The sequence below is a fragment of the Limanda limanda genome, chromosome 3 (assembly GCF_963576545.1).
Source record: "Limanda limanda chromosome 3, fLimLim1.1, whole genome shotgun sequence".
Lineage (NCBI taxonomy): Eukaryota > Metazoa > Chordata > Actinopteri > Pleuronectiformes > Pleuronectidae > Limanda > Limanda limanda.
In genome coordinates this window covers 5805074-5876222 of record NC_083638.1, presented here as the reverse complement: position 1 = coordinate 5876222, position 71149 = coordinate 5805074, and the positions used below count along the sequence as shown (strand labels likewise).

Below are 71149 nucleotides of genomic sequence, written 5' to 3'. Positions count from 1 at the left end.
TTTACATCCATTTCATGTTTGTATTTTCAGAGCAATCAACTCGATCTTCAAGGGCTACAGAGCACTGGTCCATGTTTATCATTTATGTGTTTTTATATAATGGTTCAGAATGAAGTTAGTTTAAGTTCGTCCTACCTGGTTTATCTGCAGTGAAGGTTTTTATCGTCAAAAATGTGCTTATTTAGCATGTGAGGCCTTTACAAATGCGTTTAAATGATTTACATCCATTTCTTGGTATTTTCAGAGCAATCGACTCGATCTTCAAGTGCTACAGAGCGCTGGTCCCTGTGAATTCAAATTTTATTATAATTTTGAATGTGTAGCATAGGGAAATCGCACAAAATTCACAACCACACTTCCCTGGGCCCAATGGCCAAGCGTGAATTCGGTTAGTTCCTTTGTCCAAATCCGGTTTTTATCGTCAAAAATTTGCTTATTTAGCATGTGAGGCCTATACAAACGCGTTTTTAAATGATTTACATCCATTTCATGTTGGTATTTTCAGAGCAATCGACTCGATCTTCAAGTGCTACAGAGCGCTGGTCCCTGTGAATTCAAATTTTATTATCCTTTTGAATGTGTAGCATAGGGAAATCGCACAAAATTCATAACCGCACTTCCCTAGGCCACAATGGCCAAGCGTGAACCCGATTTGATTACTTCCTTTGTCCAAATCCAGGCAAAATTACAATGGCTTCTCTCTTGGCCTGCGTCCCATCCTTCCAAGTTTCGTGAAAATCTGTTTTGTACTTATTGGGTAATCCTACCAACCAACAGACCGGGGTGAGAACATGACCTCCACGCAAGAGGTGAGAAGTGACATAACTGGGATAAAATAGAAACTCTGGTGCGTCAGTAGGAAGTGAGAGATCAATAACAAGGATGATAACAGATTGGTACATGGACAACTGACGACATTAGATCTGATGGGTAAACATGCACCTGGTGTGTGTGAGTCCGGTCAAACAGATGAGTCACTGCTTTGTGTCGTCAGTGTCAGAATTTAGCTTCACCAAGGAAACAAAGAGGGACAGCTGGAAAAATACAGAGTCAAAAGAGTAGATGCAGTTGTAATTTGTTTTCCAGAAATTGGATCAAATTGGTGGAGATGGACTCAAAAGAAAGATAATGGAACTAGCTGCAAAAGCAAGAAAAAGTTATTAATGAAAATCGTTTAGTCTTAAAATTCCCAGAATAGACTCGGATGTCTCGGTAACTTAATAATCGGTAATTGGTTAATTTACAGAAATTAACCTGTGTAATATTTGAATTAGACTTTAGATTTAGGGATATTTCAAAGAAACAAAGATGAATATTCTTTTAATTCTTGCCTTTAGTTTAAAGTTTTCAAAAGACATTCATATTCAGTAACGTAAATTAAGACATTTGAAGTCTGCAGCTTTATTCATTTTTTGTTGTTCCCCATTCAGACCAGAAAAACCCAGAATAAGTTCCTTTTAACAATAGTGGATTTCTTTTCAGCTGGGAAGTTTCATCCCTAACAATGAAGGGGCCCTTTTACTTTCTCAGGCACAATTGCCGTCTGTTAAAGCTCCTTCACCTTGTCAGTATGATTCCAGTGCCAGCAGCTGATTCATGGTGCATCGCCTTCTGCAGCACTGCAGCAATTCTCCGTCTTTTTTTTACCCCCGGAGTGAGATTTGCCAAGATTTAAGCTCAGCACCCTGCCTGCGTCCTTTCCCTGAATATTCAATTTGCTTAGGGCACCTCTCCACTTGGGACTATTCATTTTTGTGTAGCGCTATGCTTAGTCGTACCTGAGCAGCAGCAGCAGCAGCAGCACAACACAAACCTTATGCAACTTTTAAGGGACACGAAACTAAATTGGATCTTGAGCTGAACTTTCTGCTGTGGCCTCTCTGCCTCGGCCGCCCCTGTCTGCTGTTTGCTGAATCAGTGCTGTTGCTGGAAGCGTTCCAGGCCTGGAGAGGGCAGGGAGGAGCTGGCGGTGCAAATCTCTCCGTCCTCAACATCTGATCAGTCAGCTGCTCGTGTCACAACCAGGCTCCGCTCGCCTCATTCTTCCCCGTGTCCGTGCAGTGGTGGGGAAAAAACATGCACAGGAGTTCACCGAACACCGAGTACAATGATTTTTAAAAATGATATCATCAAGAGCGTCCTCAATTCTGAAGCACTTTTAATTCAGGTCTGCTGAGTCATTCGCTCCCATCTCCCCATGCTGCCTCCCACCCTGCCGCTGTAGCTCTGCCCCACACCTCCCTCTCTCTCCCTGCCGCTCTGTCGGCTCGCTCAGGAAACAAGGCGAGACACACAGAGTAAGAAGCGGCAGCGGCAGCAGCGGTGGTGGTCGCTGCCTTCCCACCGACTCAGAGACGTGCCGTGCCGACCAGAGAGGGGAGTACTTCTATCAACAAGCCAATAGCTCTGACAGGAATTTTTTCATTACACAGTTGTTAGGCAAGGATGCCGGGAGGTGGGGGAAAGCTGATGTCATTAGCAGGGGTGTGCGAGTGCATCAGCAGCCATGTCACATGCTGCTAGGTGGGTCAGTGATGCGGACGGAGATGCATGGCAGTTGCTCCGGGCACAGAAGCAGCAGGTTAGCTCCCCCGGCAGCCAGGGTAGGGGGAGATGTGGTGATGAAAGTTTTTTTATTTTTCACCGGTTTTCGTGTGTAACAAGCCTCTCGCTGCTGTTCTCCCTGTAGCGCGGACCGAAACAACTGTTCCTTTCTAACACTTCCTTCTTTCCTCTCTCTTGTTGCTGCTCCTCTGAACCGGATCTCAGACCAAAAAGAGTCGGAGCTGGCTGCAGTGGGCAGCAGGAGGATGCTCTTCCCCAACTGTGGTTGTGTGCCGGGCTCCCAGGAGATGCCGCCGTCCAGGGGCTCCCCGGGTGTCACAGACCTGGGCCTGGGCCTCCAGTCTCTCCGTCTGTCCGGCTGGGACAGACCCTGGAGCAGCCAGGAGACGGACTCTCATTCCTCCCCCTCCCAGATTCAGACCAGCTCACCCTCCAGTAAGTACCAGGCCCTATTATTCACCTGAATGTATTTCAGATTCACATTAAAACCTTCCACTTAGTCTTCAGTTTATCAGATTGTGTCCCAGAGTCAGGTTGGTAGTTGTGTGTGTGTTCTCCCAGCAGTTTGTGTTTGCTCTCATGACCCCATTAATCGGTACATGACGGTGGGAAACGCAGCATCTGTGGTTGTGTGCCTTGCTTTTAGTGGCCCTTGTTTGCATAGAAAAGTGTAGTGGTTAACAGCAGTGTGTGTCTGTGTGGGAACAGGCTGTAGCGTCGCTAGGGAGGATGATGTGGCAGTTTTGCTTTGCTGCATCTCTGGTAATCCAACACACACACAAACACAGCGAAGCTACTGAATCAGCCCCTGCTACGTCTAATGATTTAACTATATTTCCCATGGATTAGGTGTTGATATTTGGAGGTCTGGTCACATACTGGAATAATGTGAGAACTAAAATGAAGTAAATGCTGCTTTATGTGCTGTCCATAGTTTTAAGATGAGTTTAAATGTCTTAACAACTCTGTCCCATTAGTCCTGACCCATTTGCAGAGCCGTAGTTTTATCGCTGCATGTCCAAACTGACCCGGCATAACTTCATTTAGCGATTTCTAAACTGGGCCCGCATCAAAGTAGGACAGAGCTTTGAATGCAGCCTACAGCTGAATAATCCCCTCCGAGCCTCATGTTCACCGCTACAGGCCACGCAGTACGCATCTGTCACGGTTGCCAGCTGACTCACTGGGTTATCCAGAAGGAAGAAGACGCTGGTTGATACTCGCCGGTCTCTGGGCTTTGTTTGGGTGGTGATGAATTAGCCTCCAGGATTCGTTCTGATATCGAAAGTGAATATGCTTGAACTCAAGCTTCTCTGGTTGCTGTTTGTGTTCAGCTGGCACATCAAGTCTTTCAAACAAGCTCCATTTTCTTTTTATTAATCCATTTGTGAAAGAGCTTTCCCTTTGAGGAGGAAAGATGTGATCTTTAGAAACTTGTATTTGCAGCGCGTCTCCTGACCAAATCAATTGAACTCTGCAGACTCAGCACACACTTCACATTCTCTTCAGTACTTTAGTGAAAGTACCCTTGACAGAATAAACCTACTTTCTTCTCCATCAGTCCTAAGTGATCTGATCACAACCACATTTGGAATAAATCTTATTTTTACACTTCTCAGGGTCTAAACATTTGATTTGTTTGACCATCGCCGCAATATCAACTCTGACCAACGTATATTTTACTTAAATTTCTCTCAGTCTCTTCCTTGAGTGGTTCTTTGTCTCTCTCTCTCTCTTTGTCTCTATCTCTCTCTCTGGCTCTCTGGCTCTCTCTCTCTCTCCCTTTGACTGTCTCTCCCTGACACGCACAAACATCGGAAACATCTGTAAAGTTCCACTGGGTAAAAACATCATTTGGTGTTGATGAACACAGATGTTTATTTGCAAGCGAAGAAGTGAGATCACCAGATGCATTCAGGGCACATTTTAGATCCAGGTATGAACAGACGAACTTAAAACTGTCCCCATGTGATCACATCTCTCAAAACTGATGTTAATACCGGGTCTGAACAGGGCCTCATTCACACTAAGTGGTGTAACTGTCCCGTTTGCACAGTGCTAGGTATTCTGAACAGTCCCTTCAGTAGCATCCTCGGGAAGCCCCCAGGCTACCTGCCCCCCGAGTCCATGAGCATGACTGCTGACTTCCTGGAGAAGTTCCCCAGCATGGCCCGCATGGCGAACCGACTGGAGTCCACCTCCTTCCTGGACTCTCGCTCCAGCAGTCCCGAGGACTCGGAGACCAGTGGATTCAGCTCTGGCTCGGACCACCTCTGTGACATGCTGGTAAGAAACACCACACTTGATTCTGCATCTCCTGTTTTTTAGGGCCCGAGCACTGACATCAAAGGTGTCAGGTGAGACCCTATTGAAATTGTAAGGATTATTATTATAATTCAGGCAAATGAATTGGCTTTTTGAGGGCTTTACCATGCTCAACTTCTTACCAAAATTTGCAGAAAGTTAGAAAGTGGTGAAAATTTACGTATTCTGAAGGAATTTTCAATGGGCGTCACAAAATGGCTCAACGGAGACCCCCGAGACCCCTTGAACGTGTTCACATTGACCGGTCTTCACAAAAATCAATATACAGGTGTATTATTATTTCTGATTGTTTTTGTTCATGCAGGTGGGGAATCTCTCAAAGATACTTTACTAATCAGATATGAAAGCTAATTGAACAACCATGAGTCATTTTCAGACTTGTTTACCATTTCTGATTGATGGCCAAACATTTCACTTCGGTTTATGATTGATTTTCAAAGTTGGCTTTCCCCATTAATCAATTGTCTGCATCTTTCTTTCTCTTCAGTCCACTCTGCGGATTTCCCCCCCACTGCCTTATCTTGCATCGAGCATGCAGAAGGATCTGCTGCGACTGGGCTCTCGTATGGACCCCCAGGACTCCAGCTCTCCCCTGACCCCATCATCCATTGCAAGCCCCTCCTCAGCCATTTCCCGCCGCTGGCGTACTGGATCTCCATGGCCGGGCTCTGATGTGCTTGACCAGTCGGATGATGCGTTCAGCATTGAGAGGGAGGCCCGCTTGCACAGGCAGGCTGCAGGTGAATCCAACAAACTCACGTTAAAAATCTATCACTGCACCTACCTGTTAGTTTTCCTGTTGCTCAGTTTCATTCTTTAGTTGTGTCTCAACTCGGGTCTGTTTAAGCTTTCTGTGATCGGCGTCACCAGCTCCTCATGCCCTTATTACTGTTGCCGAGCAACAAAGCTGAAGTTGGACACAGGAGGTTTAATGTCCCCTTTTTTTTTTTTTATGTGCCATTAATGGTTCGGTTGAACTGAGGCTTTGGATGTCTCGTTGCTGCGTAACCTTTTGGGAAAAATGGTTCTAAAGTGCATTAAATCCGGGGATAAGCTGAGCTGTGAAGGATCCACCTGTTGGATGGAAGGACGGGTTTGAAGGAGCCTTTGAATTGGAACTGTTGTCAGTCTGCAGCTGCTGAATTGAGACACAGCTTTATGTGGTGAGTGACCTGTGAATTTTGGCTAAATTTCTTTTTTTTGACTCATCAGCTGTGAATGAGGCCACATTCACCTGGAGCGGTCAGCTGCCTCCCAGGAACAACAAGGATCCCATGTATTCCTGCAAGGTCTTTCTTGGAGGCGTGCCCTGGGACGTCACAGAAGGTAAGTGCTGCTGTCAACCTGCTATTTGCTTAATTACACAGTGCCAGGCCAGTTAGTTTGAGATGTTTTTAGTGATGCTTATCAGCCTGAATGTGCAGCCCCTCTCTTTCCACCTCTCCTTTCTCTCTCATCCTCTCACCCAAACCAGTCGAGGCACATGTCCGCCCACACAGTCCGCTTCTAGAGGTTTCTTCCTGTTACAGAGCTTAACTCCACAGTTGCTGAAGTGCTTGCTCATTGTGGGAGCTGTTGGGTTTCTCTATAGTTTTGTTGGGTCTGGACCTTATGTAAAATGCTGCCTGGTTGTGATTTGGTGCAATACAAATTAAATTAATGTGGCTGAGTTCAAGTCCATCCTTCTATATTTTTGCTGTTTAAACATAATGTTGGGATGTGTTGCTGGCAGAGATTGTTTAAAATACATTAGGAGGCTCTATCACCTTTTTGAGTTTAATGTTTGAGATTTTGAATTAATGCACCAATTCGAATATTTCAATAAGTTAAGTCTAAATGGGTTAAAATTATTGAATCTGTTGCAAAAACTTCTTTATGATTCATTGAAGCTACTAGGTACAGATACAATTGATAATGATTTTCCTTATAAATTAATCTGGAGACGATTTTGATGAATCCAGTCTATTAAATTTGATGGAGGAAAAATGGCTCTCGTAATTTCTCAGTAGCCACAAATGTATTTTTCTCATGAACAGTCTGAAACCTTGGGATTCAGCTTATTGTTGTGTATATAAATGAAAATCTGCAAGTGTCACATTTGAAAAGTGGGAACCAGAGATATTTATTTTGATGAGAATAACTGACACAATTGATTGAAGATGGCTCAATTAGAATAATTGTTGCTTTTCTAATATTGAGAGTTGAAGCTTTCTCTGTTTGCTTAAGAAATGTATTAAAATGTTTGTTCTGTGACAATAACCTCGTCCCTTCTCCCTCTACCTTTGTTCCAGCCGGCCTGATCAACATCTTCAGTGGGTATGGTCCTCTGACTGTGGAGTGGCCGGGTAAGGATGGAAAGCATCCTCGCTGTCCTCCCAAAGGTAATGTGGCCAAAGGTAAAGACAAGTTGGTAGACCCTTTTTACTTACTGGTTTCAGGGTGGCACTGTGGTGAGCACTTGGTAAACTGGTGAGTTAGACTGTGGGAGTTCAGAGATACTTAGGGTGATGACTTTGGGTATAACTTGAGAATAAAGCAAGGTGGTAGAAGCAGGTGGAGGATAAAAGAGATGCCTTACTGATAAGCTCTGTAGTAAATTATACTTTGATGATAGTTGGGTTGGTCATGATTGAGGATCTTGCAAATGTCCTGTTAAGTGTTTGTGGTTCTACTTGTGGCCTCTGCTCCTCTGTGGTAAGACATTTTTTTCTGCTTTTTGGCAAATTAAAAAATAACTGCCTGAGCTCCACAGTGCGACTATTTCTCGCATTTGCCCCTAAAAAGGAATGCGTTCAAACATTATGCAAATAAAGATTACAACCATAGGACTAAAAGTAATGCTGGAGCACATTTATTATAAAATATATATTTAAAAATGTGTATCTCTCAGCAGCCTCTTATTTTATTCGCTCTGATTTAATTCTCATCCTTCTGCAAAGCTGCATAATGTATGAAATAAATAGTAAATATTAATGTAAGAAATTGTCACTTTTTTGGAAAACAGTTAGCATAGCCCCCTGGGTTCAGTTGGAAGATATAAAGGCTTTTTTACCCGTCCTGTTAAAGCTTATGAATTGTTATTTAACTAAATGACTCAATTCTGTTGCCCTTGTTGAAAATGATCATTCCAGTATTGGCTGCCTGAAAAATGTGACTAAATAAATCCACATCATTTTACCAGACAGTTTTTTTTTGTCTTTATTCTAAATTCTTGTACTGTTTGACGTGTGTAGGATATGTTTACCTGGTTTTTGAGAATGAGAAGTCCGTCAGAAATTTGCTCCGCGCCTGCGCCCAGGACCAGTTCCCCCCCGAGGACAACAGGGAGTACTACTTTAAGATGTCCAGCCGCAGGATGAGATGCAAGGACGTGAGTAGAGACCATATACACAAATATAAACTTCAATACACATGTACGTAATTATCTTAAAACTCCGATGTTTACTACTACATCTCCAGTACCTTTGTTCATAAGTTCCCCTGAGCTTGTGTGTAATGTTAAACATGCTGGAGCTGGAATTTCAATACAACAGTGACTCCTGTTTCCATCGGTGCATAGTTTCCACAGTGGCAGCACCAGTTATCCCCTGTGTAAAGCCGCTCTGCACCACTATCCCCAGAGCCTGGTGCTGCTCCACTCTCTGCAGTGTTGGCCTCCTCTTCCCCCTTAAGCTGTAGTTCAGTGTTTTCAGGCTCATTAAATACACAAGGGCATGTTGTAGTTCCAGCACACAGCCAGTAGGGATGGGGGGGTGAAATCAATTCAGTTACAAATCGCGATTCTTGTGAATGACTGTTTTAAATCGCCATGCTGCCTCCCAATTCGATTTTTTTTTAAACATAATTATTGGTTTATATGGGGGGAGCAACATCACCCCAGAGTATGTTGACCAGCTCTTGTTTTTGCACAAGAATCTAAACATACCCAAGCACTAGCTTTGCATCGCCTACATGCAAACAACAATAGCCTACTTTTTGTTTATTTCAAAGTTTATATTTTAAGTAAACTTTTATCCATTCTATTTAATTTACCTTTTATTTATTGTTTAAAAGTAGCCTAAGTGGCATACATTTCTTAATCTGTCAGTTTGTGTGCAGTTGACAGGGGCTATACAATAATAGGGAACATTTTTATTTATTTTCTCTATTGGCTGCCCGGCAGTCATTAAGTTAATGTTAATATTTGAAATAAAACTGGTAAAGCTCTAAGTGAATTTGACTGTGGTATTTGAAGCTATGATTCAACATTTTTTCATGGTCCAGTTCCAGAAATCCCAGGAAATCGTAATATCGAATCGCAATACTTACAGAATCGCAATGCCCACAGAAATCGCAATACATATCGTATCGCCACCTAAGTATCATGATAGTATCGTATCGGGAGGTCCCTGCCGATTCCCGTCCTTAACAGCCAGTGACATGAGGTCTAAAGGTTATCTTGGTCCAGACAGCATGGTGGGAAAGTAAAAATGTTCATATTGTAACGATACAAGTCTTCTGAGTCCTGTCTTTCCTCCGTGCTGCTACAGGTGCAGGTCATCCCCTGGGTGATCTCCGACAGTAACTACGTGCGCTGCCCTGCCCAGCGTTTGGATCCCAGTAAGACGGTGTTTGTGGGCGCACTGCACGGCATGCTGAACGCTGAGGCGCTGGCCAGCATCATGAACGACCTGTTTGGAGGCGTCATGTATGCCGGCATCGACACGGACAAGCACAAGTATCCCATAGGTGAGACCGGTTTCATTCAGTTACTAATGTAATTATGTGCATAGTTGAAATGGAACTGAAAACCAGACTAGAGCCTGAATCTAACCTCCTGTGCATCTTCAGTGATTAGTCATGGATGAAACTTTTCAGACACAAAAAAGCTCAGTTTAACCTTTTCAGACATTACCACAATCAATGTTTTGTTGTGTTTGCAATTGGGGCAAATTAAGTGTAGATTTAAACTTTGTCATGAGGATTTGTGACAAATTGCAAATCGTTAATTCCTTGCTCAACATTGAGGTAAAATCTATTCCAAAATTGAGCAAACACCATTATCTGTGTTTACGGTATTCTGTTTGTAATAATTATTGCCGAACAATGAGCTCCTGAGTGACATTGAACTTTTCTTGTGTGCAGGCTCTGGACGTGTCACTTTTAACAATCAGCGCAGTTATCTGAAAGCTGTGTGTGCAGCATTTGTGGAGATTAAAACACCCAAGTTTACAAAGAAGGTAAGATGCTCTGATTAGTCTTTGTACTTTCTATAATGAGTCTGTGCTGCTGTGCACAAACTGATGAGTCTGTACTGGAAATTGTGTTTTTTAGTTTGCATGCAGCATAAACTCTTAAACCCTGATGACTAATATTTTAATATGATTTTTAAAATGCTGGTGCTTAGTCAGCAGATTCTCACTTGTACTTCCATCCACTGGTTTTAATGTTCTTTTTTAATTTGCACACACACAACCACAGTGGACATGGGGGTGATTTGTGGAGTGTGCAGAAAATTCAAGAACAAATCGATATCGCTTGAAAGCATTTTTCATTTAATTTCTTAAAATGTGGCTTGGCTGGAAACCTTCGTTGTCACTGCTGCGCTCTGAACTCCTCGGCCTTGTCTCCTCCCTCAGGTCCAGATCGACCCCTACCTGGAAGACTCCGTGTGTCAAGTTTGCCTTCGCCAACCTGGACCTTTCTTCTGCAGAGATGAGGTCAGAGGAAACTTTGTATTGTCCATGTAAATACTATGAAGTATTTGTCATGTCAGGGAGGCTGAATGATTGTTTGAGGACAAAGTGCTGGTCTAACAGAGCTTCTGTTGTCTTGCTCCAGATGGAACCAATAGTCAAGTATGAAATGTCACAAATGGCTGCCTTAGTATTTCTAAATATATTATATATTTAGTAATATTCTCTTGATTTGCATCAGCTTCACATGATGGTCTGGTTTAAACTAGATAATTTGCTTTTTTTCAAAATATATAATTCATTAAATAGCAGACTTCATTTATAATAAATTTAAACAACAAGATGCCAGCAAGTGACTAAATTTAAAAATTAACAATTATTTCTCATCAAACGGAATGTTAAAATTAACATTGTTGCCTTAATTACTATGTAATTCTGGTTTATCAGCACATTTATCCTATTTTCATTAAAGTACAAATTAATTCATTGAAAACACAACTGTTAATAAGAACCACAGCAAGAAACAAGCTGACATTTATCCAGGTTTGCAAAAGATTTTGCAAGAACTTTCCTTTTTATACAGTTTAACCTTACTCCCTATAACTGCAGTTTTATTTTGCAGTGAGGTATTATGGGATGGAGTTCTATTTGTTATGACCACTTAATGAAGTGGTTCAGATATTTAGTTTTCTGGTTTTAGAGGATTTAAGATAGAAATGTATAAAATGCAATTTTGGTTAGTATTTCTAAATGTTATATATTTAGAAATATTCTCTTGATTTGCATCAGCTTCACAAGACTAAGTCTGGTTTAAACTAGATCATTTGCTTTTTATTTCAAAACATGAATTCATTAAATAGCAAAGATTTCATTTATAATTAATTTAAACAAATAAGATGCCAGCAAATGGCTTAATAGAAAAATGAACCATTATTGATCTCATCAAACATGATGTTAAAATTAACATTGTTTTTTTAAGTATTAATTCTGTTTTATTAGAAAATTAACCCTCTCTTAGTAAAGTACAACTAAGATCCACAGCAAGAAACAAGCTGACAATTATCCAGGTTTGCAAAAGATTTAGCAAGAAAGTTCATGTTTGACCTTACTCTCTTACTGCAGTTTTATTTTGCAGTGATATATTATGGGATGGAGGTCTGTTTGTTTTGACCACTTAATGAAGTGGTTCAGATATTTAGTTTTCTGGTTTTAGATGATTTAAGATAGAAATGTATAAAATACAATTTTGCTATGACCTTGTAAAACAGTACTATTCTTTAAATTACTTTGTTGTGAATGAATTCAAGCACTTGTATTATAAAATGTGCTTAACCACTGTCTTCTGACGCACAGGCCTGCTTCAAGTACTACTGCCGCTCCTGCTGGCACTGGCAGCACTCCATGGACATCTTGAGCAACCACCGGCCCCTCATGCGCAACCAGAGGAACAGAGACTCCAGCTAAAGCTGACGGATCCGGTCACTCTGAAGGTCCAGAGCCCTGAGTCCAGGGCCAGGCTGCCCGCCAAGGAGAGCACGTGTGCCGGGCGTCCCTCGGGTTGGAGGGCGCCACGGCACTCCACAGGCACTGGGGATATCACTGTAGAAAATGTTCACTTTTGCACTTGCTACATTTTTGCTGTTGTTCACAGTGGCACTATGCACAGTGACCTTATTGGGAGAAGGGGCCCTTCACACTTACGCATTTTCCCTGACTTGTGGCCAGACAGAGTCGGGAGTCTGCCTAAAGTTAAGAGGTGGATGATTTTTTTTTTTGATTTTTGTTTTACATGTGTTGCATAGTGACGAGCTTACACGCAAGTCTCATTGCCGTTCATTGGCAAATGCCATACAGTGCCTTTAAATATTTTTTTTGTTTTTCCCCTCCTCCCTCCCTCCCTCCACCCTCAGTTGGCATCTGTTTTTTCCTGTGCAAGCCAACTGGTGTTTCTTACTTTTGGGAGTTGAATGTCGGGCTTCATTTCAGACATTTTTACAGTTTTTTACACAAACGGTTTTAAGTCATAACATGAAAAATTTTGAACAGAATTCTACCAGGCGGCTGTTTATGGGAAAATCCCCCTTTTTATTTTTTGGTTTTTTTTTCCTCATACATTTATCTGTGGCTATTTTTTCCTTTTTTTAATTCGCCCTCCCAAATTTCAACTGAATGGGCCCAAAATGTTGGAAGTTGTACTTTCACTTGCTTTGTTGGCCCTCTTGTATTAAATGTGTAAAACCAATAGCACTGGATATGTGATCGACTGGTTCGCCATCTCTTCTCAAGCATCTGATGGACCCAGTTGAGACTCGAGTGAATGAACCATTTGGTTGTACATAGTTTGATTTTTTGCACTTTTTAATTTGCACGTGTGGAGAGGTGGCAGTGGTTTTTAATCACTTTTGTACATCAGCAGGGGGACACTCCTACGTTAGAACAGCTGCTTGTTTCCTGTTGTATGTAAGAACTTCCACTTAGCTGATAAATTTATCTATCAGAGCTTGAGTAGACCCCAATAAATGATTCCATGCTTTCTTATCCCATTTTGCCTTCCTGTTCCAGTTGGACATAAATGCATAAGCTGTGTGCCAAAGACAAAGTGTCTTTTCTTATCCATTAGTTTTGTCATGCTGAGCTTGTTGTCCCTTAGCCCAGCCGCTTTTTAGAGTTTCGAAAGTCTACCTCATTGTGGTCTGCCAAGTTTGCTGCTACTTACAGTTGTGGAGTATGTTCAGATTGGGCACAATAAAGGTGTTTAAGCATTATCTGCTGTTTCTGGACTCATTACTACTGTGACTGTTGTTCTGTGTTCTTCATAGAAATCCCTGTTTGTCTACTAAAAGCTCAGTGAGCATTAAAACATTCATCAAGTTGCTTCATCCTTCAAAAACCTTTTATAAGTTGCTGTTGAAACATCTTCATCGTCAGTCAGATTTATTCTTTCTCCTCGGTCAAAACTGACATCCCATCAATTTTTAAAATGCAGATGGAATGAGACTTTCAGTTTACTGCTGCTTCAGCCGACTTCTTGAGACAAAACATGTGCTCAGCTAATTCTGATCTGCAGACACAGGACCATCTTGTATAGAACTGCACACACTAGGAATGCTACACTGCAGTTGTATTCCTCTGTCAACCAAGGTAGTTTCTGTTTATCAGATTAAAATGTATTCATATTGTACCAAATAAGACATTACCTTAAGCTGATCTTCATTTTCAAGAAACCAACCTGTGTGAGGTGAACTTGACCTTTGGCTCCCAAACTCGTATCAGTTAATCCTTAAGGTTTGTGCTAATGTTGTAGAAATTGCCTCGATGCCTTTTTTGAGAGTTTTCAAAAGTTAAAATGTGCCCACAAATCTCTTCAGGTCATATTACACGTCGTCCTCGAGTTCAAATGATGCAATTCCCTGATATGACATGTTTCTACTACTTTTGACCTTTTGACCTTCAACCACAAATCTTATCTGCTGTGAATGTTTGAGTGTATCTCTGCCAAAGTGGCCATGTTTTCATCTTCCTGCTTGATCAGCAGAATTACACCAAAACTACTGAACCAATTTCCATGACGATTTATGGAGGGGCGGAGCTTCACCTGAGGAAGAACCCATTATACTTGTGGATTTGGATCAGGAACTTTATTTCCCACTTTCTTTAACAAGGTGTTTAACTGTTCCATTGATTTCTTCTTGAATAATTAATTGATCTTGATTAAAGAGTTTGTGCAATTTGGTGAAGATCCATTTTAAAAACCTGGATCTTGTGAATTTAAATGATTTCTGCACATTCTAGTTTTTACAAATTTGACTAGATTGACATCAGGCCCTTGAAACTGCTGGATCATTCAGTGTTTAAAAGTTCCAATATTGGCAATAAATGGAAAGAGTTAGACCACAGATGCTTTTGGTTTTGTTCTATCCTCTCATTTAACCCTCTTGTTCTTTCAGGACCTCTCTGACTACCTACATACTGAGTATCAAACATTTTTACTGTATAGATTTGGAGATTTTGCAAATTAAAGTCCGACACGTGTACAATCAAATCGGTTCATTTCTGGATATTTCAAAGTTCTATAAAAACACTTGGCTCAATAAGTTCGAAGAGACTGATATGCCTGTGTTCAGGACATCTCCAACTACCTACATACCTAATATCAAATATTTTCACTGTAAAATCTCCAAATCTGTACAGTAAAAATGATATGACTGATATTCAGCATGTAGGTAGTCAGAGAGGTCCTGAACACAGGCATATCAGTCTCTCTGAAATTATTGAGCAAAGTGTTTTCACAGAACTTTAAAATATCCAGAAATGAACTAGTTTGATTGTACACATGTTGGACTATAATTTGAAAAATATCCCAATCTATACAGTAAATATATTTGATATTCAGTATGTAGGTAGTCAGAGAGATCCTGAACACAGGCATATCAATCTCACTGGACTTATTGAGCAAAGTGTTTTTATACAACTTTGAAATATCCAGAAATTAACTGGTTTGATTGTACACATGGACTTAACTTGGAAAAATCTCCAAGTTTATACAGTAAATATGAATACGTGTGCGTCCTTATATGCCGGGGGAAGCATGGACAACACAAGGGTTAAGGCCATTAGGGACCAGAACTATCTCCCTGTCACTTTAAGAGCATGTAGATTGATATCTCAGAATAATTCATGGATCTTAATGGTAATAAATTTAATTGTGGCTGTTTGATGAGGTGCCTGGCCGTGGTGAGGTATGTGCTCCACTGAGGGCCATTCTAGTTGAGGTCTTAATGTGAGATTTAACTGGAGACAACATAACTGTTATTAAAGTATACATTTCATAAAATAGATATTAAAGCACCAAAAAACTGACTTTCCTTCAACCACAGAGGCGTCTATGTTTTTTTTCTGTTCATTGTCATTTAGAAAAAGATCATTAACCATCAGTTTGTGAATAAAAAAGAGAAAAGTCATCTTAACAATTACATCCTTTTATTAAGACGGTTATTAAACATGATTACATTCCCCGAGGCGTCTTGAAGTTCATGCCGATGGTCGGCTGAGTGACTTGAAGGCTGGAGAGGCCACCGAAATCCTGAGAGGAAGAAGCAGTCGTCAGGATTCAGGTAGAAAAATAAACATTATACATTTACTTCTATTAGAAGTTTTCACTTAAATAGATCCTGTTTTAAGACAGAAAATTAAAAAAGACATTTGTCTGTAGTTAATTATTGTTTGTCAGTTAAATAAGCAACTCATCATTTTCATGTATCAATTAATCTAATGGTTATTGTTAAGACGATAGGCTGTTGAATCGACACGTGCATTTGTTGTCGAATTGGATATCCGTTCTAAATAAGACATTAACAATTAATATACATTTCACACTTACCAACATTTTGAGCATTTCCTTTGTGTCTGGATCCACCTCGATGAGCTCCTGGTCCAGAGCAGAGATCTAGAAAAAAAATAAATCAGAACTCACATAATTAGTTGTTTGAACTAAAAAACTGAATCTATCTCTTAAAAGATGAGGAAAAGAATGTGGACCAACCTCAGGGACGTAGTTGTCCCTCCTCTCTCTCTCCTCCTCCTGCAGCTTGATGGAGATTCCTCTGACTGGACCGCGCTGGATCCGCTTCATCAGGTGAGTCACATACCTGGAGCAGCAGCAGGAGAACGAGTCAGTGAGAGAACAGCAACAAGTCCACTACTCTCAGGTCCATGATACAAATACTACTTCTATAGATCTGTCTGTATCTCACAAATCCTTCATCTTATTGGCTTCACACTTACTGTGTGTATTCTAAGTGGTCCAGGGAAGTGGGGTGTTGGAATTTAGACTTGCTGTATATTAAATATTAATACAAATTTAATAACACAGGACGCAGCAGTGTGTCTGCAGACCGAGGTCAACAAGTCTTCTTCTAGATCCTCGGATTAACTACAGCAACATCTGCAGCTTGGTCAAACCACAGGTCAAAATCACCACCAGATCATTTTGATAACTTGCTTATTTTTTCAATTCACCTTATTGGACTCAGACAGACTCTGAGCTCCGTCATGGCAACAACATTCATAAATTCTTTTTGTTTGCCAATTGGTCTTCAAAGCAAAAGCACAAAGTTGTTTTTGTTGCTTAGGTTCAGTAAATCATTCAAACAAGCATCAGTAACGAGGATCTTGTATAAACAACAAACTACACGGAGCTGTGCATGTTTTCAGTCCTTCACTTACTCTCATTACACATTAAGTCTTACTGAGGCTGGAATGCATGACGGCTAGTGGGCTTCAAGTTAAAAGGCTTCAACCGCGACCATTTATTTTCATTTACTAGTTTCTACGTCTGACGTAAACCAGGACAAACGGCACCAGAAGAGACTCAAGTGCTTTGATTTAATTTTTCAGCGTGAAACCAAGACAACATTTCCTCTGATTCTCCAGCTGCTGTGAGGAAGATGAGATCTAAAGGCTCCTTTATGCTTCTGCGTTTTTTCAGATACGGACAGATAGGACTCGGAGAGCTTTTCGTGCACCTCTGATTTTTCTAACTGTCCGTGTTTATTTCGGAGACCCCACGGACAGACCTTGGCTGTGATTGGCTCTGCGAACAACATCATTTCCGTACGACGTAATTTCCGTATTTCACATTTCCAGACCTCAAACTTCCGGTTTTCTTCCGTATACCATAAGACGCCCACGGTAAAATCTAAACACAACTACGATACGAATATGGTTAGCAACATTGAAGAGCTTCTAGTGGAGGAGGTCCGGACGTACGAGCACCTGTACAACACGTCTACGAGGTAAATAAACACATGTGGACTTCTTCTTCCCAGAAATGGGGTAGGCTTCTCTGAGCTCGTCTTCCGTTGCGCCACCTACTGTTTGGCGGTGACTTGTTTTTCAGACAGACGGTCGTCGGAGAAGCAAAAAGACTTCCTGGTATCCGTGCGTCCCTCTCCGCGACACGGATACGTAGAAGCATAATGGAGCCTTAAGAGTTGCCGACAAGTGGAACTAACAACGACCACAACCAGTGTCACACAACAGTCACAGATACTTTGTCTTTCTACTGCTGCAACACAACTCATCGAACTGATCTGAGGTCTGACTCCACCCACCCTGCGATCTTGTTGCGCAGCGGCTTGCTGGGGATGATGGCGATCTCCTCACAGATCCTCTTGTTGACGTGGAAGTCGTTGCCCAGGCGGGTGTAGTACTTCTCGATGATGACCCTGGCGGCCTTCTTGACCGTCTTGGTCCTGACGCGTCCCTGAGGAGCAGCCAAACAAAAACACTTCAGCTTTCTTACACAACTACTGGAAATACTCTCAGATTGTTAAGTGGTTTTAAAAAGTTATTCAGCTGTGGCTCCTTCTGAGAGTTTGTCTCCTCAAAACACAGGAAACTTCTCAATAATACACTTCTGGGACGAGACTAATTATAACTTAGACAGAAGTGATGTTTTTTTACTGTTTCTTAAATATGTACATTTATTTCAGTTTTCGAAGGACATGAATTCAACAAGCTGATTTGCTCACTTTGCTGCTCTGGGGTTTCTATTTAAGACCTTTTTTTAAACCAGAAATTATTACGATTCAAAATAGTTTTCTTTATCATCCTCACATTCCTCAGAAATCACTGGAATCCAGTAGGAATAATAAAAACTTAAAATACTAACCAAATTTTGGTATTATTTTACTTTCCGGCAGTAATTAACAATAATGCCTACTAATGAACTTTAAACCCAAACTGGAGGCAGAATTCTGATTAATTAATCAGTTAATTTCAGGCCCATGAATGAAACTCAAGATTTAAAGTTGTGTTCTATTAACTGAAGTGAAGATTAAGATCAACTTAATCCCTTAAGGTTAAAAGCACATTTATTAAACAATGAGACAACACGTAACCCAGAGAGAAAGTTAAAGAGTAAACTTGCTGCAAATACTGACTAACTGATTTTTAGTTTTTAACATTAGTTACTGATTTGAACAGTGAATATTGCATTTGATGCTTTGACACTTTCAGATTTGTGAAAGTCGAGCTAAGGAAAATATTTATAAAATTGTGTTGCGTCACTTAACGGAACTGAAGTTGATTCAAATGTTTAAGATCCAAGAAAAACTTTTATTCTACATATTATAACAGAAAGTAATTGGGATTTTGACAGTTTTTTCTCCACATCTGACAATTTCCAGAGAGAAAACCTTGTCAAATCCAAACCAGATAATGTATGAACTTGTACAAACTGTTAAAAACACAATCTCATACGTCGTTTTAAATCTAAATATTGATAAGCTCCCTTTAACATCACATAAACCTGAGGAAATACAAGTGAGTTAAAATCCTGAGTCTCAGTTCCAGGTTGGAACACACTTAAGATTTGCTCTTTTTTAAACATTATAACATTTGCTCGACTTTAAACTAAATGAAATCAACGGATAACAAACTGTATTTGTGTCAGGTTAATTTAAATTAAATTAAAACAAGTCATCAGCGACCCAGAACCAGAGGAAGCTTCACATCTCCTCCTCAGAATCAGACCCGAGCAGAGCCGGTGCACCTCCGGTTGTTTGTAGCATGTTAGCTACCGAAGCTAACGGCAACATTTAGCTTTTTAATCTGATTTTAATCCGCTAACGGGAATAAGACTCGGTGTTTGTTGTTCTCCGGAATGTTTGCGTGCGGACTGAGGCCGGAAGCCGCTCAGGACCCGGACACAAGCGGAGGATTAGCGAGGATCGTGAGGACGGAGGAGGTGAAGTGTTTCTACAGGTACCCACCATGTTGGCTCGGACCGGAAGAAGAAAGGCAGAGTATGGTCAAACAGGAAGCTTATAGGCTGCTTCAGCCACACCGGCACAGCACCGCCAGCTAGCGGCGGGAGGAGAGAACTGCAGTAGTCAACTCGAGTAAATATGATAAACATGTGCAAATTAATAAAATAACCTCTGTATTTTCATGTTTTCTTAGTTTGCAGTGTGTTGAGCTCTCTCAGCCACCGTAGCTAACATGTGAAGTCAAAGGAGAGGCTTACACTTTGATGACAGATCCACCCCCACACCTCTAGGATGTGTTAAATTAACACATTATATCATATCATATTATTTTATATTGCATTACATTGCATATTTCAATCTGACACTGTTCACTGTTTTGCATTTAGCATTTCACTTTTTATATCTTTTATCTTTTATATATTTTTATTCAGAAATGTTCATGTCAAAATAAATGTTACTTTGTATAAATATTGGTAAAAAGTGAATAAATAAGAAGTAAACAGTGAGTAAATATAAACTGGTTTCCTATTTTTTATTGCTCTCCTATGTATGTTGTATTTATTGCGTTTTTATGTTTCTATGTTCATTGTATGCACCAATAACCAGAGCAAATTCCTTGTATGTGTAAACGTACTTGGCAATAAAATACTTCTGATTCTGATTTTGTCAAGTTGTCAAAAGCTTTAAGAGCAGAAACGACAAAGTAAAGATAAATATAAACTTGGATTTTAAAAATGCACCTGTTTATTTTATCACTTTACCTAAATGTTGTGTTGAAATGGTTCACAGCCTCATGATTCATTGTATATTCAGATGATGCAATCTTCCGCCGCAAACTAAAAACACACCTCTGTTCCGACTATACCTTGATTCAATTTTTAAAATAACAATTTAGTAGCACTTAAATGGCGCTTACTTCTAGCACTTTGTAGTTTTGCTTTTTTGAAGAAATTTTACTTTCTTGATTCTTGTTGTTCTGGGTTTGTACCCTCATGGTTAAATGCACTTATTGTAAGTCACTTTGGGTAAAAGCATCAGATAAATTAATGTAAAGTAATGATTCCTCTGTTGTGATGAGTCAGTGTAAAGAAAATGGATCATCTTCATAATCAATTCTTTATTTCACCATTTCTCAAAGCAAAAAGCTTCTTTTTTATTTGAATGTGACAATAAATTAGATATTTAGTTTGGAATTGTTCATAGGACCAAACAATCACAGTTAAGAGTTTAAAATAATAGATTTTTTAAATAACCGCATGTAAAAACATGGAAATTATTGTTTATTAAATCATGTACACATTTTGTTTTATTAGCATCTATGATGGTTGAATATGTCTGAATCGTTGAAATAACTTAAACATCTCATAAATTTAGAAAAGGTAGGTAATAGTATTTGGAACTGCTGTCTTTAGCATGTTTTCTTACTTAATTGTTATTCTACTATCGTGTATATATATATTTGTAAATCCAATTATTTTAATATTACTGTATTTATCTTATTACTGCATGTTTGTATTGCTTCCTGTTTTGTTTCTAATGGAGTTTACCTGCTAGACGTTTTCACTCATTAGTATCAACGATGTGACAAACCTCTTGAATCTCGTGAAGTCGTGCGTCAGGAGGAGTTTGTACAAATCACGTCACAGAAACTTTCCCACAAGGTGGAGAGAGCTTTTATTTTACATAAAAAAGGGTGCAAACTGGAGTTTCCCTTTAGGTGTGGAGGGAATAAAAAGTGATTTTATAAGGTTCATGTGTGACACATCGTATTTATATGAATTCAAGGAGGAAAAACAAAACAGGCATCTCAGATAAAAAGGACCTTTACCTTTCTGCAAATTAAAAATATGAAAACCATAAAAAGAAGAAATGTGGCTCCTTCATTGGTGAAGCCCTTGACTAACTCATTCGGATACATTTTTGAAGTGACATTCATATTTCAACACAATATTTATTTACAGTTTTAAGACTTCTCTTAATCATAGCTCTGAGAAAGAAAGAAAAACAAAAACAATGCTGAGGGGAGGATAAACTCTTGCAGCTGTACAATCTGATTTTCCACAGTCTGAGAGGAAAGAAATCATCAAAAAAAAACACATTTCATATGGAATCCCAAAAGAAAAAAACAAACTACAATTGTGAACACTGTACAATTTACAATTTTCAAATAATCATCACAATATTGCAGTAAATGTCACCCTAAACCTCTCCCTCAAAGAAAACATATACAGTAAATCCAAGACAATTCTACAGTACAGCAACAAGGAGAAAGTGCCAGAGAACCCAAAGAGACCGAAGCCATTTCATTCACACGTACAACTGTCCTTCGCTTTGATTTACACAGCTTTGACACACGATGAGCTACACACAACCAAAGCCCTAAACACACACGTCTGACTGAAGGGAGATATAGAATATGAGAAATGATGGGGACTGAAATGGAACGTGCTGTGAGGAGACGTCTCTCTACTGTACACGAGGATCTGAAGCCGTGACGACTCGCTGACCCAAACAGAGAGAGAAGATTCACAGAGAGACGACTCCGGACAAAGCCATGCAGACACAAATCCTACAGAGCTCTCCTATAGTCGCTCTGCACGAGGCCCAGGGAGTAAAAAACAAATACATACACCAGAGTAATATGTCTACATCTACCAGTTCAGCCGTGAGCGATAGAGTGAGGCCAACCCACGGTTTAAAGGAAGAAGCAGACGTGGTGGAGTCGCTCAGTGACAAGTTCAACTCTGAAACAATCGCTTTCTTTTCGGTGTGAATGAAAGAAAGCGACTCTCTCCAAACACTTCCTGGTTCTGACTTGAGATTCTCTTTGAAAACAAAAAAGAAAAGACAACGGACACGTCGAGGACTCGAGGTGGAAACGCGATGGTCAAAAGAAAAAGAACCGAACATTCAACTTCATATCTATTCTGGCACAGGTAAAAGGCATGGGCGAGTAGTAGTAGTAGTAGTAGTAGTCTCGGGAATGGCACTCGGGGAATTCAGAGGGGCGGAGGGGTCGGGGGGGGGGAACACTGAAGGCTGTATAGTCTTGATATCCATCTCACTACACAGTAATACTTTCAACAAACGCTCCAGGTGCTGCAGACGTCACAGGTTTGGTGTCCGGGAACAAAACTGTTTCACCCTCGCCGGATTTAAAACACATAACCATAAATGTTTCACAGAGACAAACGCGTGACGTTAACCTCCAAACCGACATCTGACAACACCTTCACCTTCACCGACTCCGAGTCCCACAAAACTCCACCACCATCCGACACTCAAGAGGCACTAAGACGTCTCAGAGAAATGAACACCTGTCATTCAACTAGCCTGTTCTCCCGCCACTCCCCCTCAAATCCGACGTGTGGATTATTACAATAACGACGGAGAAAATCAATAATAAAAAAAAAACAAACGAGAGAAAAATAAAAATAAAAAAAAGGTCCCATAGATTTTCATATTCAAGTACTTTCATTAAAACACAATAACTTAGACCCTGGGGTAACTGACATGTCAGGGGCAAGAGTAAATCAAAAAAAGCTATACAGTGTAAATACACGCAACGAGCAGGTTTACATACGGATCCATTCAGAGAGTTTGCAACATCTACAACATCGTATTTGTAAAGAGGACGAATACAGAGCGTCAGAAACAACCGAAACCCTCCACTCATCCAGGACTGGCATGGGTGAGTGTGCAGAGAGGAGCGGGGGGGGGTGGTGGGAGGAGGAGAAGGGCGTCATGGCACAAAATAAAAGGAGAGGGAGGGTGTGGATTCAAAGTGTATTCCCTGCACCCTACGGGAAGGCTTAGCACACGAGGCAGCTACAAGTTAAAGTAATAAGCACGTTTGGAGTACAGTATTAAGAAGGCGGGGTCTCGTCAGGGAAAGCCGGGGTCAACAAATGTAGTGCAGTCATGGTTTCAAGCTTCTTCTTTTTTCTTTTTTTTAAATCTTCTATTTTGTTACCCTCTCTTTCCCCATAAAACCATGGCTTTTTGGAATGGAAAAACAACAACAACAATTCACATTAGCAAGACATGAAAATAAAAACAACTATGTGCGGTGGCGCCCTCTCTGGTCGGAGGCAAGGTGACAGGTGTCGAGGATATTGTTTTCAAGGCGGTCCTCCGTGACACTGGTTAAAGAAAAAGAAAATGGTGACATGAGGTTTTTCTCTCTCTCTCTCTCTGCGTGAAAAGGAGAGGGACTCGAAAAATCAAACATGGCTTTGCAGCACGGGGGTCTTCAGACGAGACACACGGGGGGGGGGGGGATTATTACACCAAACCTCACATTTGGCATCGCTCTCTCTCTCCCTTTCTCTCGATAATACATCTTCAGTGTTACACAGGAAGTCATTCACTACTCTTGATACTATCTGGGAACAAGTCGGCAACGGTTGAGATGCAGGTGACCGCGGGTGGCGTGGCGGTGGGCAGGTGGGCGGGTCGGGGGTTAAGGCATTGGACAGCAGCGTCGAGAGGCTGTGATCTAACCTCCAAAGCACATCACGCCCCCCAGTGTCTGCAGAGTCCATCACTAACCATCACATTATTAAGATCCAGAACCATTAAGACTCTCCCGCAAATCCACTTGATTTTGGTCTCACTTTTTTTTTTCTTCCTTTTTTTTGTTTTAAACATTGGTCTCGACGCCGTTACTGCAATTTCGTTTCCATGCGCATAACAGATTATAAGATTGCTCCAAAGTCTTTTTACCTTACTGTCCATACATTCAGTGTGTATGTGTTAGAATTAGTAAGAAAACTGGTGTCAACCAAGAGATAAATAGCATAAATAGCATTTTTTTTTTGTTTTGTTTCGTCTCAGCCACATCTACAAGTGTCAGGCTGCCGCTCATCATCACAAGAGCCGACAGGAGCAGACCTGCAGAGTCAGAGGAGACTGTAGTGTGTTTGGAGAGCGGCGTGGTGAAAGAGGAGCAGGAATCCCCCCCCCCCCCAAGAGAACGCAGTGCAGGAGACGCCTGTGGTCGTCTGTCCTCTCGGGCCCGGGTCCCAGTTCCAGGGTCGACCTCTTTGGAGGGCTCAAAGTGCAGGGGCCGGCCGGCTGGCGCTCTGTGGTGACTCCCCCGGCTCCTGGTGTGTGTTCAGGGTTACATTCAGCCTCACGTCAGGGAGGAGCTGGAGGGGCTTTGTGTCAAAACGAGTTCGCTTAAAACTAATCACAGGCAAAAACACCTCGAACTGGGACAGAGGAGAAATGAAAATATGTTTTTTGTGATTTAAAGAAATAAAAAAAATCAGAGCACGCCACAGGTGGAAGGTGGTAAGATTAGAACAGGAAGACCCGTCTGTTCCTCTGCAGAACCACAGGATATAAACAAGGAAAAAAATGAGGAGAAAAATACAGATGCTGCGTCTTGAGGAGGAAAAAGAACTGAAGATTATCCACTGAACAGTTCCCCTGTCCGGCCGACTGGCCTGCAGAACATTCCCACACATCTTGGAGGAGGGGGAAAAAATGTAAAAACAAGAAAAAATTTAAAACAGGACTCCCATCAAAAGACACAAGCGTCTTGCACATTGCAAACCATATGGAACTGGTCCCTCCGGAGAACAACTCAATCAAGGTCTTCCCGTCGTCTCCCTCTTTCATTCAGAATGGGGCCGGTATTGATTTCTGAAATCACAATCAACTGAGCCGGACACTTGGAATGTTTCAGGCCGGTGGCGGACGATCATTTGTGCCTCTGCGTGTTCTTCTTCCGTTTTCTCTTGAAGAAGCAGCAGCACCTGAGGACAGAGACGGACGTTCAGTGGACAAGCAGAGGAGCAAAGTGTCAGATGAAGCTAAAGAAAGAGCAAAACGCAAGCAGACGGCTTCAAATCAGTGTGTTCAAAATCCCAAGAGCCTGATCCGAGTCATGTGACAATGAGAACTGCAGCTGCCAAAAAGTTTGATTAGTGCAGGATTAGCATTAAGGACACGACGGGTCCATTTCCACCCACCACGTGTTTGATTCATCTCCCATTTTGAAGAATTAACTGTGCTGCAGTGACTCTGCATGAGAATGGAGCGGTGCACACACAGAGCACGAGACAGGACGAGGCCCAATGACCAATAAGAACGTACAGAGACAAGAGACCAAGCTGTGGATGGAGACACAGGACAGTGACTGGGCACTCTGAGGCTCATCTATTAATAAATCATGGTGCACCATGCAACTAGAGCTCAACGACCTCTAACCTGAGGTCACATGTTCTGCAATAAGGAGCTTAGTGTCAAATATGAGGAGGATTAGTTTAAAATATATTAAAAAAGCTTATTTATTCTTTCTGCCCTGATGTGATGTTTGCTAAATTATTTACAGCAGCACTATAGACTGGATATGAAGATGGACGACACGTCTTCACTTCCTCCCACTGTCCAGAAATAAAGCTCAAATATCCCGGGGACGAAAGCTGCCATCTTGTGAATGAGGAGCCAGAGTTTGAGGATTAGTGATCAGGGGGAGGAGCCACTTTATCAAGGTCAGGCTGAGACACAGGCTTGACCAATCACAGGTCGCTCTCAGCTGTCAATCATGATGTTTCACCACGTTTTTAATAACATAAAATTACTAATTAAAACCAAGTTCACCAGAGAAATAATGACTCAATGTGATAAGAACCACCTGAAATGAAGGAAACCATCTTTGGGATAAATGGTCCATGTCCAATTCACTAACTAATGGACAAGGTGTGATTCATGATCAGCCACCAGGTGGCGATTGAGATGCTTTGGCTTTACTTTAGAGGAGCTGGCATGTCCTCCATCTTTATACACAGTCTATGGCTAACTCACATTGCAGCATGGTTTATTCTTTACTCAGTTTCTACTCAACGTTGGGTGGATGTGGATAAAAGGGAAGAAACTTGATATCACACGTGGCAGACAGTGTTCTCAGGAATACGTGTCACTGTTGAACCAGTGAGAGACGCAGATAAAACCATGTGAATAACAGCTCCTGTGAGCGCAGCCTAGGCTGGTCCACTCCCTGTCCCATGTGTCTGATGTGGACGAGCAGAGAGGGACTCACCACAGGTTGAGCATTTTCAAGCAGCTACAGAAGAAGAGAGAGGAAAGGGTGTAAAGAGAAAAGAAAGATAGATTAATACAGCAAGACCAGGATGATGGGACAGGGCACATGCCACACGAACATGCACACACACACACACACACACACATATACACACACATCAACAGGACACATGTGGACGTCGAGGAGGAGTTTGGGAGGAAAAGATTAGAGAACATCTACTCTGCAGATTCATGTGTCTCCCAAAATTCATGGGTGAGTGTGTTTCAATATGAAAATGTGTTGTGTAAATTACGCTGCATTAGAGAAAAGATGGTGCTTTTAACATCCCTTAAAATGTTTTCCTTTCTAAAAGATGTGTTGATTGTTTATATGGCCAATTTACATTTTCCTTCTGTATGTCAGACACTGATCATCTGTCTCCTCACTGGTGGAACTGCAGCTTGGTTTAATGTGAAAAACATCACATAGACAGGATAAGTCAGACTGACATATTTGTAATATTTGTGTGCAAACTTCCTCCTTCCATATATTGTACTTTTAATAACTGTACATTAAAGCATCACTGATAGAAAACAGTCATTTCAACCTGATCTGCGGCTCTTTAATATAAATAACTACACATGTGGTATCAATTCACAGGCAAAACAATAATTAAACAGCATTTTAAACATTACTTCATGTTCTTATATCAAACATCAGTGTGTTTGACTGGGTATCAAAGAGAAAACAGTGTGAATAGAGAGGTGGAGGAAGATCTGACACCGGAAACAAGCACGGACTGAAGTGAAAGAACCTCTGGGAGATTCATGAAGAGACTCGTAGAAGAGAATCATGTTTTACTCAGACTGTGAAGGTAAATCCCTGCAGTTTGTATGAGTATCAATCTGAGCCGCACGGAGAGATAAATGCAATGATTTCTTTTATCAATATATACAAGATGTATTTGGATATAAAGTTTAGTGCAAAAGGAAACATTATCGTATATTACAAGGCTACAGGAGGAAATCTAACATGTACTTCAGGAGACAAGAGAAAGATTTCATTTGGCTTTATTACCTCCGCCGAGGAGGTTATGATTTCTCCTGTCGTTGGTTTAATTGTCAGCACGATTACGCAAAACTACTAAATGGATTTCCACAAAACGTTTAGGAAGGATTGGACATTGGACAAGAACGAAACCAGAACATTTTGATGTGGCCCCAGGGAAAAATACAGTTTGACCAGTATATGTTGTGGGATCCTTACCTCAGATCAAATGATTTGCTCAGTGTAAGTGTGGCAACAAAGTGGTTTTTAAATGTCTTGGTATTTGTTGCATCCAGCACTTTGTAGCTAAATCTCTCATTCGTAGTTTTATCAAACAAAAAATAAGCCGGCTGTCAACTGTGAAATCGACCTCAAACTGCTTATTTTCTCCCGGGGTTAGAGGGTTAATTTAATCCCAGAGCTTTGGGCCACAGAGGAACTTCACTCGGCTCTTCTCAGGCAGCTCAGCCACAGGACGTTCAGCCAGCAGTGCAGTTTCTGCAGTGGGCGTCCAGCTGTGTAGCGTGGGCTTCATTCCAGCTACTGGTGCTGAAGATGAGCTAAGATAGATCTAGTATAGTATCTGTAGTATCAGATACACTGAGAGAAACACTGAGAGAAACCAGCACTGACAACAGCTTCTTTTCCTGTCATGTTTGTCTCCTGAGGGCAGAGAAGTCTCGTGCATCATCTTTATACATGTGACCAAGTGATCACATGGACGGTCTGGTGTGACTCAACTGGCTGATTCAGGGAACTGACAGGATCTGCATTGCATTACTGCTCAACACATGATGATCAGGTGTTTCTCTAGGATGTCCAGGCGCCTGAACATCAGAGAATCTCCTGCAATCTGGTTCATCTACATTAGTTTTCTTTCTATACAGAAGTATAGACAGAGGAGAATAGTGGCAGGAGCAGGATGACAGCTGGGGGCTGTCACAATTCCACTGCAAAGCAAAAGGTGGCGAGAGAGAGACAGACAGAGAGAGGTAGAGAGGAGGAGGAGTGGGAAAGAGAGGAAGCGACAGATGGACATGGAGGAGAGGTGTGGTGGGTGTGTGACACATACTTGGCCTCATCGACCACTTCCCCCTCGGCCTGAGCTGTAATCGGAGCGTTGGAATGAGCCGGATCGTCAGCGTTCAGCTCCCCGTTGGTGGAACTCACCACCTGTGGCACAGAGGGGCGGAGACTTCAGATCGATCCATTGAAGTTTGTGTAAACGGTTTCATGAGAGCACGTCGGACAGGAAGTGAAAAACAACAGGTACTGCCGGGATAGAAGGCTTCAGAAGAAAATACATTCAGCACTTCACTTTACTTGTATCGTCTCCTCTGGGGAAACATGTCAAACAGCAGCAGAGAACAACACAACAATAACACACATGACAATGATGTAAATGGTTTCTATGGTAATAAAAAACATCCACTTTTGCTGGCACTTGGTATCAGGAGCTTTCTGAGTTTGTCACCAGTCTGTCAGGAGAACTTACTCCAGCTGGAAGCCACCAAAGTCAGAAATGTATACATGCGCCACAAAGGGACTTAAGAGCAAATTTGGGAAACTTATTCTTTGAAAATGTTAGTCCCAAACAAAAAGAGGCGAGTGAGGAGTTTGAAACCAAGAAACTTAGTAAATCTGTAAAAAAGCCTCCTTGACCACGTCTGAAACATTTCTCCATCACACTTCAATTCATGGGATAATAGTAGTGCAGGGTTCATACACATTTTGACCAATGGATTTCCATGACTTTTCCATGACTTTTCCATGACTTTAAACCAAATTTCCATGACCGAACGTTGCGTGAAATCTCGGTGTATACGCGAAAAAGTGACAAAATGTAGTATTCAAACTAACAATGAGAATTCCAAGGCATACAGCACACCTTAAATGACACAAACCAAAGTATGCCTGCTTATATTTTGAGCATATTTCTTTAAAAATGTATGGATTATTTAAAACTCAGCGTAAATGAACTAGGGATGGGCATTCGATTAAATTGTCTTAATCGATCGTCGGAAGAATTAACGATCGATTTTTCGATTAATCATTCATATTTTTATATTAAAATTCACTATTTATAGCCTATATTAAAATGCAGTGAAAATAGAAAAAACAGCGTGTTTCCTCATTGAGATCTTTATTACAAGATTAACAACTCTTGTGGCAGTTAAACAGGATCCGTTCAATGTTACACTTGTAAATAAGCGCTGCTGTCCTCCTAAGCCCCGCTGAGAGAGCAGCTAGCCGCTGAGAGCTAGCTCGATCTGACGGCTCTCGACCTCTCAGTCCGGTCGTTGTAACGCCCTCACTCCCGGAACCCCTCACCCAGACCCGGGTCTGTCCGGGTTACCCTCCGCGTGGACTGAGGGTCCGTGTGCGGACATGAAGCCGAGCAGCAGAGGCTTAGCTCCGGGCTGCTTCCTCCAGCTGCTAACAGCCTCGCTATGCTGCGTTCAGGGCAACTCGGATATTCCGACCTCCTGCCACATAGCGAACATGCAATAGTTTATCGATGAAAACATGTCATCAATGAAATTCTTAATGATCAATTAATCAATAGTCGAGTATTTATGCCCATCCCTAAAACGAACGACATGAAAATAAGAATATAACAAATTTCCATGACTTTTCCAAAACTTTTGGGAAATTATTTTTTTCCATGACTTTTCCAGGCCTGGAAAAACACATTTTAAAATTCCATGACTTTTCCAGGTTTTCCATGACCGTACGAACCCTGGTAGTGAAGTTAGATATCTTTAACCATATGTTGTTTAATATCTGCAAGGAGCTGATAGATCTGATTTTATCAAAACAATGTTGTCTGGCTTTTGAACTTCACTTTGGAGACTTTTAAACTTTATAAATTACAAATAAAACACCACCTCTACAACACAGTAAGGTCGCAGAAAAATAAAACAAATCATAATCTTGATTGTACCATTAACCTGTAGAAGAAATGGTATTATAAATATTGTAAAGGAAGACAGAGCTACGACTTGGTGCTTACGGCCGGTCTTCAAATACAAGTACCCAGCGTCTGACAGGGCAACGTTCAAATCTCTGCACTGTTTCAACATGAATGACACAGAGTAGAACCAATGGAGATCTGCTAAAGCAAACACTGTACACACTTATGCAAAAAAAGCCAGAGAGGGACGAGGAGGAAAGAACTACACAACGGGACGTCTCTTTATGGACAAGGAGCCTTTACGACTTGAGAGCATGCACTCAGCCGGCTCAGCCAGGTCACCCTGTCCTGCAAGAGGCTTCTGCATCTCACAAGGAACGTCCAAGCGCCAGGAGGAGACATAAGACCTGAGATCATAATTCAACTAGCAGGGCTGATATTTAGAAAGCTAAAACAAAATCCCCATCTGCGGGTGGGTGGCACTAGATGACATGCACATGGTGGGGCAGAAAAATAACATTTCCCAGCCAGGGGTAAAGGGGAGGGGAAGGTGTATGGTTGTAGATCTGTCTCACATACTATTAAATGTCACGTCCTGGTAAAATGTGCGGTATCTATTGTTGTACTTTCATTTGTGATATTTTCTAATCAGAAGAGGTAACAGGAAGTACCTTCAAAATATTCTAGAGATATAGTCCAGGCAAAGTAGCCCATTTTGGAGCCAAAAATAGAAGTAATTGTAAAAGAATTTTTTTCAGCATAGATCATTTCTATGAGGTGTCCAGAACAACATACTAAAAGTCCTAAGAAATCCTAGTTGAGGAAATATGTTTAATTCTCATCAATGTGCCAATAAGGCCCGGCAACAATACACCCCAAAAAGACTATTTTTTTCCTTTACTCCTATCAAAATAAAACTTTACACAATGAAAGTAGCAACGAAACGTAACATTTTTTGTATAACAAGTTTCTTTGAAAATGAATTTAAGTATGTATTTGTAATACATATGAATGGTGTTTGCCTATGCAAATTAGGACATATTCAATAAGTGTGGAGCTCATGTGCTTGTCAAATTCATTTCAAAAGAAACTTGTAATACAAAAAATGTTACGTTTCATGGTTACTTTCATTGTGTAAAGTTTTATTTTGATTGGAGTAAAGGAAAAAAATAGTCTTTTTGGGGTGTATTGTTGCCTTATTGGCACATTGATGAGAATTAAACATATTTCCTCAACTAGGATTTCTTAGGACTTTTAGTATGTTGTTCTGGACACCTCATAGAAATGATCTATGCTGAAAAAAATTCTTTTACAATTAGTCGGTCGTAAAACGCTACTTTGCCTGGACTAATAAGTATGAACAAAGAAAATGCTTAACTTGCCCATTAGAAATCTGGTTCAAAATGATCATTGAGCAATGTTAAGAGTATATTTCAAAATATGAATAAAGTCTCATATCTCAATAAAACAAGGCTAACAAACTCAAAATGTCTCTTAAAAAAAAGAGACATTTCTGAGAGCAGCCTGCCGGGTGGTTTATTCTGGATTCCATCGTGTGAGACAGATCTGATTCCATAGAGACTGGATGGGAGCTGCTGGTTGACCGGGTGAGGGGTGTGTACCTGCACTGAGCCCCCGTGCCTGTCCGCTGCCAGGTGGGAGGTCAGGTAGGAGGAGTTTGCTTGGCGTGTGGGCTGCGCCTCCCATGCTCCTCGTCGATCTGAGACCGCTGTCTGCTCGGGGTGCGTTGGTGATGGGGGGGGGGGGGTTGCAATGGGAGAGGGTGGGAGGGGAGGGGGGGTAGTGATGGAATATTTGTGTTAGGAGAGATGGGTATTTAGTTGCGCGAAGCCAGGTGTCATGCAAAGCAGTATGAGAAATGGAGAAGAAAAATAAATTAACAAAATAAAAGTGTGAATCAAAATCAAAGCAAGCCTTCAGCCAGAGAACTGAAATCTGAATCTATGAGCCTGGACTTTAAATGGAGGTAAGGTCTTGCATCTCAATTTATTCATACTTAAATAATACATAAATGAAACCTGAAATATTTAAAATGTCGAGTAAGATCGTTTTTTATATCCTTATTTGGCATAAAAATGTCACCCAAACTTTATCAGGAACACACAGGCCACAGATATGAACCATCGAAAACTTGGATTTAAGGCAACAACATGAATATACCATTTATAAAAACCTGCCATCACAACTTTAGCACATTTGTTTTTGGTTTCACCCGTTTCATCTAGAAAATAAATAAAATCATCCCATTCTTGTTTTTTTTATAAAACTTTATCTCAGTCATCTTTGCAGACGATGAATCTGCAGAAATCATTTTAATTTCTGGTCTGAAAATGATTCAAATCAAGATTATAAAAGATAATTGGGTTTAATGGTTTGAAAAGCGTAAATCGCAATTATACAAGCAAAACAGATTGAAGTTATTAAACTGTATTTGCCTTTAAAAAACGGAAACTCATATCATAGACAAAAATAATGTCCCGATAAACCATGAATTCTGAGTCTCTCAGTATGTTGGTGTCACAGTCTCTCTACCGACAGGTGAGATGACAGCTCACCCTGAGACTCTTCATGAACATCTCTGAAAGCAGGTGGTTGGTGCTCGTACGTGTGAACCTTGTTTATATATATATATATTTCAGGTTGTGATGTACAGTTTCCTCCGCAGACGATCCAACACTAAAAATAAAACCTGCCTTACCTGATTTCTAATTGGTTGATGCTGCGCGGGCCGGTCCCTGTGAGGGTTGGTCTCTCTCGTGACCGCGGGCGCTGTAGAGTCGATGTGGACAGACCCCACCGGCGTGGGCTGAGGGGGGGAAAGGAATCAGTTAAATGCTTTTACAGTCCAGGAGCTCGTAAATAATCTGTGGAGAGTTAACAAGGGGAACTTACTATCTGTCGGCCAACCCAGTCGTAGGTGTAGTCGAAGGTGTAACCCTTTCGCTCAAACAGCTCACTGAACAGAGTCCTCAGATATTCATAGTCGGGCTTTTCAAAGAAGTCCAATCGTCTCACATATCGCAGGTAGGTGGCCATCTCCTCTGAAGTAGGAACAAACACAAAAGGTTGAGATCATTCTAATTCAGAATCCATTCGTTGTCAAGCCCCAACACAGGCATCAGTTTACCTGGGAAGTTCTCACAGAGGACTTCTACGGGAGTGTTACGCTTTGTGTCTCCGATCTTCTGGTATCGTTCTTTCAAGGTGTCGGCCTGCGGGAGAACCAACAGGAAATCATAAGAATCAATCCTGATATCTGATCAGCAATAACCAGACGTATATAGAAATAAGTTCTTCATGAGTTCTCCGTTAATATAGACTGATTCAAAGAACCCTTCTTGGTTCTTCAGTCAACATGATGATACAAATAATGTGTTAAGACTGCCTGTGAGTTTAGTGTTGGAGAGAAGTAAAAAGAACAGACGTATTTATATCTCACTCTCGCATGTAACGGTACTGAATTTGGACACAGTCAGAAATTGCTCAAAAAATGAAAACAAAAAACAACATTGACCTGATTATTCCATAAATATATCAAACTTGCAGAGAGCCGTGAAATCAAGACGGGTTATTTTACTTGATGACTCAGTAACAAGGTTTGGAACACTTCCATGCACACGTACCTTTAGCCCTTGCCAGGGTAGACTCCCACGAAGGAAATACATGAACATGTGGCCTAAAGCCTCCAGGTCATCTCGCCGGCTTTGCTCTGTATCAACACATTTGACAACATTTTACTTGAAGTAGAAACTTGAAGGATTAGGAATGAACTTAAACCCTAAAGGTACAAAAGCTTGAAGAAAAGCACAGAACCAAAACAAAGATAAGAAATGACACGTACCTTTGCCTAAATGTGTGTTGATGGACATGTATCGGGCGGTGCCGGTCAAACTCTTATGCTCCCGGTATGGAATGTGTTTTTTGGTCTCGGGGTCGATGTACTCTTTGGCCAGGCCAAAGTCGATGATGTGGATAATGCTTTCCTTTTTATTCCCAGCCCGTCCGATGAGGAAGTTTTCAGGCTTTACATCCCTATAGATTAGGTTTTTAGAGTGCACGTACTCCATTCGGGAAATCTGGCAAGAGAGAGCAAGTCACAGTCATCAGACGGAAACATTAACAAAACATCAGGTAAAATGACAGACTGGGCAAAAACATCTGCAGAGTGGGAAATCACAATGTCAAAACAGATATCAACCGGGTCACTGGTTTCAGTTGTTACACATTAAAGGGGCCCAACACAAATTTCACTCATGAAGATCAGTTAACAAGTAATTACTAATACCACATTGCCTGTTTAAACTGTTGTAATGTGTCTTCTGTGGAACCAGAGAGAGTTCTGTCAAGGTCTAATGAAAGATGTATTATGAAAAATGTAGGATCCAATATTTTGCTCATACCAGGGAGTAAAAGTTCGGGCTTCTAACATCAACTCTGACCATTCAAGAAAGTTATAGGATTGCACGAGAACAATACGTCTCTTGCAGCGTTACTTAGCCTAAATGGTGCACAGTCCTAATGTAAGAGGTGGAACCTTTAAAACAGACTTGAATCAAATCCACGAGTGAAAGGGCAGAGACGAGTATTTTCCCGTCACTATCACACACCAAGACTGCAACTAACGGTTGTTTTCATTATTTATTCATATCCAATTTCACAATTACCTTTTTAATTTCATATAAAAAATGTCTTTAAGGTTTAGAGTGAGGTCTGACTGCAACGATTAATTCACTTATATTTTGCATCCAAAAATCCTCTGATGATATTGAGCCAGAACCGTTAACCAATTTTTTCCATTTCTTAATATAAGCCACCAAATGAGTGAAATCCTCCCACGCACCAGCGATCAGGACGACAACGTGGTTAGAGACAAACATCTTTAAACCATGTGCTCGAAGCTGCTAAAAGATCTAAGGATCAACAACTCAAACGCAATGGGCGGGAATGTAAATGTTTGCAAACCATGGGATAAATATCAAGGAGGAGATTGTCTGAGATGCAGTCGTACAGTAATCTCTGTTCAGCAACACCAGTCTTACATTGTGCTACTTTGTACGTTTCTTTTCAAATGTGCAGACGCGATCTTCATTACGAGAGCACTGCACATTTTGTGCTGACAAAATGAAACGTTAAAAATGTGTGAGACGCCTGAATAGACGAGGGCCGAACCTCCCGCTGAGCAGATCAAACGTGATGAGATTCAGTGATGTCTCTGCTCGGTGGGCCGGCTTCCAGCCTACCTGCCTCTGACCAACAGTGCGAGTGCACTGACAGATTGCTCATTTGCAGGCTGAGTAACAGGAGACTCTGCTACTCCACCTCCCCATCTGCTCCACAGACACATGGTCTGTGGGCCGGACCCCAGCCCACCGAGGGAAATATTGTTTGTCACACAAAAAAAATCATAAAACAGCTTTATGGGCAATTTATTCAATAGACCCGACGTAAAATCTCAAATAATGTTTGCTGCATTGATTCAACCTCACCAACAGACACAGGTTAATGTTTAACACAGGCATGTATATCAAATTTAATATTATATTATATATATTTTAGGGGCTCTTCTTTGCCATTTTTATTTGATATTGAAGACGTCCACCATCTTGTTGTTGCACTAGTTAATTATGTGTGAATGGTGATTTCACAATGCACTCTGATGCACTTTGTTCTTTATTTGTCTTCACAATCATCGGCTTGTTCCTTGGGTCTGTTGCCCGTTTTTTGTCCCATACAGATTTTAAAGCAGACATTTTATCAGTCACAATGAAAAAGAAGAAGCCATTTCTAAATGTTTTAATCTGTCACAAAATGCTCTGGACTCACCAACTGAATTGCGATCATTAAGACGGTCTTCAGGGAGAAGGTCCTGTCGCAGAGGTCAAAGAGGTCCTCTAGACTCGGGCCCAGCAGCTCCAGAACCATGGCGTTGTATTTCCCACAAGGCCCGAAGTAAAACACCTGGGGGACTCCCTCCGCTACAAGAAACAAACACAAACACAAACATACAGACGTTAGATTTATAAGAGACAAAGACTGAGATGCACTTGTCCTCACATTTGTGTTAATAATCGCAAAAGCACCAAAGATGAACAATATAACACAGATAATAAGCTTTGATAGTTAATTGCAAACTGTCAGGAGGAAAAGGAAATGGTCATTACTACAAATTAAAAAAGATTGGGTTTTCAGCTGGATATACTGGTGGGAATAAGAAAAGTGGCAAAAGTGTTAATCATTGCCGTCTCCCTTGACTAATGATATTTCTAAGTTGGCTCCAAGGCAACAATAGGCTGCAGAGATCTGAGGTGGGGCAACACCAGGCCTCTCAGGAAGGAGAGCAGAGAAAGCTCTGAGGTAAAACATTAACCTTAAAGTAAAATACAACACTGTTCCTGCAAATATGAGTGAGTCGCTCCTCTACAGCCGGCTGACGACTAAGCTGTTCACCGCCTCCCAACTCAATCATATCCTCTCTGCTCTCTAAGTGCTTCAAAATCTCTTCCATCTGTCACCTTGGCTCTAATTTGACTTCTCGTCACAGTTTACTGTTGTGCGGTGAGTTTAATGTGCTCTGACCCTTGTACTGTACTTTTTAAACTTCAAAGTGTGTGAACTTAATTATATAGTAAAGGGATGACAGAGCGTGAGCAGTTTCAAATGTTCCTTTATTCCTGCAGTTCAAGCTATGCCATCCGGATACAGAGAATAAAACTTGTAATGTTTAACAGGATTTCAAGTTTTCTGCACATAAAACTCCCATTCATTATTTCTATTTCTTATTATTATTCTTTGTTGTCTTCCTGACCAAATCCTGAACTCTTGGTTTCAAAGAACCAGAAACCAGGTCAGCCTGTTAACCGCCTTCAGGGAAGCGTGACTCACCGAGTTTGCTCCTGTTTACTACTCGTCATTCCTCTGTTAACAAGGTCTCCTCGGGAAACTTGGAAGAAAAGCTTGCGTAGAAGTTACTAAATGAAAAGCGTCCGGACTCCTGAAGACATTTCTCTAATGCTAAAGTCAGTCCTTTCATATCAAGTAGCTGCTGAATCCAACATTAATAAATACAAACTCTTCAGGAGATGTTATCCTACACAGTAGCTTTCTTGGTTTTGGGCGTATGTGCTCTATAACGTGCTTATATGTAAGGTGCATATAGTACATGTGTGTTGGGTTTACTTATGCGTGTTGAGCTTTTAACTTGCATTTACATTTTCAAAACATGAACGCTGACACTGTATTATCAACTTATAAAATGTTAGTAAACAGTTGGTTGCACATTGCTTTAAACATCCAGCAGAGATGAAAGAACATTAACATCCTGAACAGATTCTAATATTTCCTGCTTCTAGCTTTGTTCTCATCTCCGCCAACAAAATATCCGTCTTGTTACCTATTAAACGCTCCACTGTCTCTCCCAGCTAATTGCTAATTGTGTATTGTCTTTCATTTGATGCTGGTGTTTTGTATAATGGATTCATCAGAGCTTATTTTTATTGCAGCGAGCCGCCTGCTGCGTTGAGAACTAGGTTGATGAACCTGGGGAGAGTGAATCACAACAGTTCAGTTTCCAGCTGTAAAACCAAACACACGAGTTGATGTTAAGTCTCAAAGAGCCGCGGAGGACATCAGATTTGAGAGATAATATTCTGTCACAATGAATGAACAACTGTCACATCACAGATGGTCAATTCTGACATTTACATATTTACATGTGAGTTGTGTGCATCCATGAAGGAGATCTCTCGAGGAAACTAGAATGGCACTGGGAGCAGATAACTCCACCAAGGCCAAATAGTCCCTTAAATTCAATCATGCTACACCAAAATTTAACTGGCTCTTCCCTGACCCATAACACATTGTTCCATTAAATTTTGGGATTATCCGTCCAGTGGTTTTTGCGCCATGTTGCTTACAACCACTCAGGAAAGCATAACCTCCTTGGCGGAGGTAATGAGCTGGTACAATGAAGCTAAGTGAAGCGAGCAAATTGTCATTATTCTCCTCCAGTAAATTAAGCAGAGATGCATCAGGAAATAATAATTCGCAAATCAAATGTGTTCCTAAAGGCATTTGACTCGCCAGCTGGGTCATGGGAGATAAACTGCAGCATGAAGGGTGGCACGAATGCTGTCCGCTAGCATATGAGCCCGTAGGAGTCATGTGGTGCTCCATCTTGTATTTCTGGACACCATTATACAGTTCTGTGGGTTGCTAATTGTACCATAGGAATGAGTGCCTTGAAACCCCGGGTGCCTGTGGGAGGCCGAAAAATGTGTCAGATTGGAGATCTGCTGTAAATAAGTGGATAAACGCTTGTTCAATTGTAAACGAGGTTGTTAAAGCTTTTGACCTGCAAACGTAAACCAGGGAGGACAGAACCGTCATTACCTTGGAGAAAACAATCTTCATAACGAGGAATCTGTGTGTCCTGCACTGCGAAGTGAACTCTAATTGCAGAGGAAGACTCGAGCTTTAAAGGGAAGCTACCAATTTTGTGGGGACCTCTGTAGACAACTCACATCCAATTTTCTTTAGAGTAATGAGAACAATGCCTGGGTGTAGTACTGAGTTTGGTCTACAGTGTTACGAGCAAGTGGGCAGCGTGTGGTACAGACAAACAAAGACAGCAGAATAACTTTCAACCGAAAGAGCAAACTGACAGTGGCTCTCACTGAGTGAATGAGCAGAATAAAGATTATTCATATAGTATTATTTAGCCAAATTTAGCATTCACTCTCTATATGCATTTGTTGGTCAAAGGGTTTAATCTGAGCCAGACCAACAATGACAGAAATCGTCACTTTTCAAAAAGAGTCTGCAGGAAAAAGCTGCTACAATATTTTATAAGAGTTTTAAATGGTATCAGAACATCTCTACCAACAATGCAGTTATATTTTGTATTACAATTTAAATATTGGATCAATATATATCAGTTATACCCATATCATTACTAAAAGCAGCCGATTTGGGACATGAAAAGAAATAGAATGGAATTCAAATCATAACTCCAAAAGAATGTATTCACAAAAATATCAGCCACTGAATAAAACAGCCGGCCCCGAGTCAAAGAACACATTCTCCTGTGCATTACTGTGATCTAATAAAGGCACTGGCTGCAGGTTTTTACAACAAAAGAGGAGAAGAATGGATGTGATGAATGTGTGAAGAATGAATATGACTGGTTTCAAAGCTCGGCTGAGAGGCACTCACCCAAATCTCCCCGTGCACTACATTTTCTGTCTGCACAATTTTTCAGCCAGCTGTCAGAGAGCAGATCTTTGTCTGGACGTGATGAGACCGGTCCTGAGCTTGGATGTTTTATTTTGACCATCTGGACCTATTTTTTCCTCTTATTAATAATTAAGGGAAACTGCGATAAAGAACAGGGCTGTAGTCATTTCACTCAAAGCCATATTTTATTTCCTGTACCATTATTTTGGTGACCTACTTTAACGGTAACGCTGCAACACATTTAATATCCCACCTCACAGAGGCTACGCTCAACAGAAATGTGTGAGGGAGATTTAAAATGGCAGATTGTGGATTCATGCACGTCAACATCATTTGCATGTCTTAATAAATGAAGGTGGAAAACATTGCCTGTAATAATTAGTGCGCGGTGCCTTTCTGTGTGGAATCTGTATGTTCTCCCTGTGCGTGCGTGGGCGTCCTCCCACAGCCCAAAGAAACACAGGTTATGTGAATTCGTGACTCTAAACTCACTGTAGGTGTGAATGTGTTTTTCTTACTATAGATGCATGTGTGTGTGTGTGTCAGCTCTGTAATAGACTTGTCCGGGGTGTAGCCAATTATTCACCCGCTGTGCGCTGCCCTAGGTGCCAGTGCCACGGATCTGCAGTTTTGAGATTGGTGGATAGATGGACTATAGCTGTGTAAATTAAGGACAGGTGAGGATTTGTGCGATGGAAGCAGAGATGTGAGATAAGAGACTCGTGGTTGTCCTGCCTCACGTGAGGTTCTGTGCACTGTGCTGATCCACTTCGGTTTAAGGCTGCACTGATGTTTCAGTCTGTGATTGGCTGCTTGGCACTACAGTCAAATCAATCCAGCAGTTTCAATTCATTAACCTGCTCATCCTGTTGATGGTCAATCGGATCATTTGTTAATTCCTCTATTTGACCCGCGGTCTCATTCCGTTTCATTCATTTGCCTTTGTGAGTCACAGAGCTGCAGAACCAGCGGTTTGTTGTTGGTATTATTACAAAGATTATGGAATTCATTCAATTTATCATTCAATGCATGATTGATAAGTCCAAGCAATTAAACTGCACTGAGTCTGAAAGCAGCTGTAAGGGTTGTTCCCGTAGACTGAATATGAAGATGGACGACGCGTCTCACTATCCAGAAACAAAGCCAAAATATGAAGCCAAAATATCCTGGATATGAAGATTGCGTATTTACAGCCAGTCTGCCCAGTGGCGATGGGGGGGGATGTGGTCGAGTTAGTGAGGTCCTGCCAATATATGCATTGAACACTTGTCTCTTTTGGGGGGAGCAGTCACATCATCCATTTCTAAACAAAGTCTATGGTTGTTCCACTTCAACATTTGTAATTACTCTGTACTCTTCAAAATGTAATATTTGATGCAGGACAGCTAAAGAAAATTATTGTTTTGTTGTATATTCTTAAGTACATTTGTTAAATATTCAACACTCGAATAAATGTTTTTCTGCAGTTGAAACTGTATGAGTGTAATGCTGCTCATGACGATAATAAAGTCATCTAGCACCTAAACGATGGCTGCAAATTCTGTGATTACAGTGGAGAAGATCTTTTCGTCTTCAAATAAAAATAGTGGAATTTTTAATCACATGACAGGTGTATTAAGTCAGCTTTTTTCACATCTCAATTGATGCAGTCATTCACTTGGAAAATTACTCCACCACTGATAAGGCTGCATTCAAGTCCGCTGAAACAATGCCCTGCAGTTTCTCACTTTTCTATTCTTAACAACAATTCATGTTTTCACATTAGTAGAGACAGACATCCAGGATATGATGTCTGGCCTTGGCTTTACACGTTTGTGAAACCCAGTGAGCTTTTCCTCCTTGGGACTGAAATGGTTACAGAAGCGGTGTCGTGTTTCACGAGGAAGAGTAGCAGCCAATACCTTTAATAGCTCAACAGAATCCACCCACCCTGAACAAACCCTCTTCATCTTCAACAGAAAGCGCACAAACACAAACGTCTTGTCCTTGGCACAACAGCGCCTCATAGTCTGCTGCCTTGCAAAACCAAAGCAGAAAGGAAACTCGTACTTCACTGAGGAATATCTTCACCGAATACAATGCGAGAAGATGCTCCATTCCTAATTGAATCATCCTCATTAATATCCAGTGACGGTTGGTTATGCATCAGAAAACAACACCTGATTGAGTCAAACCACATTAATTCACAAGGAGCCTGTCGCACAGACACCGTGACTACCACATTGGCTGAGAGGAACGTGGCACAGCTCACAGCCAAGAAGAAATGAGGTCACATTATCCCATCTGGAGGCGAGGACAGAGGCAGGTTAGCACAAGGAGAGGCAGACCCGCTCTCTAAATATTTAATGAGTTTCCGCACAGTTGGCCTTTTCCAGCCTTTGCCTTTGCAAAACAATGGCCATTATCCTCCCACTCTGGCCATCTTCAAAAAAAGCACATCAAGGACCACACACCACACGGATTTAATTTTCTGTGTCAACTGTGACCGAGACCAGCCCACAGGCGTGACGTCACTGTTTTATCAAGTCCCCATTGGTTGATAAATGATAAATCAAACTCTGATCTCATTAACAGCCAATGCTTAGATGCATTCACGACCACCACCACTATATACACACACATTATTCCACCCATTTCACCAGAAGAGCAATGAACCACAATAATAATAATAAAAAAAGGTTTTTCTATTGTCCCATTGTTTCCTCAGTTCCCACCCATTTCCTCCAGTACCAAGACTAAAAATGTCTGCCCTTAATTTAATTCTCTGCTGCGGTCATTCAATCCTCACAAGATTCTTGCCAGTGGTGTTTGTAACAGGGACGCGTCAGCAGACCTTGACTAATCTTTTATGACATAACAAATGTACTCTGGGGAGCAGAGTTAAGGAACTATCATTGTCTTCATTCTGAATAATGACTAATACACTTTAAGAGAATCACAGAAAAAAGGAAAATAGAGGTATGCCAGTGTTTGTACCATCTCTGTTTAACACCATGAATCAGGGAGAACAAACCGTTGCCAAGTGTGAACAATGGAGAAATAAAAATGACATCAATCATAAAAAGAAAGAGTTTGGAGAGTGAACCAAGGTTTAGTAAGATAAAATTGTCCCCATAAGAGCACACATCACTGCTAAGACCCACTAGTCACCTTAAACTCAATCCAGCCACACCAAATATCACTCACAAATATCAGTCCCCTTAATATGTATTGTTTACTACTACTACTACTCCTACTACTGCTACTATTACTACAACTACTACTACTACTACTACACATGTGCATGAAGGGCAACCCTCATATGTGCATAACCTTTTGCAGTTTTAATTTGTTTAATATAAGGATGAAGGTCCGGCTGATGGATGATGACATTTTCCATTGACGACAGCCATCACTACGATCAACCATGTGAAATTATGAGAATATAAATCAACTGTTGATTATATATATTGAGGATAAACCAATGGAAAAGTAAACTGCGCCAGTGTCACACACTGAATTAGTAGTTCAATCAGAACTGGACATAGGACATGTGCATGTTAAGTGTATTACAGTCAGATCATCACTGACATAGAACACTGAATATAAGGTGCATCCTCAACTACAGTCTACAACACCTCCTGTCTATCTTACCTGAAAATTACCATCGGAAAAAAGGATCAGCCACTGCATGTTTTTTGGTGCATAAGAGGCTTTGTGTCATATTGAATTGCATCCTGTGTCCGTCTAGTTTCCAGCAAGGTCACTGCTCACCACACTCTCTGTGCACAAAGGCACTCACACACTCATGTAGACAGAGTCCTGGAGATTAAAAGAAGTTCCTGACGCAGCTTAATATCGATATTGAAACCCGAGTGCAGTAATCACTTGTTGTGAAAATGATGCAATCTTCTGTGCCCGTCTTACAAAAACAGTCAAATCATTGTCATGCAGTCGCACAAGCACACAGTGGCTAACGAGTCTGTGACCTTACCTGTAGTTCCCAGTGTTTTGTAGAACCTGTACTCTAAATGCAACTGTGGTGCCCTCGACTTCACTGGTTCCTGCACGGTGGACACATGAAAACCAGTGGTCAGTTAAACACAATAACCTCATAGACAGAAAAACACTTAAAACTGAATCTTACTCATATTTATTCAGTAAAGAGAACGGTAAATGGTTTGGAGGATTTTCTTGTTCTGTCACCTCATAACCTGTGAGGTGTCAGCCATGTTTTAATGACTCATTTCGCATTTAGGAGAATATATAAACATATCAATTTTTTCCAAACATCATCAGTGGCCATCTTTGTCCATATTTTAGACAACCATTTTCTGAGTCATCCCTCAGTCTCTTTTATTCAATCCTTGTCCCACCTGCTTCAGGACTCTTGCAAGTCTTTCCCTTAAGTTGTGATCAACCCCAAAAAGTGGGGGGAAATTTCAGACCCCATTAAAAAGGTTTGATAATAATGCTAATGAATTAAACAACAGGGGCCTCTAAACAAAAAATAAAACCACATGGCCGTTCTATGATACTGTTTTGAAACGCAAGACGTTTGAGTGAAACATTTGTCAGTATTGATAAAAGCACTGGATCTGTGTCATGGCACCAGACAGTTGTATGAGCAGCTGCTGGTGAGCAAGATTCTCTGAAATTACAACTCTCCTGTGAGCAATACTACAAGGATGAGTCAGGAGTCAGGACTTCCAGTCCAGCAGCCACTGGAAAGACACACCTAGCTTAGTTTCTCCACATCACTCACGTTTCTGTCAGAGAGCCGAGCAACAGAACAACAACCCTGCTACCCTGACTCAACCCGAGTGTGTTCACTAGAAGCAAAGGTGATTTCAAGTCATATTTCTAGTAATAAAGTGTGAAGGGCTGTGAGAAACTAGCATTTAGTGTCCATTCAAAGCTTTTTAACACTGAAACGTTCTTGTCTTACTTTTGATCCATCACATTCTGACACGATGTAATATTCAAACGATTTCAAATGCTAAAGGAAGGAACAGAACGACTCATTGTGCATCTCCCCTTGTCTCTTAAAAAATAAACAAACATTTGTCATCATCTCTAACGATTTCGTTCAAACCATAATCATGAAAAACAACACTTCTCCACCACATTGAAATGTCTATAGAGAGAAAGAAAGTTTGCACTTACCAGTTTAATGGCTACATACTCGTTAGTGTAGAGATTTTTACCTGAAATACGACAGGAAAGGAAAAACAAACATTAGACGACAGGAATCTCTATTGAAACTTCCAAGCATCAGAGGCTCTTTTGTCCACTGTGAATGAGGAACATCTGACCAAACATGGTGGTGCAATCTAATAGAGGATATGTCAATACTGTTTATATAGCACATCTAAAACCACTTGGTTGACCAAAGTGCTTCACAAGTATAAGGAACAACAAGAAAAAAGCATCACGCTATACATCAGAGTACAAGTGGTAAAATTAAATGAGATAGAAAGTAGAATCATTTCAATCAAAATACAATTAAATTAAATAGAAGATATAGAATTATACAATTTTATCTGCTGGGATAAAAAAATGTCTCAACTCGAGGAGAAGGCCAAGAAGAACAAATGTGTTTTAGGAATGATTTGAAGTGTGCTAGAGATCTCAGCTCTGTAACTGCAGTGTGAGTATGGAGGAGTTCAGCTAAGTAAGGCGGGGCCAGTCCATTTAGAGATTTAAAAGTTAATAAAATGTTAAAAATCGATATATGGTCTCTCTCTTTTCCTTTCTAGTCGGGAGGCGAGCAGCAGCATTTTGGACGAGCTGCGAGCTGAATAGATGCCTTGTCTAAGCCTTCATACAGGGGGATTGCAGTAGTCAAGACGAGAGGTAACCTTGGCTAAGAAGCTACCCCTGACAACGGATATGAATGTACCTTCATTAACAAATATTTGTGTTCAGGGAGATGTTTCAAATGTTTTGTTTACCCTGATTCACTTAATAGATAGACAGATTATTAGTATCATGCATTGAGATATAGATGTTAAAAGACCAGAAAACTGAATCCAAACCCCCTTAAACTGTTAAACTAAATTACAACTATGATCTTTTCCAGGATTGATGCATTTTGGTTCAGTGTAGCTAAAAAACTAGCAAAACACAACCCTTAAGAGCTGCTTCATCAACTGAAAAAAAACAAACCATGAACAACTTTACACAAAATTTTGTTTCTACTTACCGAGCTTCAATTCACCAAAGTTTCCACAGCCGATCTTCTTTCCCACGCGGAAGTTTGGCCCCACCATGAGGACCCCAGAGGAGCTCGAGGATCCAGACGGCCGGGACGAGTGTCCGCTACGGCTGCCCTGGGAAACCTTCGTGCTCCTGGCGGGCCGCTCCCCATATTTATCTCTTTGTTGATCCATGGTGAGAGCAGGTCAGTGAATGCACAGAATGGCCTCCTGGGCCGGGCCCGCCACAGCCACAGCCCCGGTCACTGGCAGCGCCTGGACGGCACAGTCAGGCTCATGGGACAAAACCTGGTACCGTGAACCAACACTCGTCCCCGTCCTCGCCCTGTCGCCCCTAACAGTCGCTGTGCGGCCGGATCTCTGGCCTGGACATTGGAGACAGGAAGGAGAATGTGGAGGATCTGCAGGAGAGAACACAACATGAGACAAAGAAGCACAACACATGGCAGTGTGGTTCTACGGAGATGTTCCCCATGTTGTATGTCTAATAAATCCTTATATTTGGAGTAGGAACACAACAGCAACATAATGGGGCTGGAGGATAATGCCAAAAATAAAAAAATCTGTAAATATCGATAATTATCACAATAAATGTTACATTATCATTTTTCGTGAGTTTAAAGACGAATTTTTGCTCCTGGGTGAAGGTTGTGGTGTTAAATCATTAAACGCTTGATAAACAGCAAATTAATCTGTGGTAGATCACTTACAGGTTTACTTGATTAGCTAATGAAAATGAAAACCAAAACTTCACGAATACTTGCATTGCAGTTTTAAATGATTCTCGACTTTTTAACTTCAAATTCAACATAAAAAAAACCACGCCTCCCTGTCTCAGGACTTAAATAGACGCAACATGATGAAGTCATTATTGATAAAGCAGTAAGGTTGAGGGCCGTGGTAAAGCAGGTACTTCCTCATTTAGGTTTCACTGCTGTAGATAAGGGGGGGAAATTACCCTCGATACTTGAAAGCTTCATTTGCTTTGCTTTTCCAAAAGATTCCTGATGTCATGATGAAGAATCATACGACCACAAACACAGTCAACACCACGGTGAAGCATTTTCTAAATTTACTTCACGGTACGATATATTTAACTGATTCTGAAGGTCTCGGGTCATAAACACGCTTTCAAAGAAAATCCCTGTTCACAACTAGACGGAGCTGAGTGAGGACTCGCTGCTGGGTTCGAGAGATAGTCATCGACTCCACGGTGGACACACAACACACACAGCAACCAGTCTGAGCATCAACACAAAGCTTAAGTCTTAGCTTTGCGATGGTGAAGGCATCTAAAGACTCTGCACCGCCCACGGCTGAAGCCTGGCGGACAATGTCAGCCGGGAATATTATGTAAACAATTATGTAAAGCTACGTCTGTTTGCAAGGACGCCAAAGCTTAACTTGATGGACACTGATCTGGTTTCGCCAAGTGCTGCTCACTAAAAAATATTATGCAAATATTAAAATTGTGTGACAGAGATACAACAGTTTGGTTAATGATTAAGCAATCAGGAAGACATACGGTTATTTTGTGTGTATATAAATATTATTAAAATCATGATTTATACATGATCATTCTCAGCAAACTCTAATGTACTTAAGGTGCAGAGAGGATGTGAATCAGTCAGACTGTGAGTCCCATGAATCGTGTTTATGACTAATTATCCAGACAGGATACAGTTTCCCATAAAAAAAAATTACCTTTTATGTTTTCAAGAGAGAAAAAAAAACAACAATAGTGATTAATGTTTTCATGACAATGCTGTAATCCCTGAGCATGGAAAGGCTGCTACTCAAAGTAGTTGTGTGTGTGGGCTTCCGGATGACTCACGCTCAGTATTGCCTGCACAGATCACAGCATCAAAGACAGCTAGTTTGCTCTCAAGGGCAACTGTGCACTGTGGCTGTTACATAAAACCAGGAAGAGAACAACACGGCTATAAAACAGGTTTGCAGCAGAGACCAGCGGCGAGCTTTAACGGTTTCCATTGTGCAAATAATCATCTGTAGGGCTGCTCCTAGTCCAACGGGCGGCCAACGTTTAGATCTGCACGGGTTCATCACATCTCCACACACACACAAACTCTTGTGGTGGATGCGGGAGGAATACACACAAACAAGCTGCGTTGATATGAGACAACTGCTGGTCGCTGCTTTCCACCAAGCCCAGACTCCAGCTGCTGTTAGGCGGAGCTTACCGCTGAAATGCAGAATTACTATTTACTGATTTATTTTATTTATTTAATTTTAATTTTCCTCTTTCTTTCTTTTCTCTGAAAGAATGAAAGAGGAAAGTCTTGCAGCAGTGATGTATGCAATTGTATTGTATTGTAATAATTAGGGCTGGGCAAGTTAACTCGTTTTAATCGAGTTAACTCAAGTGATGCGTTAACTCGATAAATTATTTTATCTCCCATAACTCAGGTTTGATTATTTATTGTTTTATTGTGAAAGTCAGGCTTTTATTTTGTGAAAGTCTGTTGCTGACTGCTGCAGAACAGGAAAAAAGAAAATAAATGGCGGATAAACAATCGAGTTAACTCATCACTTGAGTTAACTCGATTAAAACGAGTTAACTTGCCCAGCCCTAGTAATAATCTAATATTCCTATATACATATATACACATTCTAAAGTGTCTCTATTGTATGTACTTCTGCTGCATGGGGTAGGCTGGCCGGGAGTGGGTGGGTATTATGGTGGGTAAGAGTATATCCATCAGATTTGTGATTATAATTGTATAATTGTATTGAGTACCAAAGAAAGAAAACCAATAAAAAGTGTTAAACAGAAATGCAGAATTAGAGCCGATCGTGTAATACTGCTTTTAATACTACCTTTAAACCTTCAGATTATTTTGTGTTGTTGCAATTATATCACGGTTGCATTGAGGTACGGTAAGAGTGTAATGTTTTTGTTCAATAAATCGAGGCATGATTAATTCTAACTAGGGCTGGGCAAGTTAACTCGTTTTAATCGAGTTAACTCAAGTGATGAGTTAACTCGATTGTTTATCCGCCAATTATTTTCTTTTTTCCTGTTCTGCAGCAGTCAGCAACAGACTTTCACAAAATAAAAGCCTGACTTTCACAATAAAACAATAAATAATCAAACCTGAGTTAATGCGAGATAAAATAATTAATCGAGTTAACTCATCACTTGAGTTAACTCGATTAAAACGAGTTAACTTGCCCAGCCCTAATTATTACAATACAATACAATTGCATACATCACTGCTGCAAGACTTTCCTCTTTCTTTCTTTCAGAGAAAAGAAAGAAAGAGGAAAATTAAAATAAAATAAATAAATAAATAAAATAAATCAGTAAATAGGAGTTAACTCGATTGAAACGAGTTAACTTGCCCAGCCCTAATTCTAACCAATCAGACGCTACGGTTCTTGGTCATTTGTTACATCTGCTCGTGCAAATTGTGTTAAGCTGATTAAATGTTTCAAGACTTTTCTTCTCCTCCACAATAATGCTGCTAAAAATCGAGCATCTACGTGACAAAGCGTCTTCAGAGACAAAGACAGTTTTAAGTTCTTCCAGTTGAGTTTGTTTCAGAGGAAGAAAGATGTTCACTGCTCCAGATGCTGCTGTGTACGTGAGGAGAAAGTGTGTTTCTTTTTTTTGGACATAAAAGTGAACAGTCTCTTTATCTCCTGTTTCCAGTGAGACAGCATCACCACAGCGTCGGTGGATTTGGAACATGTCTGGACTTGCCTAACCTGAGGATTACCGTCAGAACAGAAAACATCAGAGTGAGACGAGGACGTAATTCATACCGTCAGTCAGCAAATCATTACCGGGGTTTAACTTCTGCAACCTTTAATTACAAAGGTGTCTCACATTAAAGACTATAATGAGCCTTTAGGTATAATTGACCTAATTGTGGATCATTTCATCTGGTTGTTGATACATATGTTATTTATCTGCTCTTTGTTAAATGAGTGGAAATATACTGAACAAAACCATGTTATAGATCATCAAATTAAAATGATTCTTTATTTCCACTTAACTTATGGTGGAGTAGAACATTTACATCATAAGCTTTGCTTATGAATGCTCAGTTTCAGCTGAAATTGGGTTTGAGATGTTGATCTAACTCTATTTTCTCTAGGACGGTGTAAAGGTGGATTCAATCTTTTCAGCAGGAGTCCCTGTTGTTTGGTTTACATTATACGTGTGTTTACTTTAATACTGTGAATCCACAGCAGGAAACTACAATTCATGATCTGGCCCACATGTTAAAGTGTGTAAATCCATCTCTGTCAAACCACATAATTAATGAGAGAAGAAATTCAAAGCCCATCAGCTGGACTGTTGCAGAGGAATAGAAAATGTTCTGCGGTCTTTACAAATGGGTGCTTCACCTTTGATTAAGGCTTCTTCAGTTCTGACGCAAGGCGGGAAATCCCCGGCTTTCATCCTGCGGCGGTGCCATGTCTCCTGATAAATGAGGATATGCTTGAGCGTACACACCTTTTGGCGCCGCATTAAAGCCATTTTGTTTCCTCGGGAGGTGAGGACATTAAAAGGGATTTAATACATTCGTATCCCATTACTCATTTAGCTAACTGACCGGTTTATTTAAGAGCAACTGAATATGCTATGACTTGCAAAAACAAATATTTCAGTTTATATGATGACGTTTCCAGTCGTGCTTTATATTGGCTCAGCAAATATCACATTAAGCCCTTGTTTGGTAAAATGTCTGCATATACATTGAAAAAAATAGATTCTTGGGCGCTGGTTAAGGTTTTAAAGTAAAACACTTCGAACAAGGAACGTGTGACTAAAGCCGTTTGCAGACATGACCTGCAGGTGAAGTCCGGAGAACTGGGTCCACAGTTTACTCAGAGTTTGTCTTTCACACGTGCACAACGCAGCGGGAGACGTGTTCACACAACAGCAACAAAACCTCCACATTCTCCAGGCGAGAGGCGGAGCAGCCGGGCGCAGCTGACAGAGACAGGAAGTGACGTATTAACTCCGCCGCTGAGATCACGTGATCGTGTTAACAGCAACCCGACACCGTCGTTAGCTCTTATCACCACTAACTCTCTTCTTATCTTTCCCGGTGTCTTCACATGGATATAGCAGCGTGTTCACCATCTTTTGTTGATCTCACACCTGTGTCATATTTCTAATACTCTTCTAGTTGAAGCTTTGCATCTGCATTTTCTGCTTCTAGTCTCACTGAAATGATGATTCAGGGATTTTTGGGGTTTGGGAAATAAATGAAGCTACAATACTGGTATTTGTTTCACAAGGCTGTTTTACTATTGAAGTAAAATGTGGAAAACGTGTTAAAACAAACAAACAGACACGGCTGGTGACTGTCTAATTACGAGCACCCGACCACAGCAGAAACACTGAAAACAAAAAGATGAAAAATAATGTACGTTTGATTATACTGAAGTGGGTTAATAGCTACTTTCATAATTCAGCAGAATTCACTGGTGCATTTGCTTCACTAACAAACTAAAGCAGCGATGGAAACCTGTCAACATCTCTGCAGGAACTGAAAAGCTTCTAGCTGATTAGCACCTTTTTAAAAAGAACTAAACCGCTGCCATCTTTTCATTTAAACAGAAAAATAAAAGGTTCTTGTGTGTTCTTGAGTGATTAACCTTCAGTGGAAAGATCAGCCTGAGAGGGGGGGGGGGGGGGGCTGCCAACAGTGCAGACTCCTACTGTGGCAGTGCCAGCAAACAGCTGCCTCTCTGCTGAAAGGCCTCACTTACAAACTACAACTGCTGAGAATTTGGATTATATATATATATACACATGTTTACTTTCCCTTCTCCATCAACTCCTGCAGAACCATGCCTGCACAAAGTGGCTCTGATGTGGAACCCACATCCAGGTAAAACGGTGTCATATTTCTAAAAAGGGTTTGATCTAAAAACATATCTCGGTAATACTGCACGATCAGCAGATATCTTCCATGTTGTAAAGACAACTTCCAGCTTACGTGAGCTTTACTCAGGCGCTCCGTGTTCGGTTGTGATTAAGTGCACATGCAGCACGTTGAAGGACGAAGCCTTTGACCCCAAACTATCTGCAGCGATTAAACATTTCAACTAAATATAGAGGAAAGGAGCGAGGATTTACTTGCACTGCTTTTTATTTACATGAGGTTTTGTAAACACTGAAATGTGTCTGGGTGGCATTTGAGGGTGAAGTGTTTAGCTTTAACTGCACCTTAGGAATAAATGCATTTGCAAGGACACACGTTGTACCAGCCTGTCCTACAGTGTGTCCTTGTCTCTACAGTGTGTGTCCAGCTTTCTGGGCCAAATGTCCATCCAGGAACTTGTAAATCCACAGAAATGTCAACTTCATAAATGCAAAAAAAGCTGAGCAGAGCCACAGCTTATTGATTCAGAACCGAGCAGATGAACCAGGAAATCCACCAGCTCATCAATTAATCTGGTGGTGGTGGTGGTGGGGGAAAGGGTGGTGGTGGTGGGGGGGGATTAACAACGTACATAAACACTGGAGACCATGTGGCATTTACTACAATAATCAAACTCCAGCTAAATGCTAGGGCCAGGCTCAATGGTGTTTGCTAATGTAATATCCTGTGTGTGTGTGTGTGTTTGTGCATCCATGACCTAGCACACAGAGGCAGTAGTAACATATGTGTGTGTGTGTGTGTGTGTGTGTGTGTGTGTGTGTGTGTGTGTGTGTGTGTGTGTGTGTGTGTGTTGGGGGGATGTACACAGGATCGATCCCTGGTGCTCAGGCCTCCGGTTCAATCACAACAAGGAAGCGAGTTGGCAGCTCCACGCCGATGTTTCACGGACAAAGCCCGGCTGACGTTACACATCGACCCGTGTGAACACACAACTAACCCGGGTTAGAAAGACACACACAACACACAACAACCCCCCCTCCACAACCCGAGCGGGCTAACGTTAGCCAAACATTGCTTTTAGCCACAGCGGCGGGCGGGCGGGTTTAGCTTTTACAAATAAATCACGATACGGAGCGTAGGGAGGAGGGGGGAGCGGCGAGTGGGTAGAACAGCCTTGTCCGTAGCTCGGTGTTACCGACAAGGCTGTTCTACCGACGGGTCGGTGACAGCTGCTCCGGGGGGGGGGGGCAACAAGGAAATTAGCCCCGTTAGCACCGAGAGGAGCTAGCAGCCTCCGGTCGAGAGGAGCTAACATCCCCCGGTTCGAGAGTGGCTTCTGTCCGGCGAGAGAAGCCGGAACACGGCGGGCTCACCTCGGCTGCGATGTCTCCTCGCCACCCGGGTGTCTGGTCCCGCCGAGCGGAGGTTGGTGGCCCCCGGGAGCCGAGATGCAGGTGGTTGTTCCCGGCGTTGACTTGTGGTGCGAGTCGTAGTTTCACGGTAGTGCCGGAGCGTCGCTAGCTGTTCTCTCCATTCTTCTTCTTCACTGCTCGTCCGCCTTCGCTGCCCGAGGAGGGTTCGAAACACACCGGATGTAGAAACGCGGCACCGCCCGCCTCAGCGAGCTCACTTCCGGGTCAGGCTGCTGCGGGGATGGTTATTCAACAAACCCTTTTTTTGGCGCAAATGAGAAAACTTTATTGATGCCCTAGATTTATTAGAAGCCCCTTAACTATTGTTATTTAATTGTATATCCTGTTTATTTATATTTTTTAAATTTCCTTTCATGTATTTCCCTTTGTTGTCTTTTATCACATTTATTTCCTTTATTATATTTCCTTTCCTTTTATTCATTGTATTTCCTTGTATTCCATTTATTTGATTTCCTTGTATTTAATTTCAATTATTTAATTTATTTAATCTTATTCCATTTCATTTATTTTATGTATCCTTGTGTCTGTATTGAAGTTATACAACTGTCTACATAATGTGCTATATTATATATGACTGTCATATATTCAATAAAGACGGAGGACAAAAGGTGCAAACTTAAAATACTGTCGAAACAAATACACGTCAGTCTGCAACTCACAAATACTGCAAAGTAAATATGTACATTTACTCTACTGATGTATATTTACTGGACAATTACTATATGGCGAGGCAATTTTATTTATAAGTCCGGTTTCATAAACAGACGTTGATTCAAGATGCTGCACAGGAACATAAAAGACAACTCAGTGGTGAGGGTAAAAGAAAAACGATTTAGGTGAAGAAATAAAAAGGATAAAACTTTAAGAAAAATTTAGGATGAGGTGAAAGAGAAAAATAAAGCAAGTCAAACAGAACTGTCTGAAATAATGAAATAAAAAATTGAATAAAATATAATGATGGTTCAAGGTAGTTGTGCATAAAGAAGAGTTGAGACAAAAGACTTCAGAGGTTCAGATGCAATTTTAAGTCAAGAGCAGTAGTTTGAAGTTGTGGTGAACCCTAAAGATATTTCTGAAAAAAAAAATACAAATATAGTGACTGCAAAAGACCTTTGTTTCATCATTCCCTCATGTGACTGAAGTGAAATCACAACACAAACACACACAAACAAAAGCCAGAGCTTATCCAATAGTATTTTATTTTGTACACATACCTGTTTAGTGTTTCCAGGAAAATGTATGTGCTAATGCAAAGTGGTTACAAAAATAAAGCACATTCTTACAGAAATATGACATGACAGAAAAACTACACTTACAAATGCTGAATAAGAAAATAAGGGCCTGTAAATCACTCGAATGTCAGTGCCTTTCTGTCATGGTTACACAAATTTATCAAAAAAAGTATGGTTACAAACGACTTCTGACAGAGCTTGTATGATTTGATTCAAGTAGTGTACATGTGTACATACATGTCGAGTCATTCACACGGGCAGTAAACAATCTCTGCAGTGGTTCCAAATGATTTCCTCTGGGTCTCAACCTCCGACACAAAAGAATTGAATTACTTTAAACTGTTGTGAAAGAAACAGATTAATATAATAAACACGATTCTATTAAACACATCATCATAGAAAGTGTGATTGCATTCTCTTATCTTGCTCTCACAGTAACCTTACATTTATTTTATAGTTACAGAACAACCTGGACAAGCCTGTAACCTCATCACATTGGAGTTTGAATATGATTTCTATGATCCAATATGTGTGATACACTGTAACAATGTGCTAATACTCCTGCTAAATGACCTCAGTCATCAATAGTGGTGTTCCATTAGACAAACAAAAGAAAAACAAACAGCGTATCCAACTGTACAATACATTTTAGTGCTTTTTGAAATCCGACATGCGTCCATCAACGTAAGCTGTTAGAGATTGGAATGATTTGCATACGTCTACCTTCTAATGTAAACTATAGACAAGGTTAATCTAGGCAGTACCTTAGAGTTAAAGCATGTTACCTCAAGGTTCAAGCATGTTTTTTTTTAGTTTTTTTTTTTACATATACTACAGCCAGGTTAACCTTCCTGCCATATACCATCTTTAAGTCAAGAACATAGACAAAGAAAAGACAATCTTAATGTAAATGCAGCAGCTTAATATATCAACTAAACAGACAGACAAAAACAAAACAAAAAATGGATGGAAGAATCTTGTATGTTTCAAAAATGTCCTCTCACTTTCTGGTCAAGAGGTAAAGTGTAAAAAAGGCATTTTAGGTCTTTAAAAAGTCTCTCTTCATTAAGCGATCGCCTTTGCCTCAGGCAGGAATGCCTCCCAGAACTTAATAAGCTGGAACAAAAGACAAGAATACAAAGCCTGTTAAAAGGTGGTGTGATAGTAAGACATTCAATACCTTTCTATTAATACTAATTATAACCAATAACCAATATCTAGTCGCCATTAAAACAGCAGAGTAAATGATTATCATGTTGAATATAACTCTTGACATATATAAATAAATGATTACCCGATGTTGAGACTGCAGCATGGCCTCCAGATATCGGACTATCTGGCTCTTGAAATCCTTTGCTTTTTCTTTCTGTAAAGACAAAAGTTTTGTTACATCTCAATCTCCCAAGAAAAACCCAGCTGTAGGAATTACTGGATAAAAGAGATCACAACTTAAATAGTACAATTAAGTTTACCTTTTTAAACCAACCCGCTTTGGCCTATGCCCTTTATCGCGGTAATTATAATATACAGTATGTTCAAGTTTATGACATGAAGACATGAAAGAAAGAAGGAAACTGTACAGAACACACATTTTAGCCATGATAGTAGACAGTGTTATAGAGATAGTACACCTAACATACCTCAAACCTGAGAACCTCCTTGCGTACGGTCATGCCAATCCTGTCAAAATCTCTCTCGAACTGAGTGACCCTCGACTCCCACTGAAGACATGAGGAAAACACAGCGGCTGCTTATTAAGAACGGTTACAGACACACGTTACACAGCCTGACGTCCTTATCTAAAAACACAGGAATGCATCTAATCTGAAAACATAAACAAGAACAAGGAAACAATCTCAGTAAAAAAACACTCTTATGTTCCTGTTCAAAATACAACAGGTACGTAGCAGCTGGAACAGGGTGGACTTGTGTCTAGTAGCCAGTTAATTATCAGCTTGATGGTCATAAAATAGTCTAATACTCCCCTCGTGTGACTTTACACTTCTTTTACTGCCTGTTACTTCCCCGACAAACTGCTCTGCTGTTTTTGACATTTAAAACAATGTCAATCTAGTGACCTTTGAGACTTTGGTGAGTCCAGCAGAAGCAGCAGCCTGGTCAGTGTGTCTGTTACCTCAGTGATCTCTTCTTTGGCCTGCTGCAGCTTGTCAGGCTTGTTGGCCCACAGCAGCTTGGCCTCGGACTCTCTCTTCTTCTGAAGCGTGCTCTGAGCCTCCTGCCATCTTTGCCACGCCCGCATTCGCTGGTCAAAACAGGCCTGAGGACAAACAAACATTTATATTGTAGGTGTTTCTCTCAGGTAGTAACTCAAAGACAGATAATCCCACTGACATAAGGTAGCATGCTTGCAATGGAAACTCTAAACTAATAGCATATTGGTAAATTGCAGAGTTCAGAAATGAAGTCGAAGTAATGCAAAATTGCAGAACTGACTTGCATGACTGCCAGTTAATGCTATTTCCCCATGTTCACATTCTTTTCCCTTATTAAAGTACAGATCCCTCAGTCAGGTTATCCTGATCCTTTTTTCTACATTTTGATATTTCATACATAAATAGCAATGCTATGATTTGGTGTCATTAGATTATGGTGATTTAAAACTTTAAATATTTTGTATAATCGTGCTGGTATTTGGAAGTATTCCACCTTTATTTGTCCGGCCCTTGCTGCTTCTAAAGAATATTGATATTATCTTTGCTTCTTGTTTTTGTCTATCTACCGCTCAGCAGCTGTCAGCTTACCCGCACAGTACCCAGCAGGCGGATGTAGTCGGCCAGCAGCTCTGCAAAGATGAAGAAGTCACTGGCTGCCTGCTCCTGATGCAGCTGCTCCATCTTGTCCTCCACCTCTGCCAGCTGGGACAGGGCCCGGGACAGGGCTGTGTTGTCCTCAGAGTTCCCCAGCATGGCCATACTTTTGGCGAATACTGCCGTGTTCCCACACAGCTCTGGTGTTGAGGGAGGAAACAGAAAATGTGTTCAGTGTCTTTGTTTCACCCTAAAATACATCAGCAGCGCTTTATAACCAAAAAAAAGGGACAAAGATGAGTCAAGAAGGGCAGAGGCAGCTCACCCTTCCTGTGATTGACCAGGGAGTCGACCACGGCATGAAGCTTCCTCAACTGCTGCTCCTCATTCTCCACCTCCTGGAATTTGTCCTCAAACCACTGAGACACAAAGAAGACAATGTAAAAGAAAGAAAACAACTTCATCATGTCTACACTAGCAGGCCTGTTTTATTCGTCCTATAGTTCAAGTATGGCTGTTACAATACCAACATATACTGTGATTAAAATATTATTATCTTTGAAAATTAGTGTGATCTCAAACAAAGACAGTCTTTTCTTATTCGCCTCTGGTCGCTCAATATTCCTCTAAACAGAAACAATTATATAATTCAGTCATGATATGAAGGTAACTAACAATTGCCTATATTTGAATTGTACTTTATTAAACAACACAAACTGTAAAACAATTCTTCCAGATTCCCCTTACAGTGTCAGACTCATTCATCTTGATGGTCATCTTGTTGACAGCATCCGATGCCTTGCTGATCATTTTGAGGAAACCAGCTCCGCTCAGAGCCTGGGTGCTCACTGCCCTGGGAAGCTGACAACACACACCAACACACACTTAGCACCTGAGAGACTTTGGCAATATGTCATTCTCAAGAATCAACAATGTAAAATACACAACTGTATGTTTTTTTATGATGTTGAAGATTTAGTCAATTGGAGATGTAGTCATTGTCCAACATCCTACTAGTAGAAAATATTTTGATATAACTAAAATACGCACATCTTCTCTCTCCAAGAACGCACGGACATCAGGATCTTGTATCAACGATGGGTGACAGACGATTCTCTGAAGATATCTGAAAGAAGCATAGTGGTGGTAATGTGAAGTTAATCAAAAGTCGTAGTGCCTTAAAGTGAGCAAACACAATATTCACATAAAACAACAGGCCTGACTGAACTGTAATTAAAGGATGGTGTGAAGGATGAGATCCTCACCTCTCCAGAGCTGCTCTTCTTCTCTCCACAAACTCGACTGATGACGGATCATCCATTCCCACCTTCATCTTGGTCATTCCTGTTGGTAGAAATGTCCGTCACAAAAAGGACAAAACGTGCAAAATATATAGACAGTAACGGAAAGGGTAAAGTAACGTGACACACACCTACTACATTTTTCTCGGGTGGTGGTGGAATGATGCAACCGAGGTGCGACTGCTTGACTGACAGCTTCTCATAAAGACCCAGGAAGTCACTAAATCGCCGCCTCACAGAGAAGGTTTTACTACTGAACATGGCCAAAGAAGTCTGATGAAAGACAGAGGGCAAAGAGTATCCAGATTAAATAATGCATAGAAACACAAGTGAACATGTAAATATATTAGTGATTCAAAATCACACAAAGTAAACACAAGCTTGACTACGCACCCTGGTGGACACTTTGTAGGCCACATACGCATTCATGCCATCCCCTAGAGCACAACAAAAGACAATGAGGATTAACACGATTTTTGTGCTGCTTTCCAAATAGTATCTGAACAAAGTCAAAGTTCAGATAGTTGTATCATAATTTTGAGACAGTATAAAAACAAGGGACTTACCAACTTTCTCAGGGTTGGTGACAGCAACATCCAAATCAAAACTATCCTTGTCTTCGTCCTCCTCCAGCTGCGATCAAAGAGAAGATTGGTGATACAATTCAAACTCTGCAGATACAAGTCAAACTGAACTGTTCCTCTGGCCTGTACCTGCTCCATGGAGGTGGTCTGCATGGGGGCAGGGCTCCGAGCGGCCGAGGAGGCAGGACAAGGCCCAGAGGAAGTGGGGAGTTCCTTCCTTCCAGAGCTACCGGACTTGTCTGTGCTCAGCTCCACTTGTGCATCTGGAGAAAGAAACACTTTTAGATTCTTGTATGTTTCCCTTTATACAAAAAGAAAAGTAAAACAGATGAGTGGAGTGTACGACAGTCGGGATCACACACACTATGTCATACTGAAGAACCACATCTACTTCGTCCAGAAAAGTGTTCTGGTTACTTAATCATTCACCATGGGAAATCCACAGTTTGCAATACAACTTTATAATTGATATATATATATATATATAACTTGGGGTTAGGTCTGTCCATGGCTCTAGGTTATTTGCAGATACACATAGCAGACACTTGTGTGAATCATCTTGAATGTTTTAAACCTTCCCCCGGGTCTTGTCTGTTAAACTAAACAGGAATCATGTGTGTGAAAATCTCTGGAATGCCCTACTAATATTTTAATTGAAACAGCCTGAGCATGACCAAGGCTCAAAATAAACCATTACACAAGACTTTGAATTATTTTAAGAGCCTGTAAACATTAGAGTGTGGATATTGAATGTATTGCTGTATGTTTAAATAGTTTCCTTACCAGCAAACAGGTCGTTGTCATCATCAGAGTGAACTCCGTTGGCTTTGGTATTTGTGTCGCTGGCCTGATCTTCACTGAACAGATCCGGAGGCTCCTCACCGACACGGTCTGGCTGGGAAACTCCTCGACTCACAGCCACAGGGTCACTCTGCACACAGGAAGGACACGAGTTAGGAATGAGCCACAGAAACAACACAGAGAGGCGCTGACTTTAGACGATCACTGACTGAAGCAATCCTGTAGGCTGACTGTCACGACCTTTTAGAGACACAGCGGTGGAAGGTAACCTAACACATTTGGATGGGTGATACGGAAATGACACCAAGAGAAATGTTGATATCTATAATAATCAGGGTTTATGCCATATTATTATTATTTATTTTAGGTTAAAGACTAATTTTCCCTCCTGAGTGAAGGTGCTTACACAATGAATAAGGATTATATCGTTTATTTATTTAATTAATGTTTTATTGCCAAGGCCTATAAGAAGATTTAAGCAAGTACTGTTCTCAAGAACAACTTTGAATTTTCTCCACCTGACTATTATTCTAAGGGGAAGTATTGTACATTTTATCTCACAGCTTCAGCTACTATGAGGATTTTACTAAAATAAGTCAGTTTAAAGAACACAACACATTGTTAAAGTTACTCCTTACTTTCTCCTCTCCATTTTCCAGATGACTATCATCCCTCTAAACCTCTCACATGGCTGCATTTAAATAAGCATTTCAATTAATTTTTCACAAAGAGCATGACAGAAATCTGAACAGTAGACACAGATTTGTGTCATAAAAATTATAATACTCTACAGATATATCTTGTGACCCTTTAGGGGCCCGACTCTGAGGTTAGGGACCACCTCACTATACTTGGTAGGTAAGTGTATACAAAGAGGTTAAAACCAGCTGCACCTACAGTAAAACTACACTAAAACAATTCATAATGTCCTATATAACGATGCATCAAATACCAGGGGACATTAACCTGCATACTTATGAATTTTAAAGTAGATATGTACACACGTATTGTTAGATTTTATTTGATAAATGCACTACTACTTGTACACTGACAATAAGTGTTTTTCTATTCTATTCTATTCTGTGTTTACTCGTGTTGTTTTGTGTCCAGGTCTTGTACTTGTAATAAAGCACTTGTAATAGAGTACTTGTACACACTGGGGGATGTAAACACGGGGTCATGACATCCGCTGGTTAGACAAACTACATCTAATTGAATCCACACAGGCCCAGGAAGCCTCCAGCAGATCTCCAGCTTCACAGTGAAGAGTCCAGCCTCAACCTCGACCTGCTCACGGTCACTAACTCGGGTTAAATCCTCTGAATCTCCCGCTGCTCGCACATGAAACCGCACGGTTCTCCCTCCTGTCAGCGGGTCGCATCAGATAAAGAGGCCGACTCCCGGGCTCGGACTCCCGGGTTCCACCACCTCCTCCACCGCCCGGGCTGGGACCACCATGGCCGAGCCGTGGACCTACCTTCCTCACGAAGATGTCCTCTCCTTCGTCGCTGTCCCCGTCCGCCATGTCGCTGGCCCCGGCTTCAGGCTCCTCAGCTTCGGGGAGAGGAGGAGGAGGACTCCGGTCTGAGCTGGCCGCCATACTGCCTGTTGTTGTGGAGGCGCTGACGTAGGCGGAAGTGGTAAACTGGAGGGGCGGGCGGCTGCAGCGACTTCTGCTGGTAATTGAGTGGTACTGCAGGCCAGACCCTCGGATACAGTACCTGGATATTTAAATTTGCAACAAATTGCTCTGCTCACAATCCACATTAAATTGTAAATATCTATCATCCATGTATAAAATACTGCAGTGTTTTCCCCCTCACGTTATTCTACTCAAACTATTTGCATTATTTCTAAAGGAACTTTTGGCACATTTGTGTCCTCTGCACATCACAATATGTCCTTAAATGATTGTTATGACTGTTCATAGTCCTGCTGTGCCCCTTCACTTTACTTTATAACGTTTATATACAAGCCACTGCAGTGAAAAGTCTATATAATGCACATACTTAACATTTTTTATACCTCATTCTGTATGCCTGCTGCTGTAACAACTGAATTTCCCCGATGTGTGGATCAATAAAGTTATATCTTATATTGCGCATCCCTTTCTAATGTTTACAGCATAAAGCACAGTCCTAAATATCTTTATATTGGTCTTCCTTGTAGGTTTAAACGTAATTGGCAATAAACTGATTCAGGTTTTTATTGTACTTGTACTGGGAGAAGAATCCCTCACTTCTTACTCTCCTTTAAGTTTCTGGATTTTTGTGCAAAGGTCTTTTTTCCTTCTAGTTGAGGGTCAATGATGGAGGATGCATCACCTTGTACACATTGTTAAACCACATGACGCAAACTGTAATTGTATATGGGCTGTACAGCTCCGTGGCTGTGGCCCAGCCGGTCGTCCTCTCACCAGAAGGTCAAGAGTTCGATCCGTTCCGTGTCCTCAGGCAAGAAGCTCATGTTGCCGCTGACGGCTGTGGGATTGACGTGATGGAGAAAATAACGCATATATATGGATGAAAGTGTGAATGTCAGAACTGTGCTGTTAAGTATTTTGGGTCATTAGGACTATAAAAGGGCTTTATAAAAAAATCTACAAATTAAATCTCATTGATTGATATAAAGGAGAGTAACTGAGACGATCAGATTGTGTATCCCAGCCTATTTCTGTTCAGTGACCTGATGTCTGGTGAAAAGAAGACAAGCAGAATCATTTACTTTGTTAGTATTCATAATAGTTTGTATACACAATGTATAGGAGCACCAATAAAAAAACATCTTTTTTTCCAAACCTTTTTTTTTTTCCAACATTTTTTAAAAAGCCACAGATCTTTTTTTCTACAGAAAGCAAAGAAAGCTCTGTACATGAACAAGCAACAACAGAATTCCTCATGAGCCACAAAGTAAACAACCCGGCTGCTCAAATTCATATCATCTCTGAAGCAGAAAAAAATAATAAACATAAAAAACAAGACCAGCTGCCTGCTGCTTACCTAGGACACTACGTTACACAAACAGCTTCTGATATTTAAAACACAAGATATGTAAGAAATGTACTTTTCAAAAATTGTGAAAAAGTGCAATACAGGTTCAACTGTTTACAACTCAATAGATTATTTCCCAAATGGAGTCCGGTCCTTTTTCCTCCCCTCTTTGTTTTCAATCTTTTTTTTTTTTCCACCAAAAAAAACTTGTTCCTTGTTTGTATCCATAGTTAAAATCTCTTACAGTTATATTGACATTCATGATGATGCACATTTATGAGAAACATGATATTCACAAAAAGTAGAGCAAATTACTATGATTGCAAATGACAAATTTCTTTGGGTAAGAGGGTAATGAAAAACTAGTTTCTTAGATGAACATTTTTTTTCCTTTTTACATTGGATTTGTGTGTAGAACAAGCTTCTTTTTTTATTTCTTCATACAAAAACTACCATTTAAAAAAAAAAAAAAAAAATTCTGGGAGTCCCATTCAAAAGGCCAACATCTTTGCATCGTGTAAGGTTTGTGAGAGAGCCGGGGTGTGGCGTCGGATGATGGAGAGCACGGGAGAAAACCAAACAAACACACTGGGTTCAGCAGCACGGATCTCTGAAACCAAATATTGGCTTTTGGAAATGACACACACACATCTGATCGAACGCTTCGTATAAAAGATAACTGGTCTGATGCAGGTGATTGATTGATTGAGCAGGTGCCATGGGATGTTTTTCATTTATGTGTTTTTAGGAGGGGTTGGGTGTGAGGGGTGGGGGGGGGTCAGTGCCCTGAGTCCTAGGTACCTCAGACCTGTGAGGAGAAACTGTCGAGTCCCACAGAGCGACGCTGAGGAGCGAGATCTGCAGAGGCCCGAGTCGTCCCGACCGTCCGACACACAAACAAGTTGGAAAGGCTTTTCAAACGGAGCTCCCACAACAAACAAACAACAAAAATACATTGTAATGTACAAAGGGGGGGGGGGCAACACAATGCCAGAGGAGAACGTACTGTAGAAACACATCAGGCTTCTAGCTCCTTACGATATGAAAACTGAGCTTCAGGTCTCATTTATAATCCCACTTTCATTCCAAATAATAATAATAATGATGATGGAACAACGGGAAACATCAAAAAAAAGGATGAGGCAGTTTAAAAAAACAAAAAAAACAACATATGTACATGTTTATAAGGATATGTGTGTAAAAAAAATAATATAATAACATAGAAAATAATAGAAAGTCATGGCACAATATATGACACGAGGGGTAAAAACAGGAGAAATGTTTATGAGTAATGTCGGCTTGTAAAAGGAGGCTGAGATCCAATGTTCACGTCACTGAAACGGCCCAATAGTTATACAAAATGCACAAAGAAAACACGGATCAAACAAACACTGTGTGTAGACTGCGCTCGCATGAGCACCGACATCGAAACCAGCATATTTTTGGACTTTCTCCATTTCACTTTGACACTGAATCAACCGTTGTTTCATTGTGAGCGTTCGTTCGCCACAGAAAAAACTCACCGTACTCGCGTCTTCGCTGAGGAAAAAATTCACAATCTTCCGGTTGAGAGCGACCAAATGTTTTTTAAGTGTTCATTGTCTCTGAGAATGGTTCTTCATAAAAAGATGAAGCGTCTCACTTTTTTTTCTCCCTCTCATGGCAATCTCCTGAGACCGAGCAACGTGAGCCAAAAACAGTTTCTGAGTTTCAGTCTGGAGTTTTCTTTTTCTCTGCAGGGGGTTAGGGGGTGTGAGAGTTCTCTTGGGCACAAGAAGCCATTTTGTGTCCACCAGCCTCTGGCTCAAAAGGTTTGTGTTCGATTGCGTTTGTTTGACCTAGGAGTGTGTGTGTGTGTGTGTGTGTCTTCCTGTATGTGTGTGTGTGTGTGTGTGTGTGTGTGGATGACGGAGAGAGCTGTGTTTCTGCGAGTGTGTGTGCGTGCTCATGGCGCTGTGGTGATGGCGTTCAGGTCCTTCATGAGGCCCTCGAGGTGGGCCATCTCCTCGGTCAGCTCGTCGGGCTCGTAGTTCTGAGGGAGAGGAACAGGGTTACTGCGAGGGGCGGGAGAGGGGCAGGGGGGGAGGGAGGCAAGCACCTGGAAGCAGGAAGAGGGGGGGGGGGGGAGAAAAGAGGAGAGGAGACGAGAGGAGGAGAGGGTCAGTCAGGGATCTGTCGCAGAGGGCAGGGGGAATGGGTGGGGTGAGGCGAGCTGGGGGATGGATCAATGGGACTGAAGCGTCGTCAAATGATGGAACAACAAGAAGAGGCAGCAAACAAAAGCAAAAACATCCAGCACCCAAGAGAACATGGTATAAAAAAAAAAAAAAAAAAAAATGAAAATCATTCCAGTTAAGGGTTTTTGTTCAGATCAGTTATTTGGAGTTAAAATAAATGATCAAATGCAGCCGGCAGAATCAAAGAAAAATGGTGAGATTGAAGTTGGAAAGAAATAAAAAGAGAGACAAGAACAAATAGAAAATATGGTTAAAACCAATGTGCAGTTGAGAAGTAACCGTACAGTACAGTGCCCAAAAAAACTGACATGGATTTTGAAGGAAATGTGTGATTGAAATATTTCTGTTCAATAAACAGGACTGAATAAATATCACAAATATTCATCGCTCGGGCCCGAAAAAAACAGACTGCGTTGCCACGAACAGCCAGTGGGGGGCGCTACACTCACGCTGTCTACATCTTCCAACATCTTGCTGGTCTCGGGGACGTCGGGGGGGGCGTTGGGCACGATGACCACCACCGGAGTTCGTGTCCTTCCTAGTGTTCCAATGGAGGCTGTTTTCACAACATGGGGGTGAGTGGGCGGCCCTGGGAACAGAAATATACAACAGTCAGTGAACGCAACATATACCTGCATCATCAAATGAATTCTCCAAAAGGGACATAACCTCAAGTTATATATACATACAATGTTTGTTGTTTTGGTAGTTAGCAGGATTACACAAAAACTATTGGACAGACCATGACACCTGGTGGAAGGATGTGGAATGAACCCAAAAAACTTTGGTGTGGATTTCTTAACCCCTTGTAGATGAATGTCGCGAATTTGCCTCAGACCCCATTCCGGTCTTTTTATCCCACGTATGCCTGATGGTGCAAATACTCTGCTGCCATCTAGTGGTCGGAGTGGAAAATACATACTAGCCCCCTGGTACTGTGCAGCAAAGTTATTAGAGATATTAAGCTGTATTTGAAGTACTGTGATGATGGAACAGCAATTATTGTACAGAAACATATGTTGTTATTCAATTTCAAGCAAAAGCAGCATCAGTATAATAATCTACATACCAGAGACTGGAAATAATGTTGCTAATTTGTCTCATACCCATATATATCTATTGTATATGCTATATTGATATCAACAATCTCCACTTAAATTAGCATCTGTATGACAGCCAAAAACACAAATAATATTTTTTTTATATATTGGAAATGAATTCAGGCAATAAGGGGTTAAAGGCTGTTGTCAACATTTTCGTAAATTTATTATATTCAATCAATAGTTAAATACTTAAATGTAGATAGCCTGTTATATATTTGAAGACCAATGTCGTCTGTATGAATATGAGAATGAAAGAACAAGGAAATGTTTTGGACAATCTGAAGTGGTACATAGCTGTTTATATTGAGGTGATATAATATATAGTAATTGTTGATTTTCAATCATAAATACTGACGTCTGTAAATACACACTTAAATATATTTCCCATATTATAACACTCATTCTTACCAGAAGTGCCTTTTGAAAACATCCAAGGAGGTAGACTGTATATTTTACTCTTAACCCATTGAGATGCACAGTGTTTTTTTTTTTTTGGTGTCAATATCTCTTTATATTTTTAATTGTCGTACAGAGATTATGTGACACTCAATGTTAATTTGACATTGATTCTTGTTCTACTGTTCCTTACCTCCTAATAAAAATATTTACAAAAAAAAAGAAGTGCCTTTTGAGTACTTTATGCTTCATGTACTAATTTCTAGATTTTTATTTAAGTTGTATTTGAATAGTTTTTCATTCGCAGATAACAGAGCTGGATTAACAAACAGACGTTTAAATATATGTTAACTTAAAGAATACATTTTTTACAATTACAGCATTTGCTTCAAAGCTCCAGACTAGATGGAGCTGGTGTTTTGTTAACAGCTGCTTCCAGAGTCAATAATAATCTAATAATAACCTCATCACATTCATTAGATCATGAAAAATACAGATTCTCTGTTGATTTTCATTCTCAAATCTGTTCACGATGAATGAGATTTTTTGCCCGATCAGAGTTGATTTTGCTTTCTGTTCTCACCCAAGTTTAAATGTGTGTGTTTTGTGTGTTTTGTGTCTGTGTGTGTGTTTCCTCTCACCGGACTGGGCGAGCAGCGGCGTGCTGGGCAGGGCGGACGACTCGTACGACGGGTAGCTGGTTCCTGGGATTGCTGGGACAGCGAAGCTCTTGAGCGGGTGGGCGTGGGCGTGTGGGTGGGCCGAGCGGTGGGGGGGCAGGTTGCTGGAGTAGCTGGGCTCCTCCTCCGTGGTGGAGGAGCCGTGGTAGCTGCCCTCCGGGTCGGCCATGATCTCCGAGGGGCAGGAGGTCTGGGAGGAGGCGGCGGCTGGAGGGAGGGGCTCTGAACTGGGGGTGTTCCTGACCGACTCTGGAGAGGGGGACGCATGGGGGGGGGGGGGGGAGACAATGAGCGGGTGGGTTTATGCATTCATACACCAGGACTCCAGGCTGCCTCATAGAGCCGCTGTACAGATCGAGTGAAGGAGCTTCTCTCGTTTCTTTACACAAAACACATTCAGCAGGCGACTGTCAACTCATTTCATTTATCCTTTTTGAAATGCCCCAAAAAAATAACCAGTTATAGTTTCTCTCAAATGTGAACAATTGGATGATTATTATCTCTCATATGTTAATAAACTGCATATCTTCATCTTTGCATTGTTATTTGAACTTATAAACAATTCCCATTCAACATTTGGGCTCTGGAAACTCGTGATGGACATTTTTCACTAATAGAGACATTATAGAGAAAATTGTAGTGTGTCATATACACAGGATTTCTATTATTAATAAGATTTTTCAATATATCAATCGGCTGAGATCAAACATTTCTATTATAAATATCCCAAAATAAGTATATAACATGTAGAAAAAAATACAGACAAATACCCCAAATGCATTTAAATTAAATTACAAATGAAATACTTTGTGTAATAAGTACTTATAAATGCATGTATTATGTTATGATGTAAAATAAAATAAAACTAAATTCTAATGAAGGTGCGATTAGTACATTTTCTGTATTTTTAACTACTATTTATACTTAACCTAACTTTTGCCTGTTTAATTTATTTTAGAAGTTAAAGGGTGGAGTTGAGCAGAGAAGAGCATATTAAAGTCATCTTTGCATTGTTGTTTGAACAAATAAACAATTCCTGTTCAACATTTGGGCTCTGGAAAGTCGTACTGGACATTTTCACTCGTTTCAGACATTATAGAGAACAAAGGATCAATCCAGCAACATTATATGATTAATTATATTATAATAATTGGTAGTTGCGGCACTAAAATGCACATATACACGTAGCGGCCACTTTACTGTTATAGTGAAATGTGTCAACGTCAGGGTCTGAAGCCTTTCGGATTTTGTAGTTCCTATTAATATGATTATTTAATATATCAATAGGGTTAGGCTGAATTCAAACATTTTTATAATAAATATCCAAAAATATTAATATTATATTATAAAGCATTATTTGTGTAAGTACTCATAAATGCATGTATTATGCTGTGATGTAAAATAAATACAAAATAAAAAACTGTTTACTTAACTACTATTTATACTTAACCTTGGCTTGTCTGCCAGTTTATTTTAGAAGTGAAAAAGTGGAGTTAAGCAGAGAAGAGCAGAACAAATCAATTAAATAGGCTGAGAGGTCAGAGAAGAAGGGTTAGTTTCACTTAATAGAACCAAAATAAGAAAAGCTAAAACAAAGAAGGCGGCTGAATGTGGATGAATGAGTTAATGACAAATCGATGAATGAATACGCCCCCACATCCCAGCCCAGCCCTGTTAGTCGGCCGTCCAGCAGGGGGCAGCGTCTCACCTGCAGAGTCCACCCTGTCTAGATGGGAGATGGGGGAGGCGCAGGCGTGCGGACGTGAGTGGCCGCTACCGTGGTGGTAGAGGTAGCTCCGTGTCGGCGACGCCAGGCTGCCCATGTGATAATGGTGGTGATGGTTATCGAGCGAATGGATTGGGTGAGCACTAATCACAGCTGTGGATGGAAGTGGACATGGATACACACACACACACACACACACAGAAACACACAGAAACACACACACATAATCAAGATGAGATGTTTAACCGGCTGTAACAATGATGAATGAATATGAAGTATCACTGGTGAGATGCACAAACACACACACACACACATGCAGTTGTCTGCGATAAACACATTTAAATATTATTGCCAAATTGACGAGGGAAGAAATTCAGAAAACATTAAAAAATGAAAATTTTATGGGAAGCATGAAATGGACTTGTTCATTTGATGTATATCTAGAAATTTGCACTTTGTTAAATATATCTTTGTGCTTTTAATTTTCCAAATTAACCTTGATCATAATGTTTGTCAGCAAAAACATTCTCTCTCTGTCTCTCTCTCACACACACACACACACACACAGACACACACTTACGCTGAGGCGGCTGTGCATCAAAAGGCATCATCATTTTAGGCCTCATCCCCCGCCGACCTGCTAGTGTAGACATGCTGTCCTCTGACTCGTGGCCTAAAAGGTGCGATGGAAACCAGCCAATCAGAAAGAGCCGCTACTCTACGTTGCTCAGTTTCCTGTTTTTGGTGAAATGATCCATCAACAGACCTCAGGATCCTTAATTACATTTCTGTCACTCACATTATGTTGTGAGCTCATTATATTGAGAGCTTCCACTTTACTTAGTTGCAGCGATGACAGTTTGTGCTCGCGGCAGAACAATCATGACAAGTAATGGGCGCTTTGTGCATGAAAAGCATGAAATGTTTTGCATGATAATCACAACAAACACAACAGCAAAGACAAGTGTTGACTTGTGAGACACAAAACATCCAAAACTCTTTAAAACTCCTCCGTCAATTCTTGTGAAATCTCTGAGGAAGTAGTTTCAGCCCAGCTCCAGAGGTTTGAATTATCATGCATGTGAACTGAACCAGCAGGGGGCACATTTCACTTTGATCCCTTTCTCATAGCATCAAATATTAAGTCTTCCCCCCCCCCGGGCGTGACTGACCGCGGTAGGAGTTGCGCCTCTGCTGCAGGTGGGGGTTGTTCTCCAGGTTGCTCTCGGCCGGCGTGATGTCCTGCGAGGTTCGGGGGATGGGGGTCTCGGTCATCACCGGGTTGGGGTCCGGCGACTTGTCCATGGGTTTGAGCTCCAGCCTCTCGTGGTGAATCCAGAGGTCGGGCGGCTTCAGGTCTTTGGCGTTGCCCTTGTACTTGTGGGATCCGTTGGAGGCCTTGGAGGCGGCTCGCTTCCTGCAGAGGAGAACGCAGAGGCAGCGGTGACACACTGGTTTAAAGAGGGAGGGGCCAGAGAACGTGGAAGAGGGTAAACAACAGACAATTGAAAAGGGGCGTCTTACTTCTTCTGGTGGGACGTGGTGCGCCGGGTGCACAGGAAGGCGCCGACCACCACCACGATGATGGTGAAGGCTCCCACCGAGATGATGATGATGATGACCACGATGTGATTCTCACTGTTGCTTCCCACCCCTGATTTACCTCGAGAGGAGAAACATTAGATTAGACAAATACCTCTTTAAAGGGAGGCCTGTGTGGAGGATCTGGCGACATCTAGTGGTGAGGCTGCAGACTGCAAGACACTGAATGCACACCTCCCTTCACCACTTTCTTTCCAGATGTGTAGAAGAGAACCTATGGCGGCCTTCAGGTAACGTAAAAAAAAGAAATACTAAAAGGTTCTGGAGCTGGTGCTGGATTTGTCTGCTCCGGGCTCCTGTAGAAATATGATGCTCGGCTATTAAGGACTCATTCTAAGCTAATTAAAACACGAGGGTTCTTAATTCATGATGATTAAACACAAATTAAAACACAATTATGAATATTATATTCTATTTCTGCCAATAGAGCAGCCTAAATCCTGCACACTGGATTAAAGCAGGATCCAGTAAAGACTAAAATAGCTAGTGGTGGAAATGTTCTCAGTGTCTCTGCTGCTTGTCAAAAAGTGTTAACATGTCGTCGTGGAGAAAACACGACTGTAGGCGCCGCGACCAGCGAGACATTCTTTTCCGAGAACACAACTCGGCAACAGAAACGAGAGAACAAGTCGGCCCGAACACGTTGAAGGCTGACA

General features: G+C 41.1%; 5 protein-coding genes across 10 annotated transcripts in view; 1 reads left to right on the top strand and 4 right to left on the bottom strand.

Moving 5' to 3' along the window:
- cpeb1b (cytoplasmic polyadenylation element binding protein 1b) overlaps positions 1–12029 on the top strand; it is a 13495-nt gene extending 1466 nt beyond the window's left edge. For 2 of the 5 annotated variants that reach the window (XM_061068674.1, XM_061068676.1), the window contains 10 exons: positions 2770–3000; positions 4622–4851; positions 5378–5630; positions 6103–6216; positions 7182–7286; positions 8124–8260; positions 9420–9618; positions 10015–10109; positions 10509–10589; positions 11919–12029. In XM_061068674.1, coding sequence (XP_060924657.1) covers positions 2770–3000; positions 4622–4851; positions 5378–5630; positions 6103–6216; positions 7182–7286; positions 8124–8260; positions 9420–9618; positions 10015–10109; positions 10509–10589; positions 11919–12029 — 1556 coding nt within the window. The remainder of the gene's footprint in view (positions 1–2769; positions 3001–4621; positions 4852–5377; positions 5631–6102; positions 6217–7181; positions 7287–8123; positions 8261–9419; positions 9619–10014; positions 10110–10508; positions 10590–11918) is intronic. The other 3 variants (XM_061068678.1, XM_061068677.1, XM_061068675.1) reach the window with 2 other exon arrangements.
- A 3499-nt stretch (positions 12030–15528) lies between these two features.
- rps17 (ribosomal protein S17) lies at positions 15529–19360 on the bottom strand. Its single transcript, XM_061068036.1, has 5 exons — positions 19340–19360; positions 17678–17829; positions 16108–16213; positions 15946–16011; positions 15529–15648 (listed from the first exon to the last, which is right to left on the bottom strand). The coding sequence occupies exons 1-5, from the start codon at positions 19340–19342 to the stop codon at positions 15571–15573; spliced, it is 405 nt and encodes a 134-aa protein (XP_060924019.1). The 5' UTR covers positions 19343–19360; the 3' UTR covers positions 15529–15570.
- A 4264-nt stretch (positions 19361–23624) lies between these two features.
- csnk1g1 (casein kinase 1, gamma 1) lies at positions 23625–53215 on the bottom strand. Of its 2 annotated transcripts, XM_061068081.1 has the most exons (13): positions 53014–53215; positions 45764–46177; positions 44725–44765; positions 43553–43622; positions 36172–36323; positions 34190–34424; positions 33972–34057; positions 33476–33560; positions 33241–33389; positions 33047–33154; positions 31950–32060; positions 28486–28586; positions 23625–25098 (listed from the first exon to the last, which is right to left on the bottom strand). In XM_061068081.1, the coding sequence occupies exons 2-13, from the start codon at positions 45948–45950 to the stop codon at positions 25044–25046; spliced, it is 1380 nt and encodes a 459-aa protein (XP_060924064.1). In that variant the 5' UTR covers positions 45951–46177; positions 53014–53215; the 3' UTR covers positions 23625–25043. The 2 variants fall into 2 exon arrangements, with proteins under 2 accessions (XP_060924064.1, XP_060924065.1); XM_061068082.1 differs by lacking the exon at positions 31950–32060.
- Positions 53216–54255: 1040 nt separating this feature from the next.
- LOC132998301 (sorting nexin-1-like) lies at positions 54256–61359 on the bottom strand. Its single transcript, XM_061067858.1, has 15 exons — positions 61237–61359; positions 59742–59889; positions 59088–59221; positions 58941–59007; positions 58768–58811; positions 58506–58647; positions 58339–58417; positions 58124–58199; positions 57821–57934; positions 57399–57492; positions 57068–57273; positions 56440–56583; positions 55946–56026; positions 55600–55671; positions 54256–55421 (listed from the first exon to the last, which is right to left on the bottom strand). Exons 1-15 carry the CDS (start codon positions 61357–61359, stop codon positions 55371–55373), a joined length of 1575 nt encoding a protein of 524 aa, XP_060923841.1. The 3' UTR covers positions 54256–55370.
- Positions 61360–64694: 3335 nt separating this feature from the next.
- Positions 64695–71149, bottom strand: part of neo1a (neogenin 1a) — a 195157-nt gene continuing 188702 nt past the window's right edge. The window contains exons 23-29 of the mRNA XM_061068175.1: positions 70416–70554; positions 70064–70308; positions 69472–69564; positions 68874–69044; positions 67127–67414; positions 65436–65575; positions 64695–64847 (exon numbers count right to left, since the gene is read on the bottom strand). Coding sequence (XP_060924158.1) covers positions 64695–64847; positions 65436–65575; positions 67127–67414; positions 68874–69044; positions 69472–69564; positions 70064–70308; positions 70416–70554 — 1229 coding nt within the window. The remainder of the gene's footprint in view (positions 64848–65435; positions 65576–67126; positions 67415–68873; positions 69045–69471; positions 69565–70063; positions 70309–70415; positions 70555–71149) is intronic.

Coding starts and splice junctions, on each gene's coding strand:
- rps17 (XM_061068036.1), bottom strand. Junction 16,214..17,677: donor CTGCGCAACAAGATCGCAGG/GTGGGTGGAGTC, acceptor CTGCTGCTCCAG/GTATGTGACTCACCTGATGA. Junction 16,012..16,107: donor GGGACAACTACGTCCCTGAG/GTTGGTCCACAT, acceptor TTTTTTTTCTAG/ATCTCTGCTCTGGACCAGGA.
- csnk1g1 (XM_061068081.1), bottom strand. CDS start 45,950: ATGGATCAACAAAGAGATAAATATGGGGAGCGGCCCGCCAGGAGCACG. Junction 32,061..33,046: donor ATCAACCAATTAGAAATCAG/GTAAGGCAGGTT, acceptor CACCCCGAGCAG/ACAGCGGTCTCAGATCGACG. Junction 25,099..28,485: donor GAAGTGGTCGATGAGGCCAA/GTATGTGTCACA, acceptor CTCTGTCCTCAG/GTGCTGCTGCTTCTTCAAGA.
- LOC132998301 (XM_061067858.1), bottom strand. CDS start 61,359: ATGGCGGCCAGCTCAGACCGGAGTCCTCCTCCTCCTCTCCCCGAAGCT. Junction 59,008..59,087: donor AGACCACCTCCATGGAGCAG/GTACAGGCCAGA, acceptor CTTTGATCGCAG/CTGGAGGAGGACGAAGACAA. Junction 58,200..58,338: donor AGAAGAGCAGCTCTGGAGAG/GTGAGGATCTCA, acceptor TGCTTCTTTCAG/ATATCTTCAGAGAATCGTCT.